Below are 72,089 nucleotides of genomic sequence, written 5' to 3'. Positions count from 1 at the left end.
TGATAAAGGGCTCTGGGCCCGAAACATGTTGTGTGCAATAAAGAGCACTTAGCAGCAAGTTCTGCCTCTTCCTTTGCTTTCTCTCAGCTCTCTTGTTAATTGACCTACCAGTTTACAATGACAGCACTTCCTGTTTTACTCCTTTTTTCTGATTATGCCTACTTCTAATGGTGTCACTTCTGGTTTACAATGACAGCACCTCCGGTTTCTTGATTTTCAACGGGTCGCAGATCGGGTTGCGGATAAGTTACTTGCGGGTCGGGTAGCGGGTACAAGTGGGTAAGTAAGCTGTGGGTCTGGGTGCAGGTTGCGGGCCGGGTTCGGGTTTAACAAATTGGATCCCTGCAGGACTCTACCACCTGTAATTTTAATACTTAATCTTTAAACTATGTTATGGATTACAACATGGATAATTGCACTAGTATTAAGAGAATACTTCATGGAGAGAATTTACAGTTTATTACTGTGCCTGTTGCTTAACTTATTAGAATCATTCCAGTAAAGCTGGGAGCCAAATGTATAATCTGATTTTTATAACAAAAAAACAAGAGTTAAAAAAGGCTCTGGTCTGGGCCTAATCCAAAGTGCCTAAGTATTTCAGCCTAACTCTGACCATATTTCGTGTAGAGTGATTGAAAGGAAAGGAAGAATAAAACAATGTGGAATTAACTCAAGTAACTACTATGTAATTATAATTGTGTGGTGAGAAATCTGGTGATTTTGGCAAGATATAGTAAGAATTAGTGGCACAGGGAGTTTTTGCTGCATGAAAGATGAAACAAAAGGCCCATGGCTAAACTAGATCTGGCAACCAACACCAAAGCAGAGCCAGTGATATTTAGGGGAGATAAACTTGCACAGTGGTGCTCCACCCATTTATTGCTGAACTACAATTTTAATTGCGCACAAGCACATTTTCTGTCTCTCCCCGGCGCTGCTGGAATTTCAGTAAGTAAATGCGCTTCTGCACATGCGCGCATGAGCGCAGCTTCGTGCATGCACCCCTGTGTGCAGTTTTGCGCATGCGCAATCGAACGTTCTATAAGCCGGCACCATGGTCATCCAGGTTGCCTAGGGCGCCTGGCCGGTTTGGCTGGCTCTTCTGGTACTTACTAGCACAGTGCCTCCACCTAGGGGCATGTTTACTAACATTGGAGATAAATATCTGGAGAGATTTCTGGAGATGTTGCCCATAGCAACCAATCAGATCTTTGCTTTTGTTTTCTAACTTGGCTGTGGCTGTTTAAATCTAATTGCTGATTGGTTGCCATGGGCAACATCTCCAGAAATTTCTCCAGATATTTATCTCCAATGTTAGTAAACATGCCCCCTAGTGTGATCCAGGAATGCGCCTACAGGTGACCCCCATTAGAAAAACTGTAATAATTCACACACAGTACTTGGTAAACAAAATAACTGTTTATCTAAACTAAAGGTAAGTAAAAGGGAAACTAAATATTCAATGCTCCTTTAATAGAAATTATGATGATACTGTCAGGCCTGGCCACTGGCGAGTGACCATCGGGCAGGAGCCTATATGCAGAATAACACCAGAAACACCCTTGAATGGCTGGAGAATTAGCTCAAGCCATTGTAAGGTGAAAATAATAGATTTAATTAGCAAAATAAGAAAATAATCAAAACAATGTGCCTGACAAATATTCACTTCCCAGTCTCTTAGGATACTTAGCAAAAAATCTTCAGGCAAGTACTTATGCACACTGCCACTTTATGCAAGTTGCAGAAAAACGTGTAAAAATTCAAGCATCTTTTTAGCTTGTGTGATTTGCCCTGATTTTTCACTTACATGAGCCTTGTAGACTTATTTATAGTAAGAAAAGAACATCTTTGTCTTTGCAAAACCATTATTACAATTATTTAGAATCTCTTGTCCTTTTCTATTTTCCTTACACAGCTACTGGCAATTAGTACAGTACAACAATGGAATCTGCGGGGGATTTCTCAATAAAGACATTCTTTCAGAGCAGACAAAGAAACATTTGATATCAAAAGTTCAACTGAAAATAATAGCACTTACCAGCCAACAATGTCATATCCAGAGGCAAAGTAACTCCAAAGTGAATTCAATAATTTGTCTGTAAATTTCTTTGCAAAAATAATATTGCTACTCTTGTGAAATCGTTTTAAAAGTTAGGCATATTCATCAAATACTTGTTTCATATGCCACCCATAAAACTACAAATCTCCCAGACAATTGTTCAGAAGTTCCACAGAAAATAAAAACCGTTAAAAGGATTTCTTCTGCTGAGCTTTACATATGAAGCAACACATTCTGACCAATTAGTATAATCCATTATTTATGTACTTACAAACATTACTTATTAGTTGAATAGGCATTGATACCTGTTTGGGTCTGATAGGGTGAACATGTACCCACCCCAGCCAGCACACACTTGAACCAAAGCTTTTATTTTTACCCATTCACTCCTGCTATCTGTCTGCAGTACCTAACCCTCCATAATACCTTAACCTGAAGTCACATCATCTGAGTGTAACTGGAAGGAGGGGAGGCATTTACCTACTTTTTTCTGGGGACCCCCAACTTAAAGGGGACCCGTCACCCAAAAAAATTATTCAAAATCCTATTTTATCACATTAGTCAAGCAAAATGAACTTTAATTACACTATATAAATTATTTGAATCCTGTTTCCTTCAGTCTGGGATTTCAAAATTATAGCAAGCAGGCAGCAGCCATTTTGTGGACACTAATATTAAGACAAGCCTTGTATCATCTCAGAATCTTGTTTGTGCACCAGAATGTGGGACCTGATGTCCATTTCTATGCACTGGCTACACAATAAAATGTTAAAGAGAACAGGGGAATGTGGGGAGAGCAGTGACATCTAAGAAGTGCTGAATGGAAAGTGAAAGTAATTGTCTGCCCCGCCTCTATGCCCATGGCATAGAGGAGGGGCAGACAATATTTGATTGACAGCTGAGACTTTTAAATGAGCTTAGAACAGCTATGAATGCTTTAATAAAAAATAGAAATTGGATTTCATGTTTAATTTGAAAAGGACTTTTATTATACAGATTTTTGTGTCTGGGTGACGGGTCCACTTTAACTGCAGAGAGAAAAGAGTCAAGTCATATATTGCTGAGGTTATTGTGTTATGAAATGCAAGGGGCCACTGTACTATGTAATGCTAGGGACAATTTGTCATATATTTCTTAGGCCCCTGTTAGATATAACACATGGGTGAGGTGTCAAATAACTGGGGCTAATATGTGATGAGATGCTTAGGCCACTGGATCTGCCTGTTTCACTGTGTTATGAAATGCTGGAGCCACCATATCATAAAATACTGGGCCATTATGTCATGAAATATTGGGGCCACTGTGTTGCACATTGCCAGGATCACTTTATTTTGAAATGCTACACCACTGTAGCAAGAAAAATACTGGGGTCACGGTATCATGAAAAGCAGGACCAAATTGTCATGAAATATAAGGGCAATAATACTATGTGCTTGGGTTATAGTAACATACAATGCTGAGACCATTATACCATGAAATACTGACACATTTGTGACCCATATTACTGGGTCAATTGTGCTATAAAAAGCTTGGGACATTTATCATGCAATGCTGACCTACTGTATGCTGGGGGTTTCATGGATTCACTAGACACTTCAATGCTGACCTTTTTCTGGGAGCTGCTCATCCCCAACAGGAGCTATTACTTTTCTTTGGCTTTAGTAATATAAAGAGAATGAGTTTTGCACAGATGTGTATGCAGATTTTAGAACATTTTCACCTTAGAAATCCATAACGGTACCTGCTGCCTTGACCTTAGTTTGTTTCTTCAAATTCTAAGTATCACATTTAGATCATATACTCTCTAAATGTTACAATTAAATGTTTTATTTAGGAAATCAGATTCTCTATTACAATTCAAGGGAAAAAAAATCTCTTTCCATGACCTCTCAGAAAACCTCAATAGGGTAAGGGTCATTTCCTTTATTTATTTGAGGTTTTACCGGAATAGTGTAGACATATTTTTGGATATTTTTCCAATGATGTGGTGTGTTTGTCACTTCATACTGTCAGCCACAGTAATCTTTTTTTTCTGGGTGAAACATATAATTTACATTCCACTATGTTTTCTACATTACCTTAGAGACTAAGGCTAATAATCCTTAAGCCCACTGCTAGAAGTAAGCATGTATTCACAAATAGGAAAGGCTCACCATAATTAATATAAAGAAAGACAGATTCTTTATATTTCTTTAGCAATACAGGTGTCACCCTATTTTAACCCCTTCATGTATTATACGATATACATAATCAATATCTTACTATACACAGGTTCCGAATCCCCTTTGTTAAATGAAAGTGTACTAAGAATTCCTCTCACAAGCAGTGCCTCCACCTAGTGGGATCTGCGGATATACCTACGGATGGCCCCACTAGAAACAAATAATTAAACACACCAATTGCAATAAACCAAGAATTAACTATATATAACTGGCAGAGAAATTAAATACAAATGCATATCAATAATACCCTGCCCTGGGGATCCCAAGTGGTAGTCCCAATCCTGACACAGTCTTTACCAGGTAAAGTCACACACTCCAATCCTGGTGGACAAAGAGAGTCACAGTTCCTTTTCCCCAAAGAATTCGTAACTTTCCCCAGGTAGCACTACCTGCCTAAATACCTCTCCAGATGAACAGAGGTTAGTTGATCCCACGTAGCAGGCAGACAAACAATGCCTGTTCTTAAACAGGGGACATGCTGGAGCCTTTTAATACCCTCCTTTAGGCACAACTCATCGGGGATTGACACAGATGAGTCAGGCATCCACAGCGACTCAATCTTCAGGCTGGCTCCAAAGCTAATCCTAGCAGAGCATGACCAACCTACTGAATGGAGAATGGACAACTCTTTAAAATCTTTATGTGCTGATGAAAGGCTAAAACTGATAAAGGGGTAGGTGGAACCATCAAAGTATCACTGGAATTTAAACATTATTTTTTTTTTAAGGTGTTTATCATTTCAATATGGGTCTCTCTTAAAAATATTGGGCAAATCAGTGACTTGCTATATTTTCCAGCTGTAGTTTGTACAAGCAAAGCAAATATTTGATTGGTTGCTATGGTTTACTGCCAGGTTCAAAATTGCCCAGTGTTTATTTATGACCCCAAGGAGTCATTTACAAGCAGGAAGGAAGTATCTATATGTTGCACTTTGCACACTGCCTCATGCTTGAAATAATTGCTGCAGGTCTCCATTGTCCATTTTGGAGCATAGAAATCTGCAGCCACCCAAATTAATTCAGAGTGGTATGAGGGGGTACACTGAGGGAAACATGGAGGCCTCCCTACATGATAAACAGAAAGGGTAAGAATGCTTAAAGAGGAAGTATATATTTAAATAAACATTTAGTATGTTATAGAAGCACGTATTCTAAGCAACTTTTCAAGTGGTCTTCATTAAAAGAAGGCATCACCTTCTCAAGGAGCTAACCACCCCATGGAGTCCTCGACCCCCATCGCTGGCCTTCAATGTAATGTCTAGCATAATAAGATTCCTGATTTATTTAACAAAAAAAGTTACATTTATTGGGCTACCTGGTAAAAAAAACTGATACCCGATACCAGTGAGACAGACATAGGGAAACTGATATTTTTTTTACTATTCTAATTATAGTAAAAAAAAATCTGTGTGCATTGTACTCATTTGAAGAAAATTTGGGAAAGCATAAACATCCTAATGAGAGAATACACCAATAAGCCCCAATAAGGGTGAAATCAGTCTGCAATTAGGAATCAGATCAGCCTACTGCTCTGGCTGTGTTTTACAAACCTTTGGGTGAGGTTCAGCCTTTAGGGTATTCCATGTATATGGAAATTTTAAGAGCAATCCTGGGCTTTCTTCCCAGAATTCCATCTGCTTATCATATGAATGAGTGATCTGCTGATCCAAAATACTTTTCTAGTGAATAATGAGAATGAACAGCTACACCTAGTGGACAAACTAGAAAGATGTCCAGTAATATACACGGACAGCTGTTTCACCTTATATGTGATGATATTGCCTACAAAAGATGCATTTGCGAAATCTTATAATGTCCCACCCCAAAATACAGTAAGGATCACTGAATTCTTCCAACAGCCAATATCAAAAAGCCCTGCACGTATCAGAGGCGGGTTGAGCCGACCATTTGCCCTAGGCAACCAGCCAGCCATCTCGCCCCCCTACCCTGTGTACATGTGTGTGTGCACAATGACAAGCAGTGGGAGCAAGAGAGCCCGGATTAGGGATAGGCAGAAGACTCTTCAAAAGGTACCTTCCCGGGTACCCTCCCATTGTTGCACCCTAGGCAGGTGCCTCTTCTGTCTGCCCTCAACTCCTGTCCTGGTCCTTATACCAGCACTACAGAAAGATCAATGGGAGTAGTGATGAGGTACAAAAGGGCCCAGTAGCATGGCCACTAAAAATTGTACTTCCATCAATTTATTAAAAGGGAAGAAAGGCACATATATATAAGAAGGCTATTTTTTCAAAAAAAAGTTGGCAACCCTAGCCTAGCACGCTAGCCAGTGTGGTCAGAAATCACTGAGTGTGCGCTATATAATGGAGTACTATAGACATAACTGGTGGTGTAATAATCCAATTTATTCACAACCATGCCAGGAGAAAAATGACATACATTTAAAGGGATACTGTCATGGGAAAAATGAATCAGTTAATAGTGCTGCTCCAGCAGAATTTTGCACTGAAATCCATTTCTCAAAAAGAGCAAACAGATTTTTTTTTATATTCAATTTTGAAATCTGACATGTGGCTAGACATATTGTCAATTTCCCAGCTGCCCCAAGTCAGGCAGCCAAACAAAAGAACAATGGGAAGGTAACCAGATAGCAGCTCCCTAACACAAGATAACAGCTGCCTGGTAGATCTAAGAACAACACTCAATAGTAAAAACCCATGTCCCACTGAGACACATTCAGTTACATTGAGAAGGAAAAACAGCAGCCTGTCAGAAAGCATTTCTCTCCTAAAGTGCAGGCACAAGTCACATGACTGGGGGCAGCTGGGAAATTGACAATATGTCTAGCCCCATGACAGATTTCAAAATTGAATATAAAAAAATATGTTTGCTCTTTTGAGAAATGGATTCAGTGCAGAATTCTGCTGGAGCAGCACTATTAACTGATTCATTTTGGAACATTTTTTTTCCCATGACAGTATCCCTTTAAAACAAAAGCAGCGCTGCATGCAAAAGAAGGGATCCCTTCTGTTGGAGTTTTAAACCCCACCATATACATGGTAACACTTTATATATTGCATAAATATCGGAGTGAACCAAGATTTTTCTATGTCACAAAGTATGTGATAGGGCTATGAGTCCATATAATGCATTAAGACCTTCTAAATAGTACACGATGAGAAAACTGCAGTTTGGTGAAAAAATAAGAAAAATGTGCAATATGTCTGTAGATCCGATGTTGGTATGCACCAAAATGTGAAATAAACCAGGCTGGTGATCTCAATGGACCTCTGTGCAATTTCAATTATGTCAACAGTGTTGTAGCAAAATGCTGAATAGTGGACAAAAAAGTACTCTGTTACTGGGGTCAAATAAAAAATAGCGATTGGTTTGGACATATATCCATGTGTGGTGTGGTCAGTCAGTAGACCAAATTAGCAATTCAACAATCACAGCGTTCTCAACAACAGTTCAGCGCTAGTGAATGAAAGTATAGGTACAGCGTCACGAGTAAAGTCTAACTCGGATCCAAAATTCACTAGTTCATACAGACCGTTTCCAGAGTACGATTAAGCAATTCCTGTGTATCCCATCAGCCTGCTGTTCGTTTCACCTTTTCAATTCCTGCAGGTACTGTGAGAGGGGCCCCATCTCGTTCATGCAGCGCCGCACCTCGACAGCCGTTTTGCTGCCAAACGCAGCTTTGTCAAGAGGCCAAGTCTAAGAAATGACGCTGTCTTAAAGGTGACGTCACGTGATCGAAAGTATATTACAATAACATATGTTTTATCACTAAGGCATATAAAACCATGGCATGGTGGTGAAAACTTGTATATTAAAAGTACACTTGGCTCTTAATCATAGAATGTAAGCAATATTCATATGAATACAGTGAGGATCATGCCTAAGATTTTTAGTTAATATTTAACTTACAATTAGATACATTAATTGAATGAAGTAAAATAACTGTATTAAAAATTATATTGTTTAGTGAAAAGGCTCAAAATGTGTAAAGTGGGATCGTAATACCTCTGCATATGGTTTGCCCACGACCAAACAAGAACTAGGTGAGATTGAGTTATGGAATTCCAAATTTTACCCAAAGGGACTATTTACTCATTTATTTATAAATGCTTGGAAATTTAGGTGACCATTCAGTCCAAACTCCATCTTATAGGTGTTCAGCCTAAACATCCATGTAGTTTCCAAATGGAGTAGTTTGTTGTCCAGATCCCCACCCCTTAGATCCCCATGAAGTCGGTCTATGCCCTGAAAATATGAGCCTGTATAATTGTGTGTTTGGCAATACTTGATAAAAGATTACAATTTCTGATATCTAGTAGATGTTCATAAATGCGCCTCTTTAGAGGTCTTTTCATTTTGCCAACATATAACCTGCCACAATGGCAAGTAAATAAGTGTATTACATATGTCGTGGTGCAACAAATGTAGTGATACATATCATACTCCGTGCCGTCTCGCCCAAAACGGTTTCATGTGACCACATTGTTCACATGAGCCACATCTGTAACTTCCTGGCATTTTACAACAGGTTTGTCTTGATTGTTTCTGAAAATGACTATGGGTCAATAGATCTCCAATGCTAGTATTTCTCCTGTATGTAAATGATGGGTGAGGGGCCACTAATTTACTCAAAGTGGGATCTCTGAATAAAATATCCCAATGTTTGTAGATTATGGATTATGGAATGTACCTATCGTTTTGGTTATAACTCATAATGAGCCTGGTTTGTGTGTTAGTGTTAGTACTGGTTTTACGTTTTCCAGGCCTATTTCTGTGAAGCAAATCCTCTCTATTTTGGGCAACTGCCCATTGGTAAGCCTGATGAAGGGTCCGAGTTTTGTAACCTCTCATTTTAAATCTCTGGTAAAGTTTGTAGGCTTCCTGCTTGAAGTCCTCATTCAAGGAGCAAATTCTCCTCAATCTTAAATACTGCCTTTTTGGAATGCCCTCTATGCACTTGGTGGGATGCATGGACCTGGAATGAAGAAGACTGTTACTCACAGTCTTTTTCTGATATAAATTGGTGGACACTAGGCCCTCTTGGTTCTTTTTAATTTTAATATCCAAAAATTCAAGTCTCAAGCTGTCACAATTCATGATCAAGGACAAATTAAAGTTATTAGTATTAAGTTTAGTTACAAATTATTTTAGTAGCTGCTCCAAACCCTGCCAGATGAGCATGATATCATTGATGTACCTCTGCCATCTGAGGATATGGCACAGGTATATCTCATATTCATCAGCTGAAAATACATGGCGTTCCATTCTCCTAAACATAAATTTGCATAGCTAGGGGCGCATTTCGCACCTATAGCCACTCCCTGACGTTGCAAATAATGAATACCATCAAATAAGAAGACATTATGATGCAAGACAAAATCCAGAGCATTCAAAATGAAATTATGTTGTTCAGTAACAGGCTTATGGATTCATTCAAACATGGACTTGATGGCTTAAGGTTTTTAAGCAAGGGATCTTTGCCAAATTTATCCACCCAGGTGGTGTGCCAATCAGATCTAACTGTTTGCCCCCCAGGCAAACAGAAACCTATGCAGACCCATTGGGAAAGGACTGCAGCAATGACCTAATGAAGTCCCAGCCCAATGGGATTTTCAAACCTGGGCAGTAGATATCAGGCCAATTATTTGCGAAATATAAGTGAAGCAGGTTGTTGTTTAGGCCCATACATTGGTCAATTAGCTCCTACTGGGTCTGAAGGTTTCAAAAGTGAGGCTTGGATGGTTCATTCTGCTGCTCTGACCTAGTTTGTTACAAATATGTTGTGCCTTACCATACCCCATTAAAATGGGGCTAAGTATAATGGGCTGTGGCATTAAACAATGAATAGGATAAAATCTTTATATCACTGTGATTGCTAATCACTTCATCTGGAAGGCATACATTGCTATTGTATACATCACTTCAGCATACAGTATAACCACACCACAGGTATTTTATCTAACTGGTTCTGCAGGAGTCAGACCCAGTTGGGCAGAGAAATAACCAGACAAATATAGCATTAACAGGGACATAGCTACAGTAGCTGACCCAATGATGCCATAATTAATGAACAATTTTTATATATTGAGGTAGAAGAGATCAACTTACCAATGTTTTCAGGCCTTAGATTGAATTTATTGTGAAGCCGCTTAACATTACGCCATGGATCGTTGACAATTATAACATTAAAAATTAAGGCAGCTTGCTACCTGGCATTACCACTGAGTTACCTGGCAAAAAGCTGCTCATGATAACTTTAAGAACCAAAATTTCACTTTTTAAATCTTTTAAATTGCTCTCTGCACTAAAGATGTTGCCTCTCTACTCATGGAAAGTAAACCTGCGGCAGAACAGCGACCAGGATTGACCCTGAAAACATCAGTATTCAGCCCCCTGTTCTTTGTTTGAAGAATAGATTTCTATTGTTTCCAGGATTTATTATGTCAAGTAGCATTGTGAAGTAGTGCCAGCTCAGGAGGCAATACTTGGTAGAGTTACAAGGACACTAATGCCCAATCACATTTCTTTTAGGTGAACAACAGTCTCTCCCTCAGCTGAAGATCTTGAGAGAAGAGAAAAGAAAGGGTAAGTAGCAGAGGCCAAGCTAAGCTGGAACCCAGTAGTGGCCAGTGAGTGTATTACTAAGGGAATCTGTAACACAGAGCTATGGGCTGTGAGTATATTACTCTTTCATCCTCCCAGCACCCAAACTTAGCCATATAAAGGTGGTACATGGGTAATTGACTGTATAAATTCATCTCTCAGTAGGTGATGTGAGCCATTCCTCTTGCCTTTCTCTCTTTTCTCTCCACTGCCTTTTTGTCTGTAAACCCAGACTTTAAGAGGAATCGGTATTCTTATTTAAAATAGTCTATACTATTTTATATATAACTATATTGCCAGCAATTTAACAAATATTATGAAACATAATGGAATAAAACACATGACTGTGCTGATACAGAAATGTGGATGGTTGGTTCTTTTCAGGTTTGATTACACCTGTCTTTGGTAGGACCAGGACACCAAAAATCTCGATGATGGACAGCACCTTTTTATGTAGATGAAAAGCCTTTATTGTTGCAGGGCTACGACCAACGATACAGTAACGTTTTGAGCCACATCCTTCTATATCCTTATCAGGGGCGTAACTATAGAGGAAGCAGACCCTGCGGCTGCTGGGGGGCCCCAGGAGGTAAAGGTGCCCCATGAGGCCCTAATTCGTATACAATTTCAATAAATGTTGGTAAAATATGTCAATCTCTAGACATTTTGGGGGCCTGAAAAATAATTTGCTGTGGGGCCCAGTAACATCTAATTACACCACTGATCCTTATATATTCCTTTATATAAGGACCAGGACACCAGCAGGTCTATGAGTGGCAAGTTTAGAAGAGTTTCCCTTTGATGTCATATTTATTAATACATTTAAAAGTAATTCCCCCAAGCCCCCTGCCTGGCTAAATCCAGCAAAAGAGCTATGGGGGTGGTACCCCCCCTTTTGAAGATGACACATTCTCAGACTACTGAGGAATGAACAATTGGCTGAAATGTGTCCCTGCCTAGGTCTCAAATGTTACACAATTTCGAGCCATCAAGAAACAACTTTAAAAGCCCAGGTAGCGTTCCTGCCAAGGGGTGCCACTTCACTACAAGTCACTAACCTCCACTTGCTAGCCACTACTGTTCACCCTACAGGGCCAGGATACTTTCTTTTACCTGGGTCTCTGGTAGAGTCCCAAATGATTAGTGGCGGGATGCACATGTGCATTGCATTACTATTTGCATAATTTAATGTTCATCCATGAGAAGGCTGCCTGGCACCAGGAGGGAGATGAAGATAAAACTGCTAAACAGACTGCATATAAAATAAAATCACCAAACTGAGAACTTGAAGTTAAAGTTCAAGTTTTAGTTGCATGATCCAAGAACCTCTAAAGAAGGTGGATCTGTGATTCTGATTGTACAGAAACTATGAACTGTGTCAACTCCAGACTTGCTTATTCTCAAGCATAGGCAGGCTGGCATCATATTGTCTTCTGCTCAAACTCTAGGCACATACCAGGCCCATGCTGCAGAGGACAGGTACTAATCTTAATGCTGAAACTGAACTCAGAGCTCAGATACCTACATCAAGCCTGATATTCATGGTTCAGTGATTAGTTATGTTGACTTGCAGCACTGGGTTCTGAGTTTAGTTCTGATCAGGTCCATCATCTCAGTCAGTCAGTTGTGTTGTATTTACTGTCAAATCTGTGGGCAGGACAATGAGCAAAGTAGAAGTGCAGCACAAAAGTACCACTATATGCTGGGGGAAATGTACATGATATAGACATTCATATGTGTACCCTGGTATATTTGTATTTCTACATAAACACATACTCATGCTAATACATTTTACACACATGTAAAGACAAACATGATGAAATTCATATTCCTCCCTACAGTTAAACCTGACCCATGTAATCAAAATGAGAAGAATCTACTTTCCATGGCCAACTTAATAGGACCTTACATCACATGTGCATGTACATTAATAAACGTAATTAAATACACTGCACTGGAATATTCTTAATGAATATGTTGGCTTCATTCATTAATAGATATTGCTTTGAGCATCTTCCAAATAAGAATGAACTCATGGCCTCAATCAAAACTAGATAAAGGATTTAAGAAACCGCAGTATAAAGTAAAAACACTGGTCCGAATTCCTCTGGTCCCATATACCAAGCAGATGTTGGATTTATGATCTAATTGTAATACATTCAGCAGCAAAATATAAACAAATACAGCATTTCTATGTCAGGGACACTTCCAATGGCACCTGAATCAATTACATAATTTCTCCTTATCACACAACATGCAGAGAGTTTTTATAGGTCTCATTTACAATGACAAAGTGGGCAACCTGTGGTCATGAATCACTCCTTATAGCACTATAATTCAATATCATGGAACTGTTGATGTGGAATGGCTTGGGATATGCCGTTAAAGGAAAATGTTTGGGATGAATTATATTTGTTGTATATGTTTAACTCTGTTTGACCAATTAAGTAGTTATTTTGTTATGTGTTTTTCTCACTCATTATCATCCCAAGCTGGCTACCATGTTTCAGCACTACAAGAGTCCTCCATGCAGCTTACCTCAGTGGTGGGCTGAATGGCAAATGGACGAGCAACCGGTATGTTTATAGCACCAGTTCTAAGAGAGAAGGAGTACAAAGTTCCTCCAGATCCACCATGAAAAAAATCAGTCGCATTCAGGAATATCAGGCAACAAAGCTCGGAAAGAGTTACATTTTCTTCTACGTCCCTCCATGTCAGTACACATGGGCATTGCCCCTCCCAGACCTGGAGGTAGGACCTATAACATAGCCAATCAAAATGAATCATGACCTATAAGACCACATGATCTCCTCCTTACCACAGTTATTTTTTGTCCTACTGGACAGGGAGGTAGGATCTCCCTCCTCACTTTTTATTTTTTGTTGAATTTTGAGAGAAATCAAACACAGTTTTTGTTTTTTGTTTTTCTTTTGCATTTTCTTTTTGTTTATTTATTTATTTATTTATTTTTTACCTCTGTGTAGACACAGAGGGATGATTCCCAGGTAATGGAGAAGATTTTACCTGATGCCTCAAGACGCATAATCTGTAAATTATCGCTTATTGGGAAGAAATGCAGGTGTGGGCATATCCATAGTCCTAGCCCTGTGCTAAAATAGCCCCCCTGCTATATGCCCAGCGAGGCACAAGATTAAATCTAGTGCTCTTATTACACCTGGTATTTCCAGGACTGACTAGGGGTTTGTTCTGCTGTAGCAGCATTGTACCCCATTTTTTCCTATGATGTTTCCACACTTAACAGGCAGTGTTCCGAGTTATATGGTGTCTTTTTGTGTGATATAGGCCTTCTCTTAGATATTCTATTCCCATCTGGTGGCTTTTGTTGGGAGCTCAGTTGTAGTTATACTACATCTACTGAGTTTTTGTGACTGTAGGTTTCCCTTCTTTAATTGTTGGTAGATTAAAGGGCACTTACTGTTATGTCTATTGGCACCTTTTCATGCTTGAAGCCAGCTTGTAGTCTATGGCCCTTTGTGTGGCCTCGGGCATCTCGACAGGGAGCTGGGTTTGTGTGGCCTCGGGCTTTCATTATGGCCCTTGGCTTGGGTTAGAGCCCTTGTTTTGGTCCATGGCTTTTTACCATGGTCCTCGGCTCCTGGGTCTGCTGGCCTTTTGCAAGGGCCCTTGTTCTGCTGGCCTGTTGCATGAGCCTTTGGCTCATGTGGTCTTTTACCCTTGGCACATTTGTTTGGTTGTCCTTTTACCTGGGTTATTATGGCTGCGGGCCTGTTTTCATGGCCCTTAACTTAGGTGCTTGCTTGCCTTTTACCAGGGTTCTTGGGCTGTTGGCCTTTTCTGTGGCCCCTGGCTAAGGTGGCCGCTAGTTTTTATTATAGTCCTTGTGGGCTTGTGGCTGGCAGTCTTGGCTGTGACCTATGGTGCATAGGTCACCCGCCAGGCTGTGGCGGCTGATAGGCATGGTTACTATTCTTGCTGTGGCCCTTGGTGGGCATGTCTGTTTGCCTTGCGGCAATCCTTGGCAGGACAACAGCCATTGGTTTTGTCTTGTCTGCAATGATTGACTATTTGGTTGGATGCAATGATTGACTATTTGGTTGGATCTAGCATGGGTTGTACCATCAGCTGGTGTTTGCTCTGAGTTTCACAGCCCATAGCTAATTTTGTTGCTGATTGGTATTCAGCAGCTGATGTTGGTCATATGTTGGCTTACAGCTAACCTTTTCTTCTGCCTTACATGCATTGTTTTTGGTCTTGTATGCCACTGCTTATTATCAATAAGGCTGGCTTGTGGACCAGGGTTTTGCAAGTTCAACAACTGACGTGCTCCGTTGTTGCATGTATGGAAATTGACTTTTGTGTCAGGTGCCAGTGCAGTTGGTTACCTTGTCCCTAAGGGTGGCATTCACAATAGCTGACTTATTTACTATTGCTTGTGTATTCGAATTCCACTCTGGTTTTTTGCAAACACTTCAGCTGACGGGCATCTTGGCCTGCTAGTGTGACAATGGCCTTGCACATCTATGTTGGAATACATAATAGCTGGCTCCACCACTGGTTGCATGTATGGTGGCTGGCTCTCTGCCAGTGGATTGTGCATCATTGCTGGTTGGTACCAGTTTTTGTAGGCTATAAGCTTCTGGCATGCCTGATTTTGGATTGTGATCCCAGCTGTTGGCTGGTTCAGTAGCTTCTATGTATGGTCACAGGTTTGGTTCAGTTTTTGCATAAACTGTAGCATTGTGCAGCTTGAGCTGTAGTGGCCTTGGCTTTTGTGGGTGTTTTCTAGAACTGTAATTGGCTTGGGTCCCATTGCTTGCTTGTGTAGCAGTTGGCTGGGGCAACAGCATAGCTTACTGGTAGATGGCTTTAAGTCACATTGGTTGGTTCAGCAGCTTATCCTTGTGCTGTTGTATACCCAGTTTAGATTTGGTGGTTGGTGGAGCTACTGGGCTGTACCAGCATGGCTCTACAATGGTTACAATGATATGCTGATTTATGATAAACCAGAGTTGGTGTTCATTTAGTTAAGTCTTCATTAGGTATTATTAGCATGGAGTTAGTGGATCTTGGACTGATCTCTGGTGTAGAGGTGACTCCGGTCAGCACTGGTTTGAGCTGCTTCCATTAAGATGCAGGACCAGGCTAATGTGGGTCAAGTCTTTTTAGGGCCACTTGCTATTGCTGAGGATCGTGTATTTCTCCAGCACTGGTGATAGATGCATTCAAGTTGTGTTTAGTTTCTGATCTGATTGATTTCCTGGTGGTTTCTAGGGTGTTTTAGTTCTGAGATGGCTATTGCCATCATTCTGGTTTTGTCCTAGGCACCTTTTTTGTTTTAACAGTTGCAGGATTTTTGTTCTTCCCCAGGTGGGGTTTTGTCAGATAACCATATTGCAGGTATCCCTCTAGTCACTGAGGGAACCTTTTTAAACAGAATATGTTTATTCTTAATCTGCAATGCTTGATCCTCAAGTACCGGTCTCTGTCATTTTGTGGTTGATTTTGTAGCTCTTGTTAATCGTTTACCATGTCCTAGGACATGTTCTTGTGCCTTTTATCTACCCTTTTCAGGAGATATACATTTATCAGCTCCCCTGTTGGATGGATGTGATGCTGGCCTTTTCTCAGGGCCTCCTTAGCATCAGTTTGGTTTTTGCATTATGTTGGTTATTCCCACCCCTTGTTTTCGGTGCATGGCTTGGTAGATCCCATGTGTACTGACATGGAGGGACGTAGAAGAAATAGAGAATTTTACTTACCTACTTGACGTAAATTCCTTTTCTTCTAGTCCCGACATGTCAGTACAGGGTTTCCCATCCCAATTATTTATTTTGGTTACTGTACTGCTATGGCAAAAGTATAACTGTGGTGAGGAGGAGGTCATGTGGTCTTATAGGTCATGATTCATTTTGATTGGCTATGTTATAGGTCCTACCTCCAGGTCTGGGAGGGGCAATGCCCATGTGTACTGACATGTCGGGACTAGAATAAAAGGAATTTACGTCAAGTAGGTAAGTAAAATTCTCTATTTAATGAAGCAATTTTACACAACAGTCTGAGGCTTTGGCTTTTCATCAGCTGAAAGAAGGGTCACCCACAACCCTATTACTCAGCTTATAGCGATGTGGGGGTTGGTTTTTTCCCAACCCGCACCCACCCAATATCCACCCTCGACTTCTGGGTTCCCCTTATAGACCTGCACCAACCCATCCTGCCAATGACGACACAAAAGGGATGGGGCGTCTATAAAAGTTGGAACCAGGAAGTCGGCATTGTAGGGTCACAACCAGGAAAGGGGGGTGTGAGATCAGCCCATACCTGCGGGTCCCGTGGGTATCGGGCTGGCCGGTACATCACTTATCTTAGCATGTTTTGCGTTGAGGAGTTCATTGATGAAAGGAGGTGCCTCATTTTGAGATATATGCTCAGAATTGTGGAGACTGGACTGTTCCTAACTCCTTAGATTATCTGTAGATCATTAAGAGACAAAACTACTGTATCTATATCACTATCCCACTGAACCAGTGACAAATATACATTGCAAGGAGATGTGGAGGACAACACCACCACTAGTGGGGAAATGTAATAAAAGTTGGTAACAGAAAAGATATTCCCAATGCAAAAAGTTGTGTCTTTGTGCGAACAAATTTTCCTTGCAAATTTAAAATAGCTTCAATAAACAAATGTTTCAATTTCTCAAATGCAGTGAATGGTCTGTTTTGCTTTCAATAAGGATTGGATTAAGTGCAAGGTACTGTTTTATTATTACAGAGAAATAGGAAATCATTTTAAAAAATGTGTATTATTTGGATAGTTTCTGGATAACCGATCCCATTCCTGTGTAAATATAGTTTGTAACCAATATTACCGAAGATATGGCAGGCAACACATTAAGCGAATCAACAAATTTTTATTTATTACAATAAAGAACAAATACCACTCAATTTATTACAACAATTTGAACTTCATTCATTTGTATAAGGTTTTTAAATATATAATAACATGTAGATGTAGTCATATATAAAATATTAATAATTATACTTTATATTTGTATGTGATTTTAATCAAAAGAGGGACTGTGCAAAAGGGGCAGAGATTTGGGGGATAGGGGCTGTGAGGAACAGGGGGGTTCAGACAGTCCTATAGGGTCCCGAGATTCCTGATGGAAAACATGGTTAGAAAGCAGATTAATCCTTCACTTACTCATTTTCTAATGTGCCATTCAAACTATTTGTTGCCAGAGTAATACAGCAACCCTCTAACGACAAACTGCAAAACGGAAAAGAAAAATGTTCAATGTAAAGATATTTTTAATATCACTTGTCAGATGTAATAGAATACCACTGTCTAGATCAGGGGTCCCCAACCTTTTTTACCCGAGCCACACTTTAAATATAAAAACTGTTGGGGCGCCACAAGCAAAAAAAATTAATTGGGGATGCCAAATAAGCTCCACTGAATTGCAAAGAGGTAAGTAAAGAGCAATTACCGGAGTTTACATCTAGGCTGGGGAGAGGACTATGTAAAGTAGGGGGGTAGGGATTCTCTTTTCAGCAGTAATAGTGCAAAAGATAAAGGTAATAATTGTGAAATGTGTTATAGAATCTGGGGCAAAACTGTTAGATTCTTTCAGTATACATCAGCAACTCAGTGCTCAGTGATATGGTTGAGATTTTCAATGAGTGCCAAATAGTGTAAAAATGTTGAAAATTCAAATCGAAAAATATCTTACATTTGTAAATACAACCCCCATTGAATTCTACGTGAACCCCAAGGCCCTGATCATTCTGAATTACAGATTCTAAACCTGTATTATGCTCTGGCCACACATTTTGAATCATTAACAGATAATAGTGGATCATTCTCCTTTAAAGTAAAGCTTTAGGTAAAGCATATGAATATTTTCCATTATATCGAAATGGATTTGGTGACTGTCCCTATATAGTTTTGATCAAACGCTTATGAACTTGCGGCAGAGAACTAACTTGTATCTGATTTATAAGTATCGTTTTCCCCTTTATTTCCCAATATGTATCCAGCTACCGTCCCCAATAAAGAAGCCAGCATGCAGTGGTTCTGTGAAATTTGCCTTGAAAGTATGTAAATGCTTGACTGGGTCAGATAATTCATAAAAAGACAACCACCCACCCTCACAGTCCAGATATATTCCAAAATGATAATTGTCTGGCTCTGTACATAAATCTTCTGACACATTATCATGGTCTGCTGTAAATTCTTGATCCAACCAGCTTAAGCACCAAGACTTGTTATTGCTTCCCATGTGTGACATGTCACCTTTCCTCTTGACACTGTTATATGTCACACCTATGTACCAGTCTCCTGTATCGGCACATATTACTTCCCAATAATGTTCTCCTGATGAAAATTTATTTTTGCTTAACACTTGTTGAGTCATAAACCTCTCTGGATGATGTGGGCGCGACTTTTCTATGTGGCAGTAATCAGCATTTCGTAAATCAGATGAAAGAGCAATGTTAAGGTCAGCCGTGTCAACATTCAGAATCATGTCAGAGTTGTCTTCCATAAAGAAGCCCTTTGATTTTTTCAGTCTGGGAATAGCGTTAGACAGTATGGAGAGGCCTTTCTGCAATGTCATCTCAATGGTTAGTCCGTCAAAATCATCTGCATTCTCCAAATGTTTTTTTCCAAGATCACTTCTGATGGCAGGTTGCTTAAGGAGGGTTAGAGGTTCTGTGACACTACATAACTCTTCAACACAACATTTTTTTGCATGCAGATCAGCTGTTTCCATTTCCAACTTCTGCATTAGATCTGCCAGGGGACGCAAGAGTTTTTCTTCTTCTCTTACAACTTCATTTATTACTTTATTTTCGAATGCCAAGACCTCTTCTCTCAGGTCTGTGAACAGTGCAGCCACCCTTACTTTCATGTCACTTGCTTTGCCTTGCACCCTCTTTTTGCGCTCCTGCAGCATCCACAGTTGTTTGTCATTTTCAATTGTTCTTGAATTTATCTTCTTTAGAAAATCAAGTAGTGTTGTCTTCTTTTTCTCAAATGCATCGCTTATCAGTTCCAACTTGTGCCCCTGGTGTTTGCCCTCTTTACAACAGTTCAAACAGATCAGTGCAGAATCTTGAGAGCAAAAGTACTTTAGGAGCTCATTATGGATTATACATTTATTTGCTTCTGCCTTGGAGGCAGTGGGTTCAATTAAAACATGTTTCTCAGACTTACTGTGGGTTCTCAGGTGCATGTCACACAAGGAGGCTTCACAATGTAGACATGTTTTCACGGCAAGCACTGGAGATTTAATGCAGTAAGTACAAAAGACTTTGGATTTTTCCTCTTTTTGCTGGGTACAAAGATAATGTTCTACAATGTTACTCAGCTTCAGGTTTTTCTGTAGAGATGGCCAATATTTAAACTCTGCTCTGCATTCAGGGCATCTGTAAAGTCCAGACTTTCTCTGACTGTTCAGAGTGGTAGAAATGCATTCCTTACAGAAATGATGTTTACAGGGTAGCATCACAGGATCTGTGTAGATACTCAGGCATATTGAGCAGGTAAGCTCATTGTATAGACCAGCAGAAGCCATTTTCAATGCCAGTAAAGAGAAACAAAACTAAGTCTTTTTATTCAGCTTTAAGGGTGTGGCTTCTTCTTCAGTTCTGTTAACTCTGTGTGTTACAAAACATTGTAAAACATGTTAACCCAAATAACTATGTAATTTGCATAATTTTGCAACATAAAAAATGTAAACAATTATAGCAATTATTAAACAGGGCTGGCTAAACAAAACGAGAGGACAAAAGCAAATTGGAAATGTGGGAGGAAAATAGTCCGATCTGGACTGTTATTTTGGGTGGAATACATGCAGCATAAATACGGTTACAGTATAACATACAAACCAAAACAAAGAGTCCTTGGGATCTTTTTAGAACATATATAACAATGTGCAAAATATTTTAATGCTTTATTGAAAGAGCAAGGCATGTTAATATAAATATTAATCTTAATGTAAGTAAGAGCCACAGATTTAATTGGGGAATTACCATACAAACTGAAAAAAACCTGATCGTCCTAGTCTCAGCGATAAACGCATATAAAATACAGCAAGATTTTTTTGCAGTTTATATAGTGATAAAGTTTATTGTCATCACCTGCTTATGAAAAAGCCAAGCTGATAAGGCACATAAGCAAACTGGTGATGTTTGTCTCAGCAGAGTAGAAACTTCCTATAATTAGCCAGGAAACATCACCTCAGCATTCACCAATTTTAGGGCTGCTAGCAATTTTATGGGCTCTGGTTTATATTTGTTTCTATTCAAGTTATGGTTAAAAATGACAGACCCCTCTCTACTAAACTCATCACCACTAATTAATTTATTCAGTTGGCTTGTACCTTGCTGTGATGGGGTGAATTTAGTTTTATTTTGTTAATGTTAACTTTGCTGGCAGTAATCTGTGTAAATAACTATGTGTAGTTTTATTTTGTTAATGTTAACTTTGCTGGCAGTAATCTGTGTAAATAACTATGTGTATAATTTATGTTAATTTTTTTTATGTAGTGGAAACTAGTTTTGATAACAAACTGAGGCCTACTTTGAAGCATGTGACTCAGAGAGTATATTTAAATGGTGCTAAAACAATTGTATATTGAAAGCTGTGTTTGCTACATGTGACTACAAAAGAATGTGCATGGAAAGCTTTACTTTTAAATATAATAGTGCAATTGATTGTACAAAGTTTCATGAAGCACTTACCTAGAGCTCCCAGAGAAGCCACTTCCTAAAGGGGTGGGCAGCCTTTCTTAATGAATATTTATAGGGTATATGCTGATCACCTGGCAACAGCATCTGTGTTAAGCTTTTGTAGTTCTGGAGCTTCAGGTGTGTGCTTACAGGCAGAAATGTCCCCTGCTGGTGAAAGTGTATATTGCATCTTTGAACATAGATTGTTTTCTGCATTTGCTTAAAGGGATACTGTCATGGGAAAAAACCATTTTTTTCAAAATGAATCAGTTAATAGTGCTGCTCCAGCAGAATTCTGCACTGAAATCCGTTTCTCAAAAGAGCAAACAGATTTTTTATATTCAATTTTGAAATCTGACATGGGGCTAGACATATTGTCAATTTCCCAGCTGCCCTAAGTCATGTGACTTGTGCCTGCACTTTAGGAGAGAAATGCTTTTTGGCAGGCTGCTGTTTTTCCTTCTCAATGTAACTAAATGTGTCTCAGTGGGACATGGAAAAAAAATTTTTCCCCCATGATAGTATCCCTTTAAAAACTAAAGCGCACATTTTCCATTGAAGATCTGCCTGGCTACTGAACATGCATCCTGTGACATATGGTGTCAGAAGTGGGATGATTTTAAAGTGCCATATAAGGCAATGCCAGGGTAACAGATGTGGAAAAGAAAAGCCTGGAGAGAATCCGAAAAAATGTCACAGCAGGGTGTAGAAGTGAACACAAGGTCACAGCAAGGAGTAAAACTAACACGCAAGTGGAAGAGACCTGCAAGGAAAGCCAGAATGTCTAAGCAGGAAGATGATGCTTCTTCCAGAGGCCCTTCACATGATTCTCCTGAAGGAAAAGAGGAAACCACAAGTGAAGTAGAACTCCTTTCTGGTGCCATGGGGTTAGCTACTGCTGAGCCTACAGTGAAACCAAAGGCACACATCTTAAAGGCTTCTACAGAAAAGGAAAAGCAGCCTGCAATGCCAGAGACTATTGCATCTTTACCACTTTCAGTTTTGGTTGAACTTCTGAAAAGAATGGCTCTGAAACAAATAGAATCAGATCAGAAGCATAAGATGGAGGAGCAAAGATGGATGCAAGATGAGGCTAAAAGGAGAGAAGAAGGGCAAAGGAGATTTCAAAAAGAGTCACAGGAGCACCGTAAAGTATTTAGTATGAGTAAATACTCATGGCTACAACAGATACAGCACAAGCAGCTTGCTGAAATACTGCAATCCTGGAAATCTTGAGGCTTAGTGAGTCCTAAGCCTCAAGAGACTACAGGTCTTAAAGATCTCAGCCTGACAAAATTGACTGTAGAGGTGATACTGAATCCTATATCACCATGTTTGAAAGAGTTGCCTAAACATGAGTTTGGCCCAAAGATCAATGGGTGGTTCTTCTTGCTCTGTATTTAACTGGTAAAGCACAAAAAGTATACAGCAGTTTGAATGCCAAAGACGCTCAGGATTATGACTGCATGCAAGATGCCATATTTCATAGGTATGAGCTAAATGCTGAAGCTTTCAGACAAAGATTCAGGGCCTACAAGATCAGCAACTCATGAGACATATGCCTAGCTTTATGAACTGTTGTTAAAATGGATTCAACCAGAAAGAAATACTGCCTGAATTCTGCCTGAAAAAGTAAAGCTATGGGTACAGGAGCATCGTCCTGAAACTAGCACAAAGGTAATTACTTTTTACTCACTAGAAAGGAAGCATAGCAAAGAAATACTGTGCGATACAAACCTCTTCTGCAAAAAGAGCCACAGCCCAGAGTAAATCCTGAAGACCGTGGAAATGTAAAATGCCACAACTGTGGAAAATTTGGACATATTGCCAGATTTTGGTGTAAAGTACAAAGCTAAAGTAACCCTACTAGTGGTTTGGAGTAATCAGTATATACTTCTTGTTTGTGATTATGCAACAAGATACCCAGAGGCCATACTGCTAAGAAACATTACAAAAAAACTATGGCAGATGCCCTAATTAAAATATTCAGCTCTCTTGGTATTCCCGAGAAATAATTCATGAATACTGGGTTGAATAAGTGATGAGCGAAGACCTCAGAGTGTCATTGATTAGATTGATTGTATGAGACAGAAATTGTCCAAAATGTCAGAAATGACACAGCAAAATTTAGCTGATGCTCAGTCCAAAGTACCTGGTATAACAAACGTTCTAGGGAATAAACATTTAAACCTGGGGAAAAGTCCTACTTTTACTTCCCAGTCAGCAGAATAAACAAATGGCTCGGTGGCAGAGTCCCTTTCATATTTTGAGACAAGTGGGCCCTGTAGATTATGAAATTCAGATTCCAAGAAGAAGGAACAAAGATTTATCATGTAAATCTCCTAAGAAAGTGGATGGAGAGGAAAGAAAATCATTTCTTGATGTTGTTGCAGGAATGTTCACTTGATATGGCCAAAGAAGCATTTCAGAGACTGAACATAGAAAGCTCTGAAGTCTGTAAGATTAATATATCTTCTGAGCTAAATTTAGATCAACAAACAGAACTGGGTTATTAGACAAGTTATTAGACAAGTACAATGATATTTTGTTACAACTGCAGGTGGAATCAATTTTCTTGAGCATGTCATTGATACAGGTGACAAAACCTATTCTTCAGCAACCCTATAGGATAGCACATTAACAAATTATAAAGCAAGAAGTAGTGCTAGAACTTGATGTAATTGAACCTTTTGTAAGCACCTGGTGTTCACCAGTAGTACCAAAAAAAGTTGGTTCTATTCATTTTTGTGTCGATTTTAGGAAAATAAAACTCATATCTAAATTTGACTAATAACCAATGCCACGCATTGATGAGATAATTGACCAGCTGGGTGGAGCTGAATTTATCTTTACAATTGACCTGTCAAAAGGTTACTGACAAATGCCCTTAGATCCAGCGTCATGAGAGAAAACAACATTTGCAACAAGCCAGGAACTCAACCAGTTTGTAACTATACCATTTGGTCTCCATGGGGTGGCTGCTACTTTTCAGCGTCTTATGGATCGCATACTGAGAGGTCATAACTCATACTGTGCTGCTTATTTAGATGATGTGGTGATATTTAGCCCAGATTGGCAAAGTCATCTGCCATATCTAGATACTGTTGTGTCTCTCATAAAACGGCAGGTCTTACAATTATATGGGAAGGTAAAAGCTGACAGAACCAAAATTAAACCCATTGCTAAGAAAGAAAGAGGTGTGTTCTTTCCTAGGTTTGGTTGGTTATTATTGGAGATTCCTACCAAATTTCTCTGAATTTGCTGCTCTGTTAACTAAAAAGAATTGAAAAGACCAAGTTATATTGAATCCACAATGTGGAGAAGCTTTTCAGAAGCTTAAAGTCATGTTATTTACTGAACCAGTTCTCAAGAGTCCTAATATTAATTATAGATTTATAGTATAAACTGATGCATCTGAGAAAGGTTTAGGTGCTGTACTGAGTCAAGAAATTGATGGAGAGGAGCACCCTGTGCTCTACATAAGCCAGAAACTATTCCCTAGAGAAACTAGGTATAGTGTAATTGAAAAAGAGTGTTTACCAATAAAGTGGGCACTAGAGTCATTAAGATGTTACCTACTAGGCCAAGAGTCTTCCTTAGTGACTGATCACCACCCACTTATATGGATAAACAGAATAAAGGATAAAAATGCAAGAGTTACAAGATGGTACCTTGCTATCCAACCATTTAGATTTACAGTAATACTAAACATATTACATTCCCCCATTAGTCTTTAAAATCCATCTCAGCAGCCACTACATTTACAGGCCCTATTATTACCCCCCTGCATCTACTTGCCAGAGTAACGATACATTTAGGGTACAGGTATGGGACCTGTTTTTGTAATTCAGATATTCATGCCATCATGTAAACAATAATTATATAAACACTAAATAAACCCAAAAGCTTGGTTTTGCTTCCAATAAGGATTGGATTATGTGCAAGGTACTGTTTTATTATTACAGAGAAAGGAAATAATTTTTAAAAATTTGTATTATTTGGATAAAATGGAGTCAATGGGAGACAGACTTTCCATAATTCGAAGCTTACTGGATAACCTGTTTCTGGATAACGGATCCCATTCCTGTGTGAATAAAGTTTGTAACCAATATTACCAAAGATATGACAGGCCACACATTAAGCTAATCAAGACATTTTTATTATTACAATAAATGAGCAAATGATACACACAATTTATTACAGCAATTTGAACTTCATAAAATGATGATGATAAGGTTCTAAATATATAACATGTAGATGTTATATTTTTATGTGATTTTAATAGATTAAAAAAAGTATATAGTATTAATGCAGCGCATATGCAAAGCACCAAATGTGTACACTGCTCCAGTACAATTGCTAAGTAATTACACTATCCATAGTTGTTGACATTACATTGATTACTGCATACCTATAGGATGAGACATAAAATATATGTATGAATTTACACAGAGGTCATGAATTGTAATAATAACTTTTAGTACTGATGTAGACAGTGACAGACAGTAATATTCTAACAAACTGGTTTTATTTTTTTTCCCTATCTCAGGTGGGGTGAAGGAAGAAGTCCAGTCAGTGCCCAGTGAAAAGAGGGACTGTGCAAAAGGGATGGAACCTCAGCTAAAGGGGCAGAGAATTGGTGGATAGGGGCTGTGATGATGAGAGGAACAGGGGGGTTGAGACAGTCATATAGGGCCCTGAGATTACTGATGGCAAACATCAAACATACATGTAAATATAACTAATTAAAGCAGTGACTGTCTGCCCATTTCTGCTAGTGACCTGCTGCTTGAAATAACAATTACATTTTCAAATCACTTGAACCAATGAATATTTAAAATGAATGCATAATGCATAATTCCTTACAATTATAAACTGTTTGCATTAGGCAGAATATTGGGAGGTTTTTGTCCTCCTTAATCAGTAATGGTGCAAAAGACAATCATTTGTATTAAAGTCTAAAGCAGCAAGGTAATAATTGTGAAATATATTAAATAATCTGGGGCAAAACACAGTTAGATTCTTTCAGTATACATATAATTCAAGAGCAACTCAGTGCTCAGTGAAATGGTTGAGATTTTCAATGAGTCTGCCAAATTGTGTATAAATCTTGAAAACTCAAATTGAAAAATAGCTTAAATTTGAAAATACAACTCCTATTGACTTCTACATGAACTCACCAGCTTTCAGATGTCAATGTTTTTATATGATTTTGCTCCTAATAAATCTCTGTTTCAAGCAAATCATTCTAATTTTTTTAATAATCCCCTTCTTCTTAGTAATAATGAAAAAGTACCTTGCACTTGATCCTAACTAAGCTGCATTATTCTATATAGGTAGCAAAATAATTATATTGGATTGCATTGCTTTTAGTAGACTAAATGTATGGAGATCTGATCATTCTGAATTACAGATTACAGATTCTATTATTATTTCCCAATATGTATCCAGCTACCGTCCCCAATAAAGAAGCCAGCATGCAGTGGTTCTGTGAAAGTTGCCTTGAAAGTATATAAATGTTTGACTGGATCAGATAATTCATAAAAAGACAACCACCCACGCTCATAATCTAGATATATTCCAAAATGTAAATAGTCTGGTTCTGTACATAAATCTTCTGACTCATCATCATGGTCTGCTGTAAATTCTTGATCCACCCAGCTTAAGCACCAAGACTTGTTATTGCTTCCGATCTGTGACATGTCACCTTTCCTCTTGACACTGTTATATGTCACACCTATGTCCCAGTCTCCTGTATTGGCACATTTTACTTCCCAATAATGTTGTCCTGATGAAAATTTATTTTTGCTTAACACTTGTTGAGTCATAAACCTCTCTGGATGATGTGGCCGTGACTTTTCTTTCTGGCAGTAAGCAGCATTTCGTAAATCAGGTGAAAGAGCAATGTTAAGGTCAGCCGTGTCAACATTCAGAATCATGTCAGAGTTGTCTTCCATAAAGAAGCCCTTTGATTTTTTCAGTCTGGGAATAGTGTCAGACAGTATGGAGAGGCCTTTCTGCAATGTCATCTCAATGGTTAGTTCGTCAAAATCATCACTATCTGCTTTCTCCAAATGTTTTTTTCCAAGATCACTTCTGATGGCAGGTTGCTTAAGGAGGGTTAGAGGTTCTGTGACACTACATAACTCTTCAACACGACACTTTTTTGCACGCAAATCAGCTTTTTCCATTTCTAACTTCTGTATTAGATCTGCCAGGGGACATGAGAGTTTTTCTTCTTGTCTTAGTACTTCATTTATTACTTTATTTTCTAATGCCAAGATCTCTTCTCTTATGTCTGTGAACACTGCAGTCACTCTTTCTTTCATGTCACTTGCCTTGCCATGCACCCTCTTTTTGCGCTCCTGCAGCATCCACAGTTGTTTGTCATTTTCAGTTGTTCTTGAATTTATCTTCTTTAGAAATTCAAATAGTGTTGTCTTTTTTTTCTCGAATGCATCGCTTATCAGTTCCAACTTGTGCCCCTGGTGTTTGCCCTCTTTACAACAGTTCAAACAGATCAGTGCAGAATCTTGAGAGCAAAAGTACTTTAGGAGCTCATTATGGATTATACATTTATTTGCTTCTGCCTTGGAGGCAGTGGGTTCAATTAATAGATGTTTCTCAGACTTACTGTGGGTTCTCAGGTGCATGTCACACAAGGAGGCTTCACAATGTAGACATGTTTTCACGGCAAGCACTGGAGATTTAGTGCAGTAAGTACAAAAGACCTCGGATTTTCCCTCTTTTTGCTGGGTACAAAGATAATGTTCTACAATATTACTCAGCTTCAGGTTTTTCTGTGGAGATGGCCGATGTTTAAACTCCGCTCTGCATTCAGGGCATCTGTAAAGTCCAGACTTTCTCTGACTGTTCAGAGTGGTAGAAATGCATTCCTTACAGAAATGATGTTTACACGGTAGCATCACAGGATCTGTGTAGATACTCAGGCATATAGAGCAGGTAAGCTCATCGTTTAGACCAGCAGAAGCCATTTTCAATGTCAGTAAAGAGAAACGAAACTGAGCCTTTTTATTCAGCTTGAAGGGTGTGGCTTCTTCTTTGGTTCTGTTAACTCTGTGTGTTACAAAACATTTTAAAACATGTTAACCCAGCTAAATATGTAATTTGCATAATTTTGCAACAAAAAAAAATTAGGGGCCAAAAGCAAATTGGAAATGTGGGAGAAAATTAGTCAGATCTGGACTTTTATTTTGGGTGGAATACATAAATATGGATAAATCAATTAGACCTTACATATCACATACAAACCAAAACAAAGAGGCATTGGTATCTTTTTATAACATATATAACAATGTGCAAAATATGTTAGGCATGTTAATAATGTAAATATTAATCTTAATGTAAATAAGAGCCACAGACTTTACTGTGGGATTACCATACAAACTGGAAAAAAAAACCTGATCGTCATAGTCTCACTGATAAACACATACTGTATAAAATACACCAAACTGTTTTTTTGCAGTTTATATAGTGATAAAAAAGTTTATTGTCAGCCCCTGCTTATGAAAAAGCCAAGCTGAAAAGGTTCATTTTGAACATATGCAAACTGGTGATATATGTGTCTCAGCAGCTCTGGGAGGGGGGTCGCCGACCCTGTAAACTCTTCTAAATGGATACATTTAGTTGATACATTTCTTATCTTTGTTCCTGCTGAGCAGAATCTCTGAGTTTCATTAAAGGCATCTGTTGGAATTGATACAATAGTTGCTAATACTCCAGAGATGCTGCTGAGAAATGTATGAACTCAATGTGCAAAATTACTGAGCTGCCAGACTGAAACACCAGAGACACAAACATTCAACTTGAAACTTACATTATCCACTCTTACACATGCCCTCTGGCTAACTTTCCTGTAAAATATAAGGATATTATAAGTTACCCAAGGGAAATAATCATACTCTCTATAAGTTACCCAGGAGTTTCATGACAATATAAAAACACGTGGCCGAAGGCCGAGTGTTTTTATACAGGTCATGGAACTCCGAGGTAACTTCTAATATCCTCATATTTTGCAACTGGGGGTACTTTATTTATTATAATACACAAGTTTCAGTGAGTCATGTGACAGAAATGACATCAGAACTTTATAACTGATGACATCAGAACTCACCGTTTTTAAAGATATAATTTACAAGATATTTCTGGCTTTTGTGTATTATATATATATATATATATATATATTGTAACAGAAATGCTGGGATATTGGTTGAAGGGGTGTATGTATCATCCAGATTTCTGTCATACTGTTTTTAAGCAACCAGGTAAATATTCATTTTTTCACAGGTCTGTGGCTAGCTGTAATAGCCGGGAAAAGCACCAGGTTTACGAGAGTGTTGGACCTGGTTCAGCCCCAAAAAAGTCAGGGCAATATGATAGGGGTAATTTGTATTCATGGGGACACACGGGGCTACCCTACAGCGAAAGTAAAATTTGGTACCCCTGTTGGTTCTCTGACTTACCCTGTGGGTTTGGTATCTAGCTTACTGCATGATGCGGTAGTTGGGAGGGATTTTCCACATTTCTGGGAACTGTGGGAAAACATGGACCCTGCCAGGCTTGTAAATGCTCCCAGTAATAATAATGTCGGTCCTGAGCCCTTTGATAGTTCTCTTGCTAGGATTAATGATGAGCTCCCGGAAGATGTTCAACCCTTCCCTTTCTATGTGTTGTTGGGGAAGGTAAATGAAACAGAGACTGGGTCAGAGGATACTTTAGAAATGCCTGAGTTAGAGGTCCAACTCTAGTTAGTTGGACAAATGAAGGACCCTACCCTAGCCAGAGCACGAGAAAATGTACAGGTTATAGATGGGAAAACCCATTGAGCCTAATCTTAGGCTATCTTTTCCTTACATGGCGTTAATTGGGGATGTGCTGTATCAGGTGTCAAAGAAGGGGGAGGACATTGTGGAACAGCTAGTTGTCCCCAAACCCTATAGGAGAATGGTACTAGACCTGGCTCATGGACACATAATGGGGGGACACTTAGGAGTTGAAAAGACTACTGAATTCTGAAAAGGTTTTTTTTGCCCGGTCTCCAGGCACACCTCAGTTATCAAACACGACATAGTAACAGAGCCCGGTGTGCGGGTTAAACTGAGACCTTATAGGGTTACAGAGGCAAGACGGGAGGCTATTGCAAAAGAAGTCAAACATATGCTTGAGTTAGGGGTAATCGAAGAATCTCAAAGTGAATGGTCAAGTCCTATAGTACTCATTCCCAAGCCAGATTGTAGTTTGCGCTTCTGTAACGATTTCCGAAAGCTCAATACTGTGTCTAAGTTTGATGCTTATCCAATGCCTCGTGTTGATGAACTGATTGACAGACTGGGTACAGCTAGGTATCTAACAACCCTTGACCTAACGAAAGGTTACTGGCAAGTACCACTTACAGAGAGGGCAAAAGAAAAGACAGCATTTTCTACCCCAGTGGGTTTATTTCAATATAAGGTTTTGCATTTTGGTTTACACGGTGCCCCCGCAACGTTTCAAAGGATGATGGATAAAATTTTAAGACCCCACAACCAATATGCAGCAGCTTATTTGGATGATGTGGTTATACAAAGTACAAGCTGTGAGACTCATCTTCCTAGAGTCCAAGCAGTCTTGAATTCTATTAGAGATGCAGGACTTACTGCCAATCCAAAAAAATGTTCCATCGGACTGGAGGAAGCCAAGTATCTAGGTTACACCATTGGGCGTGGTTTAATAAAACCCCAAATATGCAAACTAGTAGCCATACAAGATTGGCCCCACCCAGTAAACAAAAAGCAAGTTAGGGCTTTTTTGGGAATCACAGGGTACTATAGATGTTTTATAGCAAATTTTGCCACCCTTGCTGCCCCTCTGACTGACCTCACTAAGGGAAAAGAGTCTGTTATGATTAAATGGACGGCAGAAGCTGAAAAAGCATTTCAGTCTTTAAAGGAAGCCCTATGTGAACAGCCAGTATTAGTAACTCCTGACTTTAAGAAACCATTCATTGTACAGACGGATGCATCTGATGTAGGAGTAGGAGCAGTGCTTTCACAAGTGAGAAAAAAGTAAAAAACTTAACAGTCATGAGAGAAATTATGCTATTGTAGAGAAAGAGTATCTCGCCATTTAGTGGGCATTAGGATATTATCTGCTTGGGCGACAGTTTAAATTGGTTACTGACCATGCACCACTAAAATGGATGTGTGAAAACAGAGAGAAGAATAGAAGGGTCACTAGGTGGTTCCTCGCACTACAAGATTATAGTTTTACAGTGGAACATAGGCCAGGTGCCCAGCTAGGAAATGCTGAAGCTTTGTCCCGAGTATACTGTCAATTAGCAAACTGTGTTGCGACCCCAAGGTCGAAACAGGAGGGGAGGATATGTAACAGAAATGCTGGGAAATTGGTTGAAGGGGTGTATGTATCATCCAGATTTCTGTCATACTGTTTTTAAGCAACCAGGTAAATGTTCATTTTTTCACAGGTCTGTGGCTAGCTGTAATAGCCCGGGAAAAGGACCCGGTTTACGAGAGTGTTGAGTGTTGGGCGGGATCCGATTCCAGATGCACAGTCCGGGTTTGCCCAACACCTGAGAGAGGAACAGGTGTTCTCTCTCCTTAAGTAGGGAAGGGATTGTGTGTCTATCTCTCTCAATCCTGGGGAAAAGAGCAGGCAGTGCAGGCCTGTGAGAGAGCCAGATTCATGTGAGTACGTGCTGTGCCACAAATACTGTTCTCTGTTAGGTGCTGGATGTTAGATCCTCACCTAGTTAGTTAGGAGTTAATTGTTTAGTTAGTGCCGGACAGGCAAGGTTTTATTTTCATTTTTGTTTGTTTTGATTCATGTCTACCTGCCAACCAGACAAATAAAACTGGTTGCGGCCAGTTGCACATTACCAGCCAGTTTTGTGTTGTTTTGCGTGGACTCCAATAGTGCTGTGCAACCGTCTACCCCCAGGAGACGACGACCCTGTGACCTCAAATGGTTACAATATATATATATATATATATATATATATATATATATATATATATTTATTTATTTATTTATTTATTTATATATAATGACATAGGACCATACTCACCAGGAATACTTGTGAAAATTTAAGTCTTATGACTGGATGTACTGAAATGAGAAATTGCAAGTAAATTACCTGTTCAGAACTGAGCATGCTCAGTAGAGAGTATGATTCCTACTTTTCCCTTTCATCTTGTTATTTAATGTTGGCATTTCTGGCTGACTGTGACTTATTGGGGGTCATTTATCAACACTGGGCAAATTTGCCCACAAGCAGTAACCCATGGTGTGACAAGAGCTCTGATAATGCTGGAAGCTGCAGGCCTGAAGGGGTGGGGCTGGGAGATCACATGGTGAGGAAGCTGTTTGCTCTGAGAGGTCAGTGGGAAGTGGAAGGGCATGCTGGGAAAGAGCTACCGGAAAAGACTGGCTGCAGTGTGGGCTGGTGGCTGCACAACAGAGTGGGATAAGCTGCTGCGTCCCCTCCATTTGGACTGTGATTCCTCAGAGCTGCACCCCATGTTATGTTACTGGACTATTAATCTATAAGGCTGTTATACACAAGTGCAGCTGGAATTCTCACACTCACTTTCCCTCTTGCTGGACTGCCTGAGACTGGAGGTGAATCTTACTTTATATGAGAATCTGAGACTGAAGGGACTAGGCCACAAATATACACTGACTTGTGCTCCTGTTGAGCAGTTCTTCCCTACCAGATACATAAAGGGATTGTTTGTTATTAAAGTTTCCTTTTACTGTTACCTGCCTGTGTGCTTCTTATGTGCCCATAAACCAGTCCCCTGCTCTGGGACATCACACATGGCAACCAATCAGATTGCTGAAATCATTGTTCTACTTGTAGCTGGCTTCAAAAAGCTAATCACTGATTGGTTGCTATAGATAACTGCCCATGGGCAAATTTTCTTAGTGTTGATAAATGAGTCTCAGTGACTCAGAGTCAATGCCGCTTCAGAAGGGAGAAAATCAGTATCTGAGTATACAATAATTGCTACTGTTATAGGTATTTTGGAACCAGTTATTTTTTAATGAGTGTGTATTATTAATATTTACTGTGGTGTGGGCGTGATATGGGGTGGGGCTTGGGGGCTGGGTGGCGACCAGGAGGCCCAGAAAATTTGGCTGAACGGGGCCCTGTGATTTCTAATGGCGGCCCTGGCTCCAGTGTTCCATTGCCTTCATAGGTCCGAAGTAAAAGTAAAAAGAAATGAAAAAAGACACATGTCCATCAAGTTCAACCTTTTAAATCTATATAAAACCTGCTTAACTGCTAATTGATCCAGAGGATGGCAAACCCCCTTTTGAAGCCTCTCCAGTTTGCCTCAGAGGGGGAAAAAAAATCTGTCCGGACTCCTGGATCCACTTGTACTAGAAGCTATCTTTCATAACCTTCACTTGCTTAAAACCTATTTAACCCCTTCTTAAAGCTATTTAATGTATCAGCCATCACAACTGATTTAGGGAAAGAATTCCACTGTAAATATCCCCTTCTGAATATTTAGCCAGAATGTCCTTCTAATCAGAAAGGGTGACCTTGTGTCAGTTGGAAAGACCTACTGGTGAATAAAGTATTAGAGAGATTATTATATGATCACCTTATATATTTATGCATAGTTATCATATCACCCCGTAAGCGCCTCTTCTCCAGTGTGAACATCCCCAACTTGGTCAGTCTTTCCTCATAGCTAAGATTTTCCATACCTTTTATCAGCTTAGTTGCCCTTCTCTGTACCCTCTCTAATACAATAATGTCCTGTTTGAGTGATGAAGACCAAAACTGTACGGTATAATCTAGATGGGGCCTTACCAGTGTTCTGTACAGTGGAGGAATGACCCTCCTGAGTACAACCAGGTAGAATATAATGGAATCATATGATGGAATCAATTATGCGCCATGACAGTACAATCACTACTTGCACATCAGTTATACATAAAACTATTAAAATTGCAATGTTTATTTAATTTTATTTAACTAGATACAATCATGCTGAAAGTTCCATAAAATAAGTTTATACAGACAAGAAGTGAAAAATTTGATTGTGATCTAAGATAGGAGAGACAAGATGCATACAATACATATATCTAATTATCTATTCTAAGCATACATAAGCGCAATGACACACGTTGCTATTTGTTGCTCAGCACCATAGACAATACTGAGAATGGTCTCTTCAAAAACACTCAAATTGGGTAATCTCTCAAAAAAAAGCCTTTGCATGCATACTTGACCAATTATACAATTTTAGGGGAGACTTTTCTCAGTACAGGTATGGATCTGTTATCTGGAAACCCGTTACCCGAATGCTCCAAATTATGGAAAGGCTTTCTCCCCTAGACTCCATTCTATCCAAATTTTTAAAAAAATATTTCCATTTTTCTGTGTAATGATGAAACAATACATTATACTTGATACAAACTAAGATATAATTAATCTTTACTGGACCAGCCTATTGGGTTTATTTAATATTTACATGATTTTCTAGCAGACTTAAGGTATGAAGATCCAAAATATGGAAATATCCATTATCTGGCTATGCTGTGTATTACCAGACACAATGAGATACAGCATTAATTATAGACTGAAAATGTAAATTCTATGGTTCCAGCAGTCAGATCCCTGACACCCAGTGCCATGGAATTTATGTGCTACCCCAATAAAACACATCAAGATCATCACACATAAAGAACATCACACAAGTTGGCTCTAAGTGGAAAATACAACCTGCAGCTAAATGTTAATTGTAGATTCCCCTTAAAGTTTTTTTACTGTTGGTACTAATAGGTAGTCAATAGCAGTAACCTGGCCCTCATATAAATATATGTGTGTGTGTGTTTCTGTGTATATTTGTGTCTTGAAGAATGGTCTAATGCAAAAGCAACAGGTACAGATATGGGATCCGTTATCGGAATCCATTATCCAGAAAGCTCCAAATTACAGAAAGGCAAGGCAGTCTCCCATAGACTGCATTTTATCCAAATAATTCAAATTTTAAAAAGTGATTCCTTTTTCTCTGTATTAATAAAACAGTACCTTGTACTATTGTGTTTTTTTTAAAAAATTTACATGATTTTCTAGTAGACTTAAGGTACAAAGATCCAAATTACGGAAAGATACGTTATCCAAAAACCCAAGGTCCCAAGCATTCTGTATAATAGGTCCCATACCTTTATATAACCATGCCCATAGTTCCTAATTATTTACCAATGTGTATCCAGCCCTTGTTATGAAGATAGAAGGCTGCATGTAAAGGTGCGGTGAAGGTCACCCTGAAGGTATGTAAATGAATGATTGGGGAAGATAACTTATAAAAGGACAACCGCCCACCCTCATAGTCCAGATATATGCCCAGAGTTGATTGGGATAGTTCTTCGTATATATCATCCTGTTCATTATTATATTCTGCTGAAAGTACTTTTTTAAGCCAGTTTAAGCACCAAGATTTGTAATTTTGTCCAATGCATGATATATCACCTTTCCTTTTTACACTGTTATATGTCACCCCTACAGACCAGTCACCTTCATCACTGACTCCTACCTCCCAGTAATGCTGCCCTGAAGTAAATCTCTGTGTACTCAAAACCTGCTGTGTTATAAATCTCTCTGGGTGATGGGGCCGTGATTTTTCTATATGGCAGTAAGAGGCTTTTCGTAAGTCAGGCGAAAGAGCAATGTTAACACAAGCCGTATTAACATTCAGAATCATGTCAGAGTTGTCTTCCACAAGAAAGCCCCGTGATTTCTTCAGTTTGGTAATAGTGTCAGGCAGCATGGAGAGACCTTTCTGCAATGTCATAGCAATAAGAACCTCATCTAAATCTTCACTGTGATGAAAAAAATCTTTCTTCCCAAGATTGATGCTGATGGCAGGTTGTTTTAGCAGGTCTGCTGGTTCAGTGACACTACACAGCTCCTCAATGTGACTCCTTTTTGCGTGGAGATCAGCTGATTCTATCTCCAAATTCTTGATTAAAGAAGCCAGGGGACATGAGAGTTTTTCTTCTTGTCTATTGACTTCATTTATTACTTTATTTTCTAGTGCCAATACCTCTTCTCTTATGTCTCTGAAAAGTGCAGCCACCCTCTCTTTTATGTCACTTGCCTTGCCTTGCACCTTCTTTTTGCGCTCCTGGAGCATCCACAGTTGCTTGTCATTTTCAGTTTTTCTTGAATTTATTTTCTGGAGAAAATCAAATAGCGCTGTTTTTTTTTTCTCAAATGCGTCATTTATCAATTCCAAATTGTGTCCCTGGTGTTTATTGTCTTTGGAGCAGCTCAAACAGATCAGTGCAGAATCTTGAGTGCAAAAGTACTTTAGGAGCTCCTTATGGATTAAACATTTATTTTTCTCTTCCTTTGATGCAGTGGGTTCAATTAAGACATGTTTCTCAGACTTACTGTGGGTTCTTAGGTGCCTGTCACACAAGGAGGCTTCACACAGTAGACATGTTTTCATGGCAAGCACTGGAGAGTTAATGCAGTAAGTACAAAAGACCTCAGATTTCTCTTCCTTTGACTGGGTACAAAGATAATGTTCCACAATGTTACTCAGCTTCAGGTTTTTCTGAAGAGATGGCCGCTGCTTAAACTCCGCTCTGCATTCAGGGCAATTGTAAATTCCAGAACTTGTCTGACTGTCCAGGGTACGCACAATGCAGTGATCACAAAAATGATGCCCACAAGGTAGCATCACAGGATCTCTATAGATACTCAGGCATATAGAGCAGGTAAGCTCATCGCTCAGAACAGCAGAAGCCATTTTCAAAGTCTGTGAAGAGAAACGAAACTGAACTTTTTTATGCAGCTTGAAAGGTGTGGCTTTATCTGAAGTGCAAGTTAACCCTGTATGATAGACAGTAGATACTTATAAATCCATGTGCTGTTAACATTAAACTTTGCCAACTATTACTGCTAAATTAACTAAAATCTAATCCAAAAAGTCTCTCTCTGCATAAGTAATCAATCCAAATCACCAATCTGTATACAGTATATGAATGGATGGGCAACCATAAGTCCTCAATTAAGTTTGAGACAGGCAAATCAGATTTACTATTGGCTAAACATTTTTTAGCACTGGGACATAGACTGAAACTTTTAAATTTATGGCAATAGATATGGTGGCCAAGCCAAAGAGAGGGGGTGATTGGGATCAATTACTTATGCAGAGAGAAATTTATTGGATTGACATTTTAGCCCTCACATTAAGATACACAAAACCTTTATACACTGACCCCCTAGAAAACCACACCCAGTGCCCTTACAGAGCATTATGGGTACCAGAGGCAGAAAATTAGAAATGTGAAAACAGAAAAGAAACCTGAAAAGGAACAACAAATAAAGAAACATTTCTAGTATCCCAATGCAAATACAAAAAAACATTATGCACAATACATATTTAAAAACCCCCAATTTCATCTAGATTTTAAAAATGGCACAAAGAAACAGTATTCATTTAACCCATGTGGAGATACCATATCCAGAAATCTAATCCAATAAGGATTTGTTTTGAAGAAAAGTTTTCTGTGTGTAACTGCATCTACTTCTCGTAGCATGAGGAAATGTGACTCAGTCCTTCTTGAAAGACCTATGCTTTGGGGCCAATTTTGTAATCTTCGCTTGTCTTGTAATCTTCTTGAAAGTCTGTCATACAATTCTTGATATATAATAGTGAAGGGGTAACAATGAGAAATGGGGATACAGGGAAAATAAATCCAGTATTGTAGACTTGTAAGCAGTAAGGTACACGTACCAATAGTAACAGGGGGTCCAGGTGCTCAAGCCCCAGACCTTCAGCTTGGGGAATTAATGTCATACATTTTCAATTCACTTGCAGGCTGGTACAAAAACTGGACTTTACTCCAAAAAGTGATGCAAATACAAAAAGTTTTATTACGCAAAAAGGAACATCTCAGAGGGTGGCCTTATGCGTTTCGTGCCTTGTGTGCACTTAGTCATAGGCTATTTCAATTCTTGAACTGTGTATTTCAATTCTTGAACTGTGTATAATGGTTTATTGATCAGGTTTCAAGATTTCTGTTGATTTAGGGATGAAAGAGGTTAAAATCTAGTTTTATAAGGGCTCCATTATGAGTTGGAAAGTCATTGAAGAGATGTGGCATCAGTGTGGTATTCTTAAAACATCTAAAAAAAACTCAACTAAGCAGTGATTATAGCATATGGCATTATTGCATTAAAATATAAGAACAGTCTTATATTTGCCCTATAGGCAATGTTCCCTCTAATTCCTTGTCTGATATGTGCGCAAAAAATATATTTTGTGTGCACATTTTAAACACAGAATGAATGCGAAATTTTGTGTTTTCATACAAATTTCTTCAGTGCGCACCACAATTTGTTGTGTGCTCTGGCCTCAAAATATTTGTGTGCGTACATATGCACACAGCTTAAAGGGAACATTGCCTATAGGGTGTACCTAAAACTTAACAAAAGATCTCACAAGGAAACTACGATTCCATGCACACACAAACCAAAAGTCCCCTGCAGTTGCCATATTGTCTTAAAGTGGACCTGTCATCCAGACACAAAAATCTGTATAATAAAAGTCCTTTTCAAATTAAACATGAAATCCAATTTCTATTTTTTATTAAAGCATTCATAGCTGTTGTAAACTCATTTAAAAATCTCAGCTGTCAATCAAATATTGTCTGCCCCTCCTCTATGCCAGTGGCATAGAGGCGGGGCAGACAATTCCTTTCACTTTCCATTCAGCACTTCCTAGATGTCACTGCTCTCCACACATTCCCCCGTTCTCTTTACCGTTTAATTGTGCAGCCAAGGCATGGGAATGGACATCAGGTCCCCCATTCTGGTGCACAAACAAGATTCTGAGATGATACAAGGCTTGCCTTAATAAAACTGTCCACAAAATGGCTGCTTCCTGCTTGCTATAATTATGAATTCCCAGACTGAAGGAAACAAGATTCAAATAAGTTATTTAGTGTAATTAATGTTCATTTTGCTTGACTAATGTGATAAAATAGGATTTGGAATTTTTTTTTTGGGCGACGGGTCCCCTTTAAAGGGGTTTATCGCCACTGAGTTAACTTTTTTATTGATTATTTTATATGATGTTTTGAGTGATATTCCCAGACAATTTGCAATTGGTTTTCATTTTTATTTTTATTTTTTTTTGTAGTTTTGAGTTATTTAGCTTTAATTCAGCATTTCTCCAAGTTGCAATTTCTCTAATCTGGTTGCTAGCATCCAAATCACCCTAGCATTTGAAGTCACTAAGAGACTGAAATATGAACAGGCGTGGGCCTGAATAAAAACAATGATAAGTGATATGTCAAATAAGCAGGCTTCACACAATACACGTTATCACTGCAAGCACTGGAGAGTTAATGCAGTAAGTACAAAATACAAAGTACATCACACAATCTCTGTAGATACTCAGACACATAGAGCAGGTAAGGTCATCACTCAGAACAGCAGAAACCATTTTCGAAGTCTGTGAAGAGAAACGAAACTGAGCCTTTTTATTCAAAGTAAAAGTTGTGACTCTACTTGAAGCAAATGCCTGTTAACCTTGTATGTTATACATACCTCCCAACATTTTGGAAGTAAAAAGATGGACAAAGTAATTTTTTCACACATAGTGTGGTGAATATTTTTTTACCATTCCCATTTTTGTGGCCACCCCCTCTAATTACCATGCTCACCTTACAAAATTTGGCAGGTTATGAACGTTTGAAAATATTTCTCCTTGTCTAAACTGTTACAATTACTTATTTACTTATCTCAAAATTGTTACAAAGTATCTTATTTGCACCTGTTACCTGTTCTGGTCTTTCTGCCAAAAGCCAATTAAGTTAGAAACTTTGTTTCTTTTTCTGGTTGTTCAGTGCAGAGGAAATAGGGACTTTCCAGTACAAATGAGGGACTGCAGTTTGAGCTGTCAAAAGAGGGACTGTCCCTCCGAAAAAGGGACAGTTGGGAGGTATGTGTTATAGAGTATTATAAAATCATGAACTAAAACTTTAATAAAACAGTAATACCATTAGTTTACTAAAAATAATTATAACAACTTTAATAGCCATGAAACAGTTGCAGCAAGTGAAAAACTTGCTGTAACTGCTGCCTGCTCTTGATCAAGTCCTGTCTGCTGCCTGTCTTTGACCCTTGCCTGTATTCTGACCATTCTTCTGATCCTGTGACTTTCTGGTGATTTGACCCGGCCTGTGACCTGACTAAACTTCTGCCTCCTGTTTTGTACTGCGCTGTCCGTTTGGTATACTGACCCGGCTTGTGACTAAGTATATGCTACAGTCTTATATTTTTGATCTGTTCTGCTCATCTGGCATATTGACCTGGCCTGTGACCCCGACTACGTTCCTGTTCTCCCATTCTGTATAACGTGTGGTTCCCTTGCTTGTCTAAAACTCTTCCCTTAGTCCTCTCATATTAAGACCTGGCGGCACCCGATTAGCGGAGGGCTCCTCCCAAAGTGAAAGTGATCCTGAATTTTATGCTGCGTCACCTCAACCTAGCTGTAGTCCATCAGCACAGCAGGTGTCTAGGCCATCATCTGCCCAAATAAGGGACACCACCTTCTGGGTACCTCAAGGCCGTGCTGATCCTAAAAAGTCAAGGACTGTATCCAGGGTGCAACGCATTATCAACATCCATGTGAGGGATCAGTATGGTTTCTTCATGCCGTATGCCGTATGTGGGTATATGATGAGGTGGAAAAACATCTTGGAGAGTGGATCTATGGAAAACTTTGTACCCGAGAGCGTTTGGGGGCTGTTGGAATTTTCCACAGTGACCCCGCCAAACGGCAGGCCGAGGTGGACTACTCCTACAACATCATTCGGGAATGGTGGTTTGGTCGAACTATTCTTAAAGGGATACTGTCTTTGGGAAAAACATTTTTTTTTAAATGCATCAGTTAATAGTGCTGCTCCAGCAGAATTCTGCACTGAAATCCATTTCTCAAAAGAGCAAACAGATTTTTTTATATTCAATTTTGAAATCTGACATGGGGCTAAACATTTTGTCAATTTCCCAGCTGCCCCGGTCATGTGACTTGTGCGTTCTGGCAGGCTGCTGTTTTTCCTTCTCAATGTAACTGAATGTGTCTCAGTGGGACATGGGTTTTTACTATTGAGTGTTGTTCTTAGATCTACCAGGCAGCTGTTATCTTGTGTTAGGGAGCTGTTATCTGGTTACCTTCCCATTGTTCTTTTGTTTGGCTGCTGGGGGGGGGGGAGGGAGGGGGTGATATCACTCCAACTTGCAGTAAAGAGTGAAGTTTATCAGAGCACAAGTCACATGACTTGGGGCAGCTGGGAAATTGACAATTTGTCTAGCCTCATGTCAAATTTCCAAATTGAATATAAAAAAATCTGTTTGCTCAGAGCTACAGTAGCTCTGCAGTGGCCAAACATCTAATTGAGTGTCACAATAGCGCTCTGTGTGTACATGCCCAGATTATTGACAGAGTGATCGTATGGGTGCGTAAGGGCAATATTGATCTACCACTTCTTAGGAAAGAAGCAATGTGGATATACAGGCTGGGTACTTTTGCTCCAAATGGGCTTAATAGGGAATGGGAGCTAAATTGCTTCATTGACCGTTAGAGATGTGAATAGACTATCTGTGGCTTTTTTGCTCTGTCTTGTGCTCCTTTCTCTAAATGCCCCCTGTTTCTTTCTCTATTTCTTTTTGTTTTGTTTCCTTTTTCTCTCTCTTATATTTCCTCCTCTGTCTCTTTTTTCATGATTTACATATGTATAGACTTTATCATCATTGTAAGAACATTCAAATGATATTTACTTTTTTCTGTTTTGTTTTACATACATACATATCTATATACCCTTTTACTCTTCTTTTTCTTTCTTTGTCCCGTTTTTCAGTTATCTAGTTATGTTGATACATTGTTATTTTGATATATTGTGACATATTCTCGATTGATTCTTGCTTTGATACATTTTGTTTAAGTGGACTGCATAACAGTTTAACTATGAGATTATACTAATGGATACACGGTATTTCCTTATTTTGTGCGAGGGCACGCTTACGTGATTTTTTAAACAGGTGTTCCTCCATGATTTTAATGATATGTGCTATTTTAGTGTGAGCCCGGTAGAGGGCACCCATGCTTCTGATGAAGTGACACAATGGTCACAAAACACGTCGAGCACACATCCCCTGCCCGCTTGTGATTTTAAAGTGATGTTCAATAAAGTATTCACATTTTTAATACGCTGGTTTGAACTGTCTGCATGCCGCGGCCACAGCAGTTTTCTTGGACACACCAGCTCACAAATTACTTGCATGTGGGCTCACTCTACCGGACATTTACTGCTCCTGTCTTTACATATGTTACATCATCCTCATACGTGAGTAAAACTGTGGTCAATTGCTCTTTGTACACTTAACTATCTGTGGTCTGGAATCTGGATAGCCCAGATTAGCGTTATAAATATATAGTGAGGTATTTATGTTAAAACTCAATCACCACTTGTGCTACTTAAAGGAAAACTATACCCCAAAATGAATATATACAGATAGTTTATATCATATTACGTGGCATATTAAATAATCTTATCAAACTGGAATATATATTTAAGTAAATATTGACCTTTTACATCTCTTGCCTTGAACCACCATTTTGTGATGGTCTGTGTGCTGCCTCAGAGATCACTTGACCAGAAATACTACAACTCTAAGGGGCCATTGACTAAGGGTCGAAGTGAACTTCAAAGTAATTTTTGGGTACTTCGACCATCGAATATGCCAAATTCGACTTCGAATTGAAGTTAAAATACTTCACAACTTCGACCATTTGAAAATCGAAGTGCTGTCTCTTTAAAAAATTTCCCCACCTTAAACCTGCCAATTGCTAAGTTAGGCTATGGGGACCTCCTAGAACCTATAGCCAGTATTTGGCTAAGTTTTGAGAAGTTGAAGGATTTTTTTTGTAAAATCGTACGATCGTACAATTAAATCGTAAATTCTAAGTACGATCGACGTACGATCAGAGTACGATCGTACGATCTTAAAAATCCTTCAACTTCGAATGTCGGACTACCCTCTTCAATGGTCGAATTTCAAAGTTTTTTTCTCCTCGAAATTCTACCCTTGATAAATCTGCCCCTTACTGTAACAGGAAGAAGTGTGGAAGCAAAAGACAAAACTCTGTCTGTTAAATGGCTCATGAGTCCTAACATGTTTGTTTGGTATGTTTGCACCGTGAATCATACGATCCCAGGGGGGTGGCCCTTATTTTTTAAAATGGCAATTTTCTATTTATTATTACGCAATGGCACATACTACTAGAAAAGTATATTATTGTGAAAATGGGTAGGGATTTACAAATGAGCTGTTTTGTGCAATATCTTTTTATAGAGAATTACATTGTTTGAGGGGTATAGTTTTCCTTTAAAGTGAAGTGTGTCACCAGACTTTTGGGTTTAGTTGCCCATTGATCACACAGACCATGAAAATTGGTGTATAAGGATTAGTTAAAATTTTGTTTCCACAAGGTACTTTTCACCAATTTATAAGGCAGGAGTGCCTACTCACAGACTATTATTGCATGCTGTAAACCTCCCTCTTATGGCAATCTATTAACAAAGTTAAGATGATAGAGGTGCATAGCCCATAGTGTAAAACCGATTATTTGCTAAAAAGTATAAAAGCAATGCACTTACAAAAATTAGAAAATTATTGATTCACAGTTTGACGCTGGGTAGTTCTCGTTGTCATTCGGTAGCCAGCAATCCCATCACTCGCGTCTCTGCTCCAGCTGCTCCCAGAAGTGACTTCTCACCATGTCATGTGGCTCCCTCCCCTAGTAACTGGTATGTGCAAATGTGGTGATTGCACATTGCAGAGTTTGTAAATTCGTTAGAAAAGGAAAAGGTTTTAAGCATTTGTGTAAGGGTCAGGAATTTAAAATTGCTAGATTCATAAACTGTAAAACCACAGCAGTGAGTTATGTTCTAGAATGTTACTGTCCATTAAGGTATGTAAGGAAAACAAAACGGTCATTAAAGGGGAACTAGAGCCTAAAATAGAATAATGTTAGAAATGCAGTATTTTGTATACTAAACATGAACTTACTTCACCAGAAGCTTAATTAAAAAAATGAGTTATGCTTTTAAAGTTGGCCACAGGGGGTCATCATCTTGTAACTTTGTTAAACATCTTTGCAAAACCAAGACTATGCACATGCTCAGTGTAATTTCTGCCATAGAAGCCGATACAGCAAGGCTGATAAATAAGTAGAATATGCAGACTGCACTGGGTCTGTGGATACAAATCTCTACATAGTTGCCAGCTGCTCTACAGGGAAACAAACAAAGCTGCTTGAGGTCAGGAAAGTAAGGTCGGGGGGCTCCCCACGCTGTTTGAAAGTATGATCAGTTTCCCTGCAGAACAGTTAGGGACTGTCTGAAGTTTCCTATCCGCAGCAGTCAGAGCAAGCAAAACGAAGGGGGATTTCACTGCATACAATCAGGTTTCTTATAAAAACGGTACACATTTTTTAATTGAAGTATATTGGAGATAGATTTCTTTTTTATTAAAAAAAAGTAAAAATGGGACTTTTGTTTTTTGCCTTTACATCCCCTTTAAATACTAGACTGTTAGAGCATCTTGGAGACATTAGGACAAATTCCCAAAAGAGTTCGGTAACACAACGTTTTAATTCTACACATGGATGACAAGTAAATGGATTGAAAATGTTTGGTATAGAACATGTGTCATTAGATATTAGGGGAGGTGATAATTAAGTCCTATTGCAGAAAGAATTAAATTGGATTCATAAATTAAATAAACTCTCCCCTAATGGAGTTAATGAAGAACATAAATTTGGTGTGCAAAAATGTGTTTTGGTGCAGCAGTTAATTAGCTAAACAAGTGATTCATGAGTACTTACAGGCACTGCTGTTTTGCGTTGTTTTTGTCTGCTAAATTGATGTTTATACATATCAATACATAAATGCAAGAATCAACTGAATAGCAATGTCATTGATTTAATAAAATGTGCATTACAAATTAACATAATAGTTAGTGTTTTAGGAGACCCCAATGTATTGCATTACTATCGCAACCAGGAAATGAGGTAGTACCTGTCCTGATGAAGCCAGAAGTGGTGAAACGTGAATTGGCGTGGTGTCTAGTTGCAGGGGAGACCCATGGAGTGGTGTAGTTTCATCCAGTTTCACTAGTCATTTTCTAAAGTCGAAACTCTTAGACATCATAAAGCGTACATAGGAAAATGTGCTCTATATATATATATATATATATATATATATATATATATATATATATATATATATATATATATATATATATATATTTTTTTTTTTTTTTTTTATAAGATGTGTAGCATATATGAGCAAAGGTTGTTTTGCCAAGGCACATTTAGCAACATATTTTTAGTTACATTTTAATATATTTGCTAACATTCAGGTTTCTTCCCAATACATAACAACTATCCAGTAAAAAAAACTTGAATGCATGTTTGTCAAAATGTCATTACAAAACACCATGGTCAAGTAAAAACAGCTGTAGGTGATTGCTTGAATGAATGAATAAATGAATGAATTAATGAATGGCCAGGCACTGCCTAATATTCTGGAATGCTAGGGAAGCTACTTAATGTGCGATAAAGAAAAGATGTGTTTAGCTGTGATAAATAATGCGCTATTGTACCTCATTCAATTCAGTTGAAATATGGAACTTTGTGAATGCAAGAAATATTCAATTTAGCAGTGTTATCGCGGTTTCTGGTTTTGACTACCATTTCATGCAGAAACAATTGTTATCTCTCTTTTTTTTTGCGGAACACGACACAACTGAACACGCAAAACTCTGCCTCAATCTACAATTGCATAACTACAACATACAGTATGTCAACTTCACAACTTTTTAATTTTTTCATGCAGAAAATAACATCCGGTTACCCTCTAAAGGCCAACGCTGCTTAAGATTTCTATCAGCATCTACTATTGGCTCATCACAACCAATCCAAGGTTATTGCATAAACACCACACCCAGACATAGCAACACTTTAAAAGGAGTTGCTGTTCTAGAAAAAAAAAACCTCGCCACAAGCCACATGAGTGCAATCTATTGTACCCATGACATTAGGCAGACCTCCCTGAACATAGTCCCTTTTCACTTTCAGCCACTCCTGTCTGGAAAATTGATAAATAAACATCTTTTTAAGACCTTGTAGAACTTGAGTTAGTGACTGAGAGAAAGTGGATTGAGACATGCCACTGACAACACTTTCTGATGACTGTAGGCTGCCAGAAAAGCACAGGTTGCCAATAACTTGGTGAAGCCTAGAACTGCCCTATTGGTAAGTGCCAGAGGATCAATATAATTTTTAATAAGCTCACAGAGATCCATGAGACACTGGCTATTAAGTTGATATTGATCCACAACTTCAGCCTCCCATAAGCATGTCAGCAAGACCCTGGCTCTTTATAGCCTTGGGGGATGTTCAGGGATGATAGGCAGAGGTGCCACACCAACTAATAGTGGGTCCTCTACTGAGCAGTGTGATGCAGCAACCCTTCTAACCTGCAACCTTAAGCAAAATCTCCTCGCTTTTCTAGGTCATTTTCTCTCTCAGTGTTCCAGACATAACTGATCCACATAGGAGTCCCAAAATGGTCCATATTGTACAAGCAAGAAGCCAAGGAGTGAAGGGTTTTTATAGTCCTGTTTGGCCTGGCTACATTTTGCAATACCACTTTCAGATCTGGGTCTTAAAAACAATATTGAAACTGAGCTTAGAATGTTCAACTTGCAAAGATGAAGGGTTAATAGTAATTTGCAAACAATTGCGATAATTAAATGGTATACATGATGGATTAGTGGGATCAATTAAAAAGGGAAATAATTAAGAATGATTTATGATGACAATTGTTGAAAGGCCTATTTAGGAGTTGTGTGGATATGTTGACATATAAGATATTAAATATTGTAATCACGTCTATATATTTTTGATGGTTTGTCTTGATAGCTTTAGAATGTGACCAATAATCCAGAACACAAAATATAATGATGTGTGAACATTAAAGTGTTATTGGCAGCTGAATACAAAAAAGAAAAAAGATCAGAAAAAGAATAGAAGACAGAAAGAGGATGAAAAGGCTTTAGAGATAGGTGAAAGAGTATTTCTGGCAATTCAAAGTGGTGTAAGGGAGTTTTGCGTGGGACTCTGTGGCAAAAGCCAATTAAGTTATGTAATTAGGGGGTGTGGCCACAAAAATGGGCATGGTAAAAAAATTGCCACGGTCCGCACCTCAAATCTTTCTGTCCCTCTTTCTGTTTCCAAAATGTTGGCAGGTATGTATACTTGTGCTGGGGGTAGAGGTCAGGTACTCCTGAGTCTGTAATTATATTTGGTAAGGAAAATTAGACTCTTTAGGGGACACCTGAAATCACCCAACTTATTCAGTGGCAGATAGTTTGTTAATATTAAAACATAATTTGAATTCATGCATTAAAAATGCATTAAAAATACATTAAAAATAGAAAAAGGGCTATTTTCTTTAAAACACATCCACATCAGTCTGACAAGGAAATCCTCTTAAATGGGTTGTTCACCTTTAAATTAGTTGATAGCATGATGTAGAGAGTGATATTCTGAGACAGTTTGCAATTGGTTTTAATTTTTCATTATTTTTGAGTTATTTAGCTTGTTATTCAGCAGCTCTCCAGTTTGTGATTTCAGCTATCTGGTTGCTAGGGCCCAAATTACCCTAGCAACCATGCATTGATTTAAACAAGAGACTGGACTATGAATAGGAGAGGCCTGAATAGAAAGATGAGCAATACCAATACATTTGTAGCCTTACAGAGCATTTATTTTTAGATCGGATCAATTCTTCTGGAAAGGGTCAGAAGAAGAAGCCAAATAATTACTAACTATAAAAAATAAATAATGAAGTTAGAATTGGCCATTCTACAACATACTAAGAGTTAACTTAAAGGTGAACCACCCTTTAGGAGAACAAGAGGTCTTTTTACTTGGGGGCAGGGCCACAACTAGGGGTAGGCAGAAGAGGCACCTGCCTAAGGCGCAAAACTGGGGGGGGCGCTGTGCAGGTACCTGTCTTCAGCCTACCCCTAATTCGTAATCAATCACATCTGCTGCTCTGCCCTGACACTTTCCCCTCCCTGTTTGACACTTTGAGCACCTGGCCTCCTCTCTGCCACTATCCCCACTCCGACCCTCCCCTCTACCCTCCATCGACGCTTGTGCGCATTCCCATTAGTGTGCACGTGTTCCTGTTCGTGCATGCGCAAGCGTTCGCGAGCTACAGGAAAGACTTGGCCAGCCGTGTTGGCTAGGGTGCCTGGAAGGCTTGGCCCAACCCTGATCCCATTTACTTACACGATACCCCGGGCCGGTGCACCTATTAGGAGAAAACTGCACCAGTCCGGAATTCTTCCAGCAAGCACCACAAAGCGATCTTCTTCCTGCTTCATCTTTCTTCAAATTTCTAGAGGCAGACACATGCGCAGTAGAACGAATTTCCAGCTTTTTTGCTCTACTGCACATGTGCAGCCGCAAGAAAAAAGACGAATCCTGGGCCAGTGCAGTTTTCTTCTGATAGGAGCACCGGCCCAGGGTTTTAGTTAAGTGAATGTGATCACTTGGGGGGGTTCCTAACTTTTGGCAACCCCAAGTAAAAATACCTTTCCTTCTCCTTTAATTTAGGGATGATTGTTGCACATTCCTGCATAATGGAAGTGGTGCAAGATTCCCGACTGTTCTAACTATTCGACCCCCAGAGCCAACAAGCAGCACATCCCCAAGGACAACAGCCAACAGGAGAACTTTCTGTTTGGTCCTAAGTAGGGTTGCCGCATTTTCTGTCAAAAAATACCGCCTTCCTATATACTTATCTTTTTTCCCTATTAATAACATTGGGATCAGCCATCATTTTTACCGGCCAGGTGGCAACTAAGGTTGAACACCTGCCAAGGCCGGGGCCGGTATTACAAATTTACCGGCAACGTAGCTGCCGGTAAATTTGTAATACTCCTAACAAAAGCCCTTGGCTGCCCCCATCCCGCTCACAATTTACCTTTTTTTTGCTATCTTCTGGCCAATCGCAAGTTTAGGCCCGCCCCTTTACACCACGACACACTCTTTTTGCATCACTACCCGCCCCCTTTATAACGTCATGGCCCGCCCATTTGCTTCCGCCCCCACCACCAGCCGGTAAGCATTGTATTAAAAGGTGGCAACCCTAGTCCTAAGGCTTCTTATTGCCCACTGGCACATTCAACAAAGGTAATTTACAAGATGAAGCATAATAAAAGCTTTAAGGTAAAAAAAAAAAAAATTGAGAGAAAACTGATGAATGTTTCTACAAAAACCTCAATTTATGAAAAAAAAAATATTTGTTAAAAATGTTAGAAAAAGCCTTGTGTCCCCAAAGTTGGCATTCCATTTATTGGAAAAATACTAGTATTTAAGGGTTGCCACCAGTCCAGTTTTGGCCCGGACAGCCCGGTATTTTGAAGGGCTGCCAGGGAAAACCGTAAATAAGGAAAATCAGGCAGGATTCCCTTGATTGACACACCGATCAGCCAATCTGCAAATCGCGGATCACCGCGTCATAGCCCTGACCCTGACATCACGGACACTTCCAAATACGTCACAGCCTCATCCCTGATGTAACAGCCCCGCCCCCTGTCCGGTCTCCACAGTTGCAAAAGGTGGCAACCCTTACCCTATAGTATTTGCAGAAAATTGCCATTTTTGCCTTGAACCCTCCCGAATAAATTTAAGCAAGTTGTTGGAGCACCCCACGATCAGAAAACTAAAATAAATGTATTCCCGTAGTGGAACTAGAAGAATCCGTTCAATTTTTTGACAGAAAAAAAAATGTCACCCATAATAGGAGCTTATTTATTTAACCTATTTAGACAGAAGGATCAGACAATAAATAATACAGATCTATAAACCCCTACGCCGAATTGCGACAACCTAAATAATAGGCTGGTGTTTCACTGTATCTCCTCCTCCACTTCCTGCACCCGGAACACTTAGCGAAGGGCGGAACCTTTATTTTTCATAACCCGTGTCTGTTCGGAAGGTTATTCTCGTATCACTTCCGTTCTGGCGGTCTTTCCAAGATGGAGACGATTTTGGAACAGCAGCGGCGCTACCAGGAGGAGAAGGAAAGGCTCATGGATGTGATGAGCAAAGAAATGATGTCCAAAAAACCCACGGTAGGAACAGGGGGATGTGCAGAGATTTTGCTAACGAGACTGAAGCGATGGGGGGAATATAGACTTGCTGGGCATGCTAGGAATTACTGCTATAGCTGTCGACGTGTGTTTGTCATAGGAAAGCAAGAAACTTAGTTTGTACGGGGAGGCTACGGGTTAATTATCACTGGAATGTGTGTGATGTGCATTGTTTGTAATCTGTATAGCAGCTGTTTATGTTTAAAAGACTCATTTTGAGTCCCAACCTTTGCCAGGTTCCTTATAGCTTGTAAGGTTATAAACTCAGAACATATTGCTGTAAAGCCATTCAGTCTGGCTTTCCAGGATTATCTGGAGTGTACTAAAGCCTAACTGTAAGGGGCACATTTACTTAGCTCGAGTGAAGGAATAGAATAAAAAATACTTAGAATTTCTAAGTGTTTTTTTGGCTACTTCGACCATTGAATTGGCTACTTCGACCTTTGACTTCGACTACGAATCGAACGTTTCGAACTAAAAATCGTTCGACTATTCGAACATTCTATAGTCGAAGTACTGTCTCTTTAAAACTTTGACCCCTTACTTCGCCAACTAAAACCTACCGAGCATCAATGTTAGCCTATGGGGAAGGTCCCCATAGGCTTTCCTGGCAATTTGGGACCGAAGGAAAATCGTTCGATCGATGGATTAATTCGAATGAAATGCGGTAAATCCTTCGACTTCGATATTAGAAGTCGAAGGATTTTACTTCGACAGTCGAATATCGAGGGTTAATTAACCCTCTATTCGACCCATAGTAAATCGGTCTGTAGCACAGACGTAGACCCAAAGAAAGTACCAAGATCTCTCTAGAAAGTATGCTTTGTGATGTGGACAGTCTCGGACTTGTTTTGCTATAAGTCTCGTATTTGTATGTACAGCAGCTTTGTTCAATAAAAAATAGTTTTGACGGGGCACCTGATGCCTTCTTTATTAAATGGGATGTAAATGTTCAATACATTTACAGTAAATTGCCCAAAATCAATGTAAAAGCATTGCATGGTTTTAAGACCATGAGCACAGTCATTAGAGACCTTCATTCATAAGTGTTATTACTGATGAATTTAATGCTACAGAAACTTTCCTCTTGACAGAGTAAACTATTAAAAAATATATATGTATATATAAAAATCCATTTTAATACTTGGTTTAGGTGTTTCATACTGAAATCTTAGTATTGTGTTGGGACTATTTGCACGTAACCTGTAATTGTTTGTTTGCATACATACCATTGTACTAACTTAATGTACATAATTTTTTTTTTTTGCTCTAGTTACGGGACCAAATAAACTCAGATCATAGAGCCAGAGCTATGTTAGATGTAAGTATTCATTTATCTTGTTTACTTTATATGAGATATATGCAATAACATAATAACTTTGTGGACTACTTATTGAAACAATTTCATTTTTTACAGCAATACATGGATGTGAGTTCAAAGCTAAGGGATTTATATGAAGATAAAGATGGGTAAGCAAAATATTCCTTATTGATTTAAAGCAATAATTATTTATTGTGTTGCATATTGCAGTTGCATAGAGCTTCTCTATATATCCCAGTGGACAAGTTGTTGGCCTTTCATCATTTGTTAACCTGCTATATTTTTGCAGATTCTGTACCCTTTATTGACCCCTTTATGTCTTTTAAAACCCCTTTTGTTGTAATGATATGTGTTTCAAATTAAAGTTGTTTAGTCTTTTCAGTGCTTTTCTACATTTCCCTCATCCTACAGTTTATTTTGCTATATCCCATTTAATATACTGTAATGGGTGACACTGGAAGTAAGAAAATTTACAACTCCCACATTTAGAGCACACAGGTGAAAGCTTATTAACTGCTGTTTGTAAACTGGTCTTTGTAAACTGTTATGCTTTTGATAAAGCAAAAAATTATTCACTTGTGCCTGAAAACACAATTGATGTATGATTATTTTCTTTTAAATGAAAAAAACCAAACCCCCCCCCAAATACAAAGGAGTATAGTGGGTGGGGCTTTTGTTTTTAGGGGGTTTAGGTTTTTTTTTTTGTGTGCATTTGATAATGTACATTGGTAATATATTGCTAATAGATCTCTATAGATATATAGATAACCAGCGGAGATCGGTTAAAAGATTTCTGTCGGCTGCGGGTAATATCTCTGCATGTATTGCCGATCGTACGATTTTCAGAGGGAGAATATCACTAGCTTTGGTCGGACATAACTTTCATACGATTGCTGTCAGGGGCAGAACATCGGCTGATCTGTTCTTTTCTACTTTATTTGATCGGAATGGTTAGTGGCAGGTCGGGAGATGGGGAAAGTCTATGCGTCTATGGCCAGCTTAAGGCTTTTATGACTTAATTATTTTAATTAATTATGTTTGGCAAGAAACTCTAGTTATTGTTTCTAACTTTTTTTTTTTTCTTACAGATTACGCAAGGAAGAACTCTCTGCTATTTCTGGGCCAAATGAGTTTGGCGAATTCTACAATAGACTAAAGTTCATTAAAGAGTTTCACCGAAAACATCCAAATGAGGTAACTTGCTAACAAATGTTTTTGAGGTTTTGTGCATCTAATGCAAGTCTGTCTAGCTTGCAATATGTAAAATATTTAGGGCATTGTTAATTGGTGTTTTTTGAAAGATTTTATGTTGTCCTATTGTAACTGTAATACTTGTGAAAGAGTAGTTCACCTTTAAGTTTACTTTTAGTATGTTTTTTTTTCCATCATACAACTTAAAGGAACAGTGACACCAACAAAATAAAAAAAGGTTTTAAAGTAATGACAATATAATGTACTGCTGTGCTGCACTGGTCCAACTGATGTATTTGCCTTAAAAGATCTACTATATTTTATATAAACAAGTCGCCGTGTAGCATCGGGAGCAGTTATTCAAACTACACAGCAGCTTGTTTATATAAACTATAGTTGTGTTTCTTAAGCAAGCACTTTAATTCTACCACTTCAGGGCAACAGAACATTATATTTTAATTACTTTAAAACACATACATTTTTTAGTGGTACTGTTCCTTTAATGTAAAGGTTTACTCTCTTTAAAAACAGTTCGGGTTTTTTAATAGTATTGGAAGCTGGTATTGAATATAAAAGTGTTCTAATGAGAGTCCTACTGTTTTACACCCTGAAAGTAATATCTTCTTGTTCTCTGCAGTAAAAGTGCAGCACCTTTTCATTTCTGTTTAGAATGCAATTTTCCATCATGTATGATCTGTTTGGTTAACTGGGCCATAAGAACGTTATGTCAGAAAAAAAGTGTTTGGATTGGAGAAAAAAAAGTGTTTGAATTGCAGAATGGTGAATAGCAATGTTAAAAAAAAAAATGCTGGGATGCTTAGTTTGAGACCACAGATGGTCCAAAAGTAGATATAATTGTGTCTAAGGCCAGCTTTAGAATTTATTTCTAGACAAATCGTCATTCCAAGGTGACCAACCTATTTCAAAAATGTGTCCTTTTTGTCCAAATGTGTGTTTAAAAGGTGTAATCTCACTTTTTTTATGTGTGTTCAACAAGATTTGTGTTCCCATGTCTGTGGAGTTTGATGAACTTTTGAAGACGAGGGAAAACCCAACTGAGGAAGCACAAAGTAAGTCACACTCTAGTCTTATAAACTGTATAAACTATGTAAACGTGTGAAAAGCGCTAGATTAATATTCTCAACAAATACAATCTCTGTATTTAGGAAGATGGTTTATTTTAAGATTAGGCTAAAATATTTTCGTTCTCATATTACACAAATTACAATTATTACTAACCGGTATTTATAAAATGCCAACATATTTCAGTGTTGTACAAAAATTGAGAAATGCTATATGCTACTATATGAACATTAGATGGAGCCTCTTTAGTAAAGTCGTTTTTTTTTTTTACATCTTTTATTGTAATTATACAAGCCAACATTTACATTTTCTGTTAAAAATGCTATGTACCGTGCAGATTTGGTGGAATTTACAGATGAAGAGGGCTATGGCAGGTATATGGATCTCCATGATTGCTACCTGAAATATATTAACCTAAAGTCCTCCGAGGTAAGCATTCAACAAATACCTTTCATATATTCAATCAAAAAGTTAGTGAGGTATTTGTGTGATATAATTGCTTAAATGTGAATCTAAATGTGCTACCATTGCTTGATAAGATTTTGTTTTCAGCCGAAAATAATCGATTTAACAAAGATGGCTTGACGCACTTTTCGGTTGATAACTACATTAGAAATACGATCATTCAGCATCCCTGCTCCTATCCTAAACGATTTATGTGGATGGATTCTATAAGACACACCACAAAAATCTGGTTATCAAGATGAATAACAATCTTCCTGCATGTTGCTACTTTAACATACATACATTTTTATGTTGCTGAGTGAAATTCAGTTACATTTTACTGTACCTAATGTTTGACTTAAAGGGATCCTGTCATCGGAAAACATGTTTTTTTCAAAACTCATCAGTTAATAGTGCTACTCCAGCGAATTCTGCACTGAAATCCATTTCTCAAAAGAGCAAACAGATTTTTTTATATTCAATTTTGAAATCTGACATGGGGCTAGACATTTTGTCAATTTCCCAGCTGCCCCTGGTCATGTGACTTGTGCCTGCACTTTAGGAGAGAAATGCTTTCTGGCAGGCTGCTGTTTTTACTTCTCAATGTAACTGAAGGAGTCTCAGTGGGACATGGGTTTTTACTATTGAGTGCTGTTCTTAGATCTACCAGGCAGCTGTTGTTTTGTGTTAGGGAGCTGTTATCTGGTTACCTTCCCATTGTTCTTTTGTTTGGCTGCTGGGGGGGGGGGAATGGAGGGGGTGATATCACTCCAACTTGCAGTAAAGAGTGATTAAAGTTTATCAGAGCACATGGGGCAGCTGGGAAATTGACAATATGTCTAGCCCCATGTCAGATTTCAAAATTGAATATAAAAAATCTGTTTGCTCTTTTGAGAATTGGATTTCAGTACAGAAGTCTGTTGGAGCAGCACTATTAACTGATTCATTTTTTCCCTATGACAGTATCCCTTTAAAGATCAGAGCTGATTTTTTTTTAATGCTATAAACTGTTTTTGGAGTTGTCAATTTCTAAATGCTATCTGAAGTATAGTCTTATGTATGTGTTCTGTGTGTCTCAGATGAAGGTGCACTATAGCATGTTGAAGTCATACTATTTCAGTGTGAGATATATCTCACAACAGTGAAGTCTATTGCACACCCATTAAGTTGATCAGGACCGGGTGCTGCTGCAATTTTTTTTAAAAGTTGCTCCTTTATTAACCGATCAGGACCGAAACGTCTGTCTATACAATATGTTTTAAAATTTTGTTAAAGAAGCAACTTTTTAAAAAAAAAAAAAATCCAGAGTGCACTTCTTACAACTAGGAATTGGTATCTATCTATAAATAGAAATATATAGATATATAATATCTTGTACACATACTGTATATAGCGAAATTTATGTTGTGCCTTTTTTTTTTCCCCAGAAACTAGATTATATCACATACCTGGCAACTTTTGACCAACTTTTCGACATTCCAAAGGAGAGAAAAAATGCAGAATACAAAAGGTTTGTACATAAAAATAAGAGAACGTGTGTAACTATTAGTCAAAATACATACTTTGATACTCTTTACAATGGTGTACTGTAAATATAAACTTAAAGACATACACGTATAAATAGCAGCTATAGCTAAGATGCTTCTTATTTATGGGTTGATGGTGTATTTGTTACAGTTATCTTATTAAATGTTTGCTTTGGCAGAATGCAACATTTTCAGTTCCTATGGTAGGAGTTTAATGTTGATTTCCAGATATGAGCTTTGAGAGCTTGCATGTTTAAGAGCAGGGTAGTTTTCTTCCGCTAAAAAATAAATACCAAATTTCAGAATGTTTTATTTGCTTCAGCTTGGACACACATGTACTTGTATTCCAAATTCTCTTAAACTTTATAATAGACAAAATCCCTGTTTGTTATTTAAATGATGCAGATTTAAAATTTTATACCATTTATCAGGTTATTCATTTGGTTACCAAATAAATGGAATTGGCACAATTTTTCCACAGGTATTTGGAAGTACTTCTTGAATATCTTCAGGACTATACAGATCGAGTGAAGCCTTTGCAGGATCAGAATGAGCTCTTTGGGAAAATACAGACTGAGTTTGAAAAGAAGTGGGATGCTGGAGCATTTCCTGGCTGGCCAGTAAGTTTGTCATTGTAAAGTAGAGGCGTTTTCAAAATTTACAATTGCAATATCCCAATTTCTGTGAATCAGCCTTTCGGTGGAGGTCCTTACAGCCAAATAGTAGACATAATTTTCAGGTACAGGTTTAAATTTGTGCATTAGAACAGTGCAAATGTAGTATCCACCTGTTTTGTGTAATAAAAATGTCATTCTAAGTGACTTTTCAAAATAAAGTTAAAATTATATAAAGTTAAGTTTATATGTAATAATTAAATCAGTGGGTTTTTTTTTCCACACTGAAAAATAAATCTGATAATAGAGAACAGCCCTGACAACCTCTGCACTGCATTTTTTGTGGAATTGTTGCTAATGGGCTATGCACTAACATTTTCTCTGTATGCTAAAAATACAAAAAAATAGCCTTATTAATGATGACTGTTGTTTTTAGAAAGAGACTAGCAGTGCACTCACCCATTCTGGAGCTCACCTGGACCTGTCTGCCTTCTCTTCTTGGGAGGTAAGTATTTGGAAGCTCCTTTTCCCCCATAATACTAAAAGAAATGGATAGAGAAATAAATACATATTATAGATTTATATTATGAGATTAAAGAATATCTCGGTGATGTTGACACCGATGTGTTCACAATTGATTTTCAGTAACATACAGTGCCTAATATATCATTTATCTGAAAAAGTTTTGCTTGTAAAAACACCATTATGGCCGACTTGTGAATTGAGTTCACTGCAGTTTCCAAGCAATCTTTTTAAGCTATCTTGTACTATGTTCATAAGAAAAGTGTTCATTGCAGCAAAAACCGCTGCTATGCATGGACATCTCTACTGATGTGGAGACCAATGTTTTCATGTAAAAGACTCTTCATTACTAATTTATGGTAAATGTACAACCCATTAACTGCTTATGAGTGATTTAAATTTCACTTACACTAATGTTGTACTAACTAACTAGTACCAAGCATTAAAAGAACTAGGGGGTTATGTAATAAAAGACACTGTTTGCCCAGGACCAGTAACCCATAGCAGCCAATCGGCAAAAAGCATTAACCGATCACCTGTTGAAAAGCAAACCTCTTATTGGTTGTTATGCTTTACTGCTCCTGGACAGACTTATTTCTTTTATTACATATGGGGACTTAAAAATTATATCTTCAAAGCATTTTTTTTTCTAGAGACTGTTTCATAGAATATTTGAAGATAAGGTTTTTAAAGGTGCATATATATTTATTTGCTTCCTGGAATATAGAATATAACATAAGATTTTGCAGCAGTCACACAATAGCTGTGTTAAGCAGATGTCGTTCATATTTAGGTTTTTGTAGATAATCCATGCCATATTGCAACACACTGGTTTGAAATTAATTTCTTTATTGTAGGAGTTGGCCTCTCTTGGTCTTGACAGATTAAAATCTGCTCTGATGGCTTTGGGTCTTAAATGTGGAGGGTAAGTGATCTTGCAGTTTTCTACAACAGAAACATTTCTATGGTAACAAAAATCTTGGCAAAAACTAATTTTGAAATCTGACTTGGGGCTAGACATATTGTCCATTTCCCAGGTGCCCCATGTCATGTGATTTGTGCTCTGATAAACTCACTCTTTACTGCTGCACTGCAAGTTGGAGTGATATCATCCCCTAAACAGCCTTACAATAGAACAATGGGAAGGTAACCAAATAACTGCTCCTTGGTATATATATGAGAATAGCACTCTATAGGAAAAATCCAGGTCCCGCTGCAACTCATTCAGTTACATTGAGTTGGAGAAATAATATCCTGCCTGAAAGCAGTTCCATCCTGAATGGCTCACTCTTTCTGAAAGCACATGACCGATAATGACCTTAGATGGCTGCCTACACACCAATATTACATAAAAATATTCAGGTTCAGGAATACAATTATCTATGGTAGAGTGAATTATTTGCAGTGTGAACAATGTAATTTAGAAGTAAAAACTACACCATAAAAATCATGACAGTTCATAATTTTTCCTTTAGAACAAATCCTACATATGATCATATAGACCAAATCTTAATGTTCAGTCTATATATATTAGAATTCATTCTTGTTCTGCCTTTCTAGGACATTGGAAGAAAGAGCGCAAAGGCTATTCAGCACAAAAGGCAAATCTTTGGAGTCTCTGGATCCATCTTTGTTTGCAAAAAATCCGAAAGCAAAAGGAACTCGCAGGTAAATAATGTACATATCTGCAGTCAGATTTCAGCTGTTTTGAAACTATTAGATTGAGCAATGTAGTTTGCATTTCCCCATCCATAGTTAAAGCCTCTTATTTTTGGCTTTAAGGAAATGCTTTGTGTGTAGCATGAGGAAAGGAAATACAGTGGAACTATAGTTTCACTGTGAAAAGATGTGTTGAGAAGTTACTTAAGTATTAAGTGTTATTAAATATATTAAAGTATTCATGTATTTATACAATTTTAAAATAATTTTGAGATTGTTGATATAAAGGCATAAATAAGATCTACAAATCGTTTTTGCTATAGGCTATGATAAGTAAGAGACCTGTGCAGACCCCAGCACTTGCACATGTGCCATACTTTTATTACTGTAAACATAACCCCAGCATTGAATACTGCAAATAGATAATATCAAATTTTAAAATATATTAAAATTCTGCTATGGCAGCTTTGCAGTTTTGCTAACAACCCATAAATCACCTCTGTGTTCTTAAAAGTTAGCCGACTGAACCACTGTAGCCACAAAGAACTAAATTTTTCATTCAAAGGCGGCTTTTGCTGAATTATTTTAAAATCAGAAAAGGCACTGTAGAGCATAGTAAACAAGATGGATGCGTTCGTAACCATTACACTGACAAAAATAATATAATAATTAACCCTTCTGAAAATATGTAACTGTACAGGTATGGGACCTGTTATCCAGAATGCTTGGAACCTGGGGTTTTCCGGATAATGGATCTTTCTGTAATTTGGGTCTTTATGCTTTGTATACTAGAAATTCATTTAAACATTAAATAAACCCAATAGGCTGGTTTTGCTTCCAATAAGGATTAATTATATCTTAGTTTGGATCAAGTGCAAGCTACTGTTTTATTATTACAGAGAAAAAAGAAATCGTTTTTAAAAATTTGGATTATTTGGATAAAATGGAGTCTATGGAAGACAGCCATTCTGTAACAAGCTCTATTCCAAATATAGTAATCAGAATGAGGTCCTGTATAATATTCTAATACTATTTGTAACATTATTATTGCCATACATATGTCTATAAACATTACACAGATAATCAGAAGACACTGCTTGCAATTTACAGACAAGGTTTTTGTGCACAGTGATGGTTTAATGAAATTATTTTCTTCAGAGACACAGAGAAAAACAAAGACATCGCATTTCTTGAAGCTCAGGTGTACGAATATGTTGAAATTCTAGGGGTGAGTTTTCAGTTGTATTAAACTTTTTTTTCAGTTCTGTAAGTAAACCATGAAAACCAGTTCTGTATGTACGATAATCCTCTGATTTTTATTTTTTTTTACTTGTGTACTATAAAATATACTATGGTGACAATCTTATAGATCAACATTTTATTAGCTGGCCCATATATTGCTTGGTCTTATAGGTCAGCTGATATCTTGCTCTTGTTTTTTTAACAGAATGACATTAAAAAGAGGCAATAGGAATTGAGTATTTCAAGAAATGTCCTTAATCAAAGTGATTTTTCAAAGATGTTGGGGTGGTTGATGAATGACGATCCAGGCTTAAACCCTTGCTTTTAGTTGTATCGGTCTATAAGCATGCATAATTTCTGATCTTCAGGAACAGAGACATCTAACTCATGAGAATGTGCAACGCAAACAAGCCCGTACAGGTGAGGAGAGGGAAGAGGAGGAAGAAGAACAGATCAGTGACAGCGAAAGTGATGATGAGGATAATGAGATTATTTACAACCCCAAAAACCTCCCTCTTGGATGGGATGGCAAGGTAAGCCTATTGTTAAGAATGACCATGTTATTTAAGTTGGGTTGTGTCGGGCACAAGTCTATGCTTGTAACAAAACTATTTAATTGTGAGCACTCTTTAATAACTGCTTGCCTGTTTTTTCATGGTTTATAATGCAGCTTTATGCATATTTTTAGCCACAATACAGGTACTGGTTCCCAGTAATGCCTTAGTCGTGCCTCCTGCTCTGCCTTTGTCCCTGAAGGCTTGTGATCCAATTTGTAGAAATAGAGCCAGGCACTCGCAGATTTACTTGAAAAAGGGCTGCGCCCGAAACATGTCGTTGTAATAAATTATTTTGCAGTAAATCTGCGAGTGCCTGGCTCTATATGCATATTTTTAATTCCTGCAGGGTTTTAGTTGTTACCTAAAAGGTTTTTAGACTGTTCTGAGAAAAGAAGCACCCAAAATATTTTAACGTGTGATCATGATACAACATGGTTTGTTTGATGACTTGGGTGCACATTTACTAAGGGTCGAATTTTTGAAGATTTATTCCTTCGAATCGAAGGATCGTACAAAAATAACTGACTTCTAAAAACTTAGCCAAAGACTCAGAGGTTCTAGGAGTTCCCCCATAGGCTAAACAGCAATTCGGCAGGTTTAAGATGGCGAAGTGTTGAAGTCAAAGTTTTTTAAAGAGACAGTACTTTGATTTTCGAATGGTCGAATTTGTGAAGTATTTTCAATTCTAATTGAATTTTGGCCTATTCGATGGTCGAAGTTCCCCTAAAAAAATTTTATTTCCAAAATTCTCTTCGACCCTTAGTAAATGGGCCCCTTAGTGTCCTTAACCCATGTGTTTGAAATAGTAGTAAGTATAGGCACATATTCATGTAAAACAAACATAGAACTCTAATAGAACTAGTTCTGCGATGGATTTTGTTTTAAACTGTTTTGCTACTTGTCATCCTAGGGATTCCCTATGCATGCCAATAAAACTGAAAACCTAGTCATTTGGATGAGAGGAAAAATAAACAATTATTTGATTTAGAATGCCTAGTTTCAAACATTAAAAACACTGAAATCATGCTTCCTCAAAATGCATTGCTTCTGCCTCACTTTTTTTTGGGGCAGAAATGGATTTTCTTGCCAATTTGCACCAATAAAACCACTGCAGCATTATGGAACTCCAGAGTGAAGGTAGCCCAAATGTTATACAGTATCTGTGTCCATCTAAACATAAGGTTGCCAGATAGATGTAAGAGTTTTACAGATATATCACTGGTATAAGGAGTTGGCGGAGTAATACAGAGTCAGGCATGAACTAAGTTCAAACATGTCTGCTCTGTGCTTATTGATTAACCGATCATCCGCAATGGAAAGAATATTACCTGCAGATTTAAAGGAATTCTTCAGTAAAAACTTGGTAAATGGATAGACTGTGCAAAATAAAAAATGTTTCTAATATAGTTAGTTAGCCAAAAATGTAATGTATAAAGTCTGGAATGACTGGATGTCTATAACATAATAGCCAGAACACTACTTCCTGCTTTTCAGCTCTTAGTTTCCACTGATTGGTTGCTAGACAGTAACCAATCAGTGACTTGAGGGGGGGGCAAGTGGGTCATAACTGTTGCTTTTGAATCTGAGCTGAATGCTAAGGATCAATTGTAAACTCACTGAACAGTTATATCCCATGTGGCCCCCCCTCAAGTCGCTGAATAACTCAGTTAGAGAGCTGCAAAGCAGGAAGTAGTGTTCTGGCTATTATGTTACACATCCAGTCACTCCAGACTTATCAGATTCAATTTTTGGCTAACTATATTAGAAACATTTTTTATTTTGTATAAATATATTTGCACAGCTTATCTATTTACCCAATTTTTATTTTGACACTGAACTGTTCCTTTAACCTGCTGATTGCAAAAACTAGCCCTGTGGTGCATAATGAGTTAATCCATTCAAACTTTTTTTACAGTGTTAAGAAAAAGTTAAGACGTTTGACAATGACTATTTGTCACTTTAAATGATAATTTAAATTTTGCAGCCTATACCTTATTGGTTATACAAACTACATGGCCTGAATATAAACTACAACTGTGAGATTTGCGGAAACTTCACCTACAGAGGGCCCAAAGCTTTCCAGAGGCATTTTGCGGTAAGGTTCATCTGTTTTGCTGCTTTTTGACAAGCCATGTTAAATGGCTGTTACAAAACTGTATAGATCTTTTATGACTGTACCCTACAGGTGGGTATATAGTAATTCCTCTGTAGTACTTAACACAGGTTTAAAATTGATTTTATAGATTATGTTTATTGTAGAGAGACTAGAAACAATGTGTGGTGAATGTATTATCAATAAAAATATATAAATATCCCTATTTTTGTTAAGACCTTCTATTCCCAGTTACTTACTGTTGTTAAAGTAGTTGCATTGAGACCAACTGTAGCACTCTTGTTACATAGTTACAATAAAATATTAATTTCTAATCAAATTTGAAATCATTGCATGAATTCAGTATTTTAATTTCAATATAGGTTTAAAGCATTTGTTTCAACATTAAACATGCTTTTTTGAGCAGATACGGATTGTGAAACCAAAAAAAATGTCAAGGATCGTGCCAGACCATAACTAATTTCTTTATTGAAGATGAGACGGAATGAAACGATTAGACATTAAACACTTTAGTAAAGTACAATATAAAAGCCTGTTTTTAGGAAAAAGTTCTGTAACAAGATTAGTTTGATGGTTTATTCTCAACTGATTCTTAGGTAATATAGGTGGATTGTAATGGGTTAGATGGAGCCATTACAGAGATGCTGAAAATGACACTGTATTAAAAGCTAGTTCAATGATTGGAGGTCTATAAATCTTGACACTTGAAATTAGAGCGATAACCTGATTGTTCTATGCCTGTTCACCGCAAGTTTGTATCTATATCAACAATGTTTATGTACACTGAAGCACATGGATACTTGTAGCTTAAAGTATCCAATATGCACTTCAAAGCAAACAAGTTCGGTGAATGGCATGTACAATATAGCTAGCGATTAAAACATAACCTTTAATTAAATTCAAATTAAAAATGCTCGATATTCCACACATTCACTGCTGCAACAACCTGTTGGCAGCGCTGGACACGTTTCCTTAAAAAGTACAAATTAAAAAAAAAAAAGGTCTATAAATCTGTTTTATGGCTTAGTGAAATGCATCACTTCATATAATATTTTTCCATCTTTGTCTGACGCAGTACTGACTACTGATATTTATCTATTTACTTCTTTAAATCCATAGGAATGGCGACATGCTCACGGCATGAGATGTCTGGGCATCCCAAATACTGCGCACTTTGCTAATGTAACACAGATCGAGGATGCTGTTTCCTGTAAGTAGAGCTTTTTCTCATCTGATTTAAGTCCTACATGTTTCATCTCATCAGTCACCTTCCTAGAAAATTTGCATATTATACTTCATATTATACTTCCTTTTTTTTCTTTTTTTGTGATAAATTTCTTCAATATAATACCTTGCAATCTAAACTTTGAATAATCACCCAGTCTCTGGGTGTTTCTGACCTCAATATCTAGGATAGATGCTAGTAACCCATTCCCTTGCGTTGCTTACAGGCTGATCAGTGGGCTCAAGGTTTTATGGTTAAACTGTTCATTGTATTAATCTGAGAATTAACCTATAATTAAGCTTATAATTCTGCATATTTAATATTCTGAACTTTTCATTTACTTAGTGTGGTCTAAACTGAAGCTCCAGAAGTCCTCTGAAAGATGGCAGCCTGACACAGAGGTGAGTCCTTGTACTGCAAATCAAGACAATTGGGATTTAACAAAGTGCATGCAATTCCTCCTGAGCATATAACTTGATAATATGCAACGGTTATTATACACAGATGTGCAAAGCCTTTTGTTCTTCACTCTCATGAAAACCTAGAATAATAAATGGGCAGCAAAAAAATACATGCTTAAAGATGATCTATTGCAAAAGTGAAATTTTTAAATAAGCTTTTTACTGAAAGAAACTAAAAAAATATAATCAGTTAAAAATTGTGACCCATTTATGATATCTAGTAATTCTTCACTATCCTCCTCTCAGCATCTGCCTCTCCATGCAGGAGTCTGAAATCTGATTTTGATTTTTTTTTTCAGCTTGAATGGCTGCCCCCATAGCTACACAGCAGCTTATTTATGTAAACTATAGTAGTCTTTCTGAAGCAAATACACCAGTTTTACCAGTGCATGCTTACTGTATATTGTAGGTTAATTACTTTAAAATACTTTCATACTTTGGTGTTACTGGTCCTTTTAATATACTAATGTATTTTCCACGTTGATTGAAAGAAGTTACGTACACAACATACAAGGCATTTTTTCACTGCCAAAGCTCGGAAGTATCCTTTGGGGATTCTAAATCAAAGTTAAACTACATAGACCAAAAACAATTGGAAAACCTAATACGACTTACTGTATATATTAATTGAAACTGGCATATCGATCCAAAATTAACAAAAAAGTATTGTTCTTAGCAACAGAATTGCTTCTGCCATATCCTCCTTCATAGAAGCTCTTAAATCTGATTTGATTATTTTCAGACTCCAGATATCCAAAATTGCTTCCGACTCCACAGCCCTGAACAGATCAGAAATGGGACCTCCCAAAAGTTACATTAGATCTGTCCATTAGATGTGGAGTCGGAAGCAATTTTGGGTATCTGGAGTCGGTTACAAAAAAAAAACCTAAAAGCTTTAAATACAAGCAGATGGATTAGAACTAACTTAAATAACTGATTCCAGCACAAACAAATTCTAACAAAATAACGGACTCTGGCAAATCCTGATTAAGAGACAGCAGATTTGAAGCGTGAGCTTCGATATATCTTCAAAGCAAAAATACATCCCCATCCCTCAAAAGGCTATATTGGTGTCAATCAAAAGTGTCAAGCCTGCATGAAGAGAGACAGAGAAGGGGGAAAGTGAAGAGATACTTGATTATTTCAGAAACAATAAAACTTTTAATCCATTATATTTAGTTCTTATTTCAATATGACAAAGCTTATATAGAATTTTTTTATTCACAATAGTTCCCCTTTAAAGGAATCCTATTGTGCCAGTTTACTGTTTTAATGTACTTGTAAATAGTGCTTTACAATTTCTCTTTAAATATATCCAGTTTATATAGATCTATATGGAACTGCAATTGCATTGTTTGTATAGCATTGAGTGGAGTAGTGTCGAACAATTGTAGTTTGCCTTTAACTATAGTATGGTTTTGACAGTGTCTGGTTTAATGTTGGTCTGACATCTATTTAACTGTGTTTTTTTTCTGTACTCTAATAGGAAGAATATGAAGATTCCAGTGGGAATGTTGTAAATAAGAAAACCTATGAAGATTTAAAGCGTCAAGGACTTCTGTAGCCATGGACATTCTGTATCTAACTGCCCCATTCTGCTTCTGGATATTCATATTTGTTTATGTGACAGTTCTATTTGCAGAGCTTTTAAATGTTTCAGCTTTTCCAAAATGTAATTGTAAATTTTTTTAATTAAAAAATGTGCAACATTGTCTGCATTAGGCCAGTTTTCTTATGTAGTTTCATATTCTGTAATCCTGCTCCATGAATACATTCTAGATTTAGTGACCAGGAAATGCAGGAGTGGGATTTAGTGAGTCTTGTTTAGAGACGCATGGTCTAATATTTAATGTACTGAATTCTGGACATTTTTAAGAGGTACATACCGGGTCAAGAAAACGTTTTTTGCCATGCCATTTTACATTTCATTAAAATGTTAGCTAGCCACAGCCAGCCATTTCCTTTTTTTTTTTTTTTTTTTTCCTCTGGCGGTGCTGAAAAGCCACTAGAACATTTCTACAGGGTTCCAGCTTCTCCCATATTGTGGTTTGTGCCCAGTTAGTGGTGCCCATATTATGGTTTGTGCCCAGTTAGTGGTGCCTATATTATGGTTTGTGCCCAGTTAGTTAGTTAGCAGTTGGGCAGACCTAATCGGGAACTGTTTTTCTCACTGTGAAGGCAGAACTTTGGCTACCCACATCCTAACACGCTTCTGTGTTAAGAGCCTTATGAGAAGCCCAACTCTCATGTGTAACATCCCTTCCTAGCTCATATTTAAATCAGGAGCCATATATTATTTATATTGCCTAAATGATAAATAGGTCCCCTTTGAAAGCTTTAATTTGATACAAATTATACATTTCTAAGATACACGGACAATTGTTTTGTCAAATAAAAGGTTTTGCTCATTAGCAGGCTTGTCTTTCATCCGTTCTAAAGTTATTTTTGGACCAATACAGTCATCATGGGTGCTACTTTTCTCTTGAACAACTTGTGTTTTTGTTTTCTTGCATTTTGCATTGTGCCAATTAGACACCAAGAAAAAGGGACGGCACTCCGGTACAAAGGAATATAGTTTTATTCCATGCTCATGTAAGCATCCAACGCCCTATGCGTTTTGGGAATCACTCCCTTAATCATAGGCAACTTTGCATTGTGCCCCCTTATTTGTAAATGAGCCCTGGAGTCTGTAAAAAGCAAAAAGTGGTAACAGGATGCCAATATGTAAAACTTAAGCACTTGTGATTGTCCTGTGTGGATTGATTTCTGAAATACCTAATGGGGATTCCACTAGCCTTTAATGAAATATATGTACAGTTTGGGTGCATACAAAATTTGATGACAAAGTAGCATTGATAGAAGCAGATCAGAGGGTGTCAATACACAGAAGTAGGTGTGTACAATATTTGGTCAGCTGGTTATTTCTGCACATGTCCATAGCTGGGCTTTTTTTTTTCCCCCTCTGATTAATATAGTATGGTGGCCCATATGCAATCATATTCTTGTAATTTGACCAAAATATATGGGAAAATGTTGAGATATCCGCTTTAAACATGGTAGTTGAGAATATGATTTGTTTCACAGCCAGATCATAAGTGGTTATCTAATGAGGATTTCTAATAAACTGACCTTTATGAACTCTTTATTTAGCAAGATAAATTCAAAGCGATGCAGACATGCATCTAGTCTGATGACTAGTAAAGGTAATTTAGATGACAGAGTGGCACTTTATTTATTTTTTTCACTGTAAAAGGAGCACTGGGGATGCCATACATATTGGTAACCCCCCTACCCCTTTAATCCTGCCGAATGAGTACATAATGTACAGTATGTGTTTGAAATAGCGCATATATAGATAGATAGATACACACTGTTCTAATATCTTCACTATGGTCTTGTGGTGTGTTTTTCTGATTGTCTTTAGAAACAATAAGACAAAGGGTCTTTTACTGCACCTGTGTGCCCCTCTAACATCAAGCAATCATACTGAGAGAGAACATTTTACGAGGTTCCCAAAGCCCTTTTTTTCCCTTCAGGGGTATTTTCAATAATTCTATCAAGGTACTTAATGTCAGTAACGCTCTGATGCTTTTTTTTTTTTTGTTTCCCTCAAGTTTGGGGGAGAAACAAACATTTCAATTTGTTAGACAAATCTGGGTGACCAGAACAGTCGCGTATCCAAAAGGGTTTAAACTGACCCATCGTTGGTTTGAACCTCTCTGGCAACAAATTCCTTTCTGACAAATAACTGAAGTCAAAAAACTTCACAGCCAATTAATTTAACTGAAATAAGCAGGCTACTAGATTACCGTCATGGCTTTTATAGGGACAGGATGTACCAAAAAACTTCACAGCCAATTAATTTAACTGAAATAAGCAGGCTACTAGATTACCGTCATGGCTTTTATAGGGACAGGATGTACCAAAAAACTTCACAGCCAATTAATTTAACTGAAATAAGCAGGCTACTAGATTACAGTCATGGCTTTTATAGGGACAGGATGTACCAGAAAGTAAGTGACGTTTGGACATGGCTGAAAAATAGACTGCATTGTTATCATGATCTCTATGTAAACTATCTGTGTCATATGTGAATACCAGCAATCAATAATTTGACAGACTTGTTAGTAAATGCCATATGTTCTGCTAACAACATAGAAATTCTGTGAATGTAACCCCGCACACACACACGGCGTAGCCTTATGTCTTCACTACATTTCCTTCCCTGCATAGGGGCAAATTCACTAAGTGCTGAAAATGCGCTAGCGACAGCTTCACAGCACTTCGCCAGGCGTAGTTCCGCCAGGGCTGCTCAAATTCACTAGAATCCAAAGTTGCACCCAGGGAGGCAAAATAGGGTTAATTCGTCAAGCAAAGCGAAGTTACGCTATCGATACCTAATTTGCATATGGTGCCAAGTTAAAGTACAATGGACGTATATGTAGCAGCAAATACATTACACTACACAAGGCTGGGAAACATTCATTAAATAAAATAGAGGTCTTATATTGCCCTACACATGTGCCCACTGTATAGTTTAGGTGCCATATGTTAGGAAACGTAGGGGGGGAAGGAGGGTACCCCAAAAAAAATTCGATCTTTTTCAGCCTATCACCCTGCAAAATGTAAAAGACGCCAGCGTTTTTTGGGACTTAGAAAAAATGTAAACTATTTTGAAGATCCTTCTATCTACTCTATTGCACTTGACAAAGTCAAGTCTGGCTCAAGATGTAAAATGCTCAAGTTAGTGAATAAGTGTAGTTATATCACTTCGACACAGCGCAACTTCGCCTGACGTTAGGTACGAAGTAGCGCTATAGTATGTCTACTTTGCTAGCGAATTTACGGCAGCACCCATTAGTAAAAAGTGCCAAAATGACGTTACGCTGGCGAATTTTCTCTAGCCACTTCGCCCTTTAGTAAATTTCCCCCCCTAGGGTCTCCACGTACAACTGTGTATTTGAAAGAACCTTTTCTTGGTCCCAATTGTTTTCACATGGAATGTCAAAAACAAATCCCTATTCTTTTCTCGGCAATGGCCAAAAATAACAAATTGTGAGTATCTTAGAAAATTCCTTCTCAAATCTAATAGCATTCTGGGCTTCATCTCTCCACATCAAAGGTACTTTCAGGAAATTTCTGCTGCTTTGCTCCTTTGTTCTACTCACCAGTTATTTTGCACTCACTGTAACATCCTTTTCCTTCCAACAAAAAAGGGTGCGCCGATCTATTTCTTTCTGTGCGTTCCTTGGACAACAATGACTGTTTGCTAAATATATTAGGCTGATAGCACTTGCACTTAAAAAAAAAATAGTGTCATTTGACAGTAAACTTTAAAAATCCATAAAGCTAACAAAATACTTTCATTTATCCTGATATTGGTCTCAAAAAGAATCTCGAAAAATCAGTATCAAAAGTTTTCTGCTCTGACATTCAGAATGCCAGCAATCTATAGCTGTTATATTTCTATAGATTTTGTTTGTTGCCTAAAAGGGTAGTTTACCTTGAAATAAATGTGATGTAGACAACAATATTTTAAAGCTCTTGCAGGTTTTTGGTATTTGACACACGTTTGAGTGCAAGTAAAAGCATCAGCTATATGATTCTACTATACTCTACCTGGTTACACTCATGAGCATTCAGAGTTACAATTTATTGCATTTACTGTATATTTCCTTACATTTTCTTTTACTCAACATGCTGAAATTTCTTGCGCTTTTAGCTCATTTAAAAGAAAAGAGCACAGAGGGTTGTTCTTGGCGCTCAAGAAAACACAATTAGGTGTGTTTACAAAAAATGCATGCAAAAGCTGATGCATTTTTACATGATCAGAATGTGTTTGGAAATGCAAAAAACACCCATGTGTGAGAGCCTCAAATTGAGCTCCAATTTTAAAAAATTTTTAACAGGTGACCAGCAAATGCTACCTACTGATTGGTTATTATAGGTTATTGCCCCAAGGCAAACTCAGTGCTTTTTATTACATATCCCCCATAGTGTTCTACATATGTGGATCGCCTATAAGCATTATATAGTTATTTATGACGTACACACGTTTTATCAGGTTTGATTTTTTTCCCAGAAATCCTACAACTGCACACGGGTTTTCAATGTGTCCTTTCTCCTCTCTCATTGTATACTGTGGCAGGCATTAATATCTTTTTCCCAATACCAAAAAATGAATAACCTACCAAAATAATAAAAATAAACAAAAGGACCTACAAAATGATACTTGTAACTTGGTGTCTCGTACAATCAATTAAAGGGTTTATCACCTCTCATCACCTCCTACAGGGATGAGGCCCCCCTGGGTCACATTTGTGCAACAGGGATTTCAATTCCCCAACACACGATGAATCACAGATTTCAGCTGGTGAAATGCACGAAAGGTAACACATATATAGATAAATAGATACAGTATCTACAACACAGGGAGAAACTATCAACATTAGTCCAATCTCATTAATAACTAATTTCTGCGATACAATAAAAAACATTCTGAAAAGATAAGGGGGCAAAATTACAATACAATTTCCAGCAGAATGGTGCAGGAGAAATGACTTAAATGGGGATACCTGCAAACAGACAATTGCCAAAGCCTGGAAAGCCAAATCACTAGACATACAAGAAGTAAAAAACAGACTAGATAACTATCTAGCCATGGAAAGGCTCTCATCAGTTGCCAAAGGCGACTTGCATTCCTGCAATAAAATCTGGAGCCCCTGGATCCAATATAGAGGTTTAACGACAAGAAGCTAAAATAGGAAAAAAATATGAAACCCAAGGTCTGCTCTTTCCCCCCAAAGACCCCTATTAAGATCATACCCTGACCCGAGTATGCACCCCCTTATGGATCCAATTTTTTTGTTAATTGTAATTGTTTGCAGTTTTATCTTTTGCTTTTGTTTCTTTTCCTTCTCTATACTATTACTATTGGAGTTCTATTTTCCTTTACATCAAACAAAATCTGTAAATTGCATTACAACATTTTGTTTTATAAACCATTGTACATGGAATAAGTACTTAGGGAAAACAGGAACAGCAACTGGAACTTGATATTCTTTTATTCCTTCATTGTAAAAAAGAATTAAAAAAATATTTAAAAAAAAAAAATAAGGTGGGGAGTGGCGTAATTAGATGTTACTGGACCCCAATTTGATTTTAGGGCCCCCAGCAAAACCAGAGGTTGTCCTTTTATTACCAATATATATTGATATTGCTCATTATTTAAGGGCCTCATTGGTCCCTATATCTCCTGGGACCTCCT

The 72,089-nt window shown here is 38.0% G+C and overlaps 4 protein-coding genes across 4 annotated transcripts; 1 reads left to right on the top strand and 3 right to left on the bottom strand.

The window, feature by feature from the left end:
* Positions 1 to 17,741: 17,741 nt before the first annotated feature.
* On the bottom strand, positions 17,742 to 21,610 carry XB5765006.S (provisional ortholog of tripartite motif containing 25 S homeolog). The gene is given in 2 exon segments (NM_001091230.1): positions 17,742 to 20,506; positions 21,593 to 21,610. A coding segment is annotated over 1 exon segment (1,560 nt). The 5' UTR covers positions 20,425 to 20,506; positions 21,593 to 21,610; the 3' UTR covers positions 17,742 to 18,864.
* Positions 21,611 to 25,717: 4,107 nt separating this feature from the next.
* LOC108709571 (E3 ubiquitin-protein ligase TRIM62) lies at positions 25,718 to 28,609 on the bottom strand. Its single transcript, XM_018249546.2, has one exon. The coding sequence runs from the start codon at positions 28,573 to 28,575 to the stop codon at positions 27,010 to 27,012; it is 1,566 nt and encodes a 521-aa protein (XP_018105035.1). The 5' UTR covers positions 28,576 to 28,609; the 3' UTR covers positions 25,718 to 27,009.
* Positions 28,610 to 35,717: 7,108 nt separating this feature from the next.
* LOC108708928 (E3 ubiquitin/ISG15 ligase TRIM25) lies at positions 35,718 to 37,405 on the bottom strand. Its single transcript, XM_018248583.2, has one exon. It carries the CDS (start codon positions 37,369 to 37,371, stop codon positions 35,809 to 35,811), a length of 1,563 nt encoding a protein of 520 aa, XP_018104072.2. The 5' UTR covers positions 37,372 to 37,405; the 3' UTR covers positions 35,718 to 35,808.
* A 13,324-nt stretch (positions 37,406 to 50,729) lies between these two features.
* sf3a3.S (splicing factor 3a subunit 3 S homeolog) lies at positions 50,730 to 66,534 on the top strand. The gene is given in 17 exon segments (NM_001095022.1): positions 50,730 to 50,846; positions 52,138 to 52,185; positions 52,282 to 52,334; positions 53,274 to 53,379; positions 54,374 to 54,446; positions 54,797 to 54,888; positions 56,331 to 56,413; positions 56,911 to 57,049; positions 57,480 to 57,548; positions 58,423 to 58,490; positions 59,126 to 59,233; positions 60,383 to 60,452; positions 60,835 to 60,999; positions 63,008 to 63,118; positions 64,256 to 64,346; positions 64,707 to 64,762; positions 66,309 to 66,534. Coding segments are annotated over 17 exon segments (1,506 nt in total). The 5' UTR covers positions 50,730 to 50,750; the 3' UTR covers positions 66,387 to 66,534.
* Positions 66,535 to 72,089: the final 5,555 nt, after the last annotated feature.

This window comes from Xenopus laevis, chromosome 2S (assembly GCF_017654675.1).
Source record: "Xenopus laevis strain J_2021 chromosome 2S, Xenopus_laevis_v10.1, whole genome shotgun sequence".
Lineage (NCBI taxonomy): Eukaryota > Metazoa > Chordata > Amphibia > Anura > Pipidae > Xenopus > Xenopus laevis.
Note: the sequence above shows the minus strand (reverse complement) of the source record. Positions and strands in the feature narration are given on the sequence as shown.

Bases quoted from the DNA above. Each gene is read 5' to 3' on its own strand.
- LOC108708928 (XM_018248583.2), bottom strand. From the start codon at position 37,371: ATGGCTTCTGCTGTTCTGAGCGATGAGCTTACCTGCTCTATATGCCTG.
- LOC108709571 (XM_018249546.2), bottom strand. From the start codon at position 28,575: ATGGCTTCTGCTGGTCTAAACGATGAGCTTACCTGCTCTATATGCCTG.